The 66,889-nt window shown below is 44.7% G+C and overlaps 3 protein-coding genes across 15 annotated transcripts; 2 read left to right on the forward strand and 1 right to left on the reverse strand.

Annotated features, from left to right (window-relative positions):
• The first annotated feature begins 1,108 nt into the window (after positions 1–1,108).
• On the forward strand, positions 1,109–26,111 carry tpm3.L (tropomyosin 3 L homeolog). Of its 12 annotated transcripts, none has more exons than XM_041573792.1 (10): positions 4,274–4,496; positions 6,416–6,549; positions 8,427–8,544; positions 8,769–8,839; positions 11,294–11,369; positions 13,024–13,086; positions 13,207–13,276; positions 15,448–15,526; positions 16,274–16,356; positions 25,247–26,111. In XM_041573792.1, exons 1-9 carry the CDS (start codon positions 4,359–4,361, stop codon positions 16,338–16,340), a joined length of 816 nt encoding a protein of 271 aa, XP_041429726.1. In that variant the 5' UTR covers positions 4,274–4,358; the 3' UTR covers positions 16,341–16,356; positions 25,247–26,111. The 12 variants fall into 12 exon arrangements, with proteins under 12 accessions (XP_041429732.1, XP_041429731.1, XP_041429733.1 ...); XM_018231555.2 differs by lacking the exon at positions 11,294–11,369 and adding an exon at positions 9,750–9,825 and having other exon boundaries at positions 4,275–4,496; XM_041573793.1 differs by lacking the exons at positions 11,294–11,369; positions 25,247–26,111 and adding exons at positions 9,750–9,825; positions 20,315–20,433 and having other exon boundaries at positions 4,275–4,496.
• A 6,207-nt stretch (positions 26,112–32,318) lies between these two features.
• rps27.L (ribosomal protein S27 L homeolog) lies at positions 32,319–38,283 on the reverse strand. Of its 2 annotated transcripts, none has more exons than XM_041573800.1 (4): positions 38,212–38,283; positions 33,959–34,067; positions 33,753–33,863; positions 32,319–32,645 (listed from the first exon to the last, which is right to left on the reverse strand). In XM_041573800.1, the coding sequence occupies exons 1-4, from the start codon at positions 38,266–38,268 to the stop codon at positions 32,617–32,619; spliced, it is 306 nt and encodes a 101-aa protein (XP_041429734.1). In that variant the 5' UTR covers positions 38,269–38,283; the 3' UTR covers positions 32,319–32,616. The 2 variants fall into 2 exon arrangements, with proteins under 2 accessions (XP_041429734.1, XP_018087049.1); XM_018231560.2 differs by lacking the exon at positions 38,212–38,283 and adding an exon at positions 34,526–34,683.
• A 5,830-nt stretch (positions 38,284–44,113) lies between these two features.
• On the forward strand, positions 44,114–54,765 carry rab13.L (RAB13, member RAS oncogene family L homeolog; the record flags this gene model as incomplete). Its single annotated transcript, NM_001127843.1, is given in 8 exon segments — positions 44,114–44,293; positions 48,321–48,381; positions 50,413–50,473; positions 51,247–51,324; positions 51,454–51,543; positions 51,848–51,913; positions 52,939–52,989; positions 53,065–54,765. Coding segments are annotated over 8 exon segments (606 nt in total). The 3' UTR covers positions 53,140–54,765.
• Positions 54,766–66,889: the final 12,124 nt, after the last annotated feature.

The following is a 66,889-nucleotide window of genomic DNA, read 5'->3' on the forward strand; positions in this document are numbered from 1 at the left end:
TTCTAAATGACACTGTTTACACTGTAAATAATTCCCTGTACAATATAAAATGTCATTCCTGAACCAGCAAGTGTATTTAGTTGAGTAGGTGCATCTCAGCTCATTTTGCCTGGTCATGTGATTTCAGAAAGAGCCAGCACTTTAGGATGGAATTGCTTTCTGGCAGCCTGTTGTTTCTCCTACTCAATGTAACTGAATGTGTCTCAGTGGGACCTGGATTTTACTATTGAGTGCTGTTCTTAGATCTACCAGACAGCTGTTATCTTGTGTTAGGGAGCTGCTATCTGGTTACCTTCCCATTGTTCTGTTGTTAGGCTGCTGGGGGGGAAAGGGAGGGGGGTGATATCACTACAACTTGCAGTACAGCAGTAAAGAGTGACTGAAGTTTATCAGAGCACAAGTCACATGACTGGGGGCAGCTGGGAAATTGACAATATGTCTAGCCCCATGTCAGATTTCAAAATGAAATTAAAAAAATCTGCTGTTTTGAGAAATGGATTTCAGTGCAGAATTCTGCTGGAGCAGCACTATTAACTGATTAATTTTAAAAAAACGTTCCCATGACAGTATCCCTTTAATAACTGGACATCACAAAGTCTGTTTTTGTCAAGGTCCCAGCTCATCTCCAGTTTCGAAGACGCACTGTGAAGTTCAGCATCAGTAGTTGCTACTAGGGCCCCATGGCCGTACCTAGGAGCTAAATAAATCCTCAGACAGCTTTGTGCTCGGCATCTGTGTCTCAGGTTCTTGCCCATCAAAATGGGGATTATCAGGTCCATACAATGTCTGTCACAGCTGGGAATCACTGCCCTCGGGGGTATTTTGGGCAGGAATGGGGGGAATGGGATTTAACAAGAGATTCATGACAATGGTGGAACATCAGACCCATGCAGTCACTAAACGATTATCAGGCCCATCACCAGTTGTCCAGGCTGGCCCAAATAAGGAGCTGCCCCATGTGTGGACCCTCCCCAGCCCCAGTCTAACAATGCAGTGGGGAAGGTGGGGCCACAAAGCACATAAGGGCAGGTGTCAGGGGCCAGCATATAACAGAGCAGTGAGTTCTGCAACAGGAGGAACCAGGGGCCACTATCTTTAAAGCATCCCCCCGGCTCTGCTCATTACAAAGCCAACATGGAGGCCATCAAGAAGAAGATGCAGATGCTGAAATTGGACAAGGAAAATGCTCTGGACCGGGCGGAGCAGGCGGAAGCAGAACAGAAGCAAGTGGAGGAGAAGAGCAAACAGGTATTGGGGTAACGGGCAATTAAAGGTTTTTAATTAACGCAAGGCAGGGTAATTGTAGAGACCATAATATATGGGGCAGATATATCAAGGGTCAAATTGAAAATTCGAATTCAAAAGTTTTCTCAAGTCCCATATTCAGTGCATGTTCCTGGGTACCCTGACATTAATTCAGATGCATCAGATGGGTGGGAAGGGAGTGATGCCACCAGCAAATCTTTATCCCACCCCACCCGAGACCCTCTGATGTCTCTCCCTGAACCTGCCACCTCTCACCTTGATCCTCCAACCTGACCCTACTCTTGTTGGACCACCTCCCTGCATTAATACCTGACCTTACACTTGCTGGACCTCTTTCCTTCATTAATATCTGACCCCACTCTTACTGCAACTCTTTCCTGCATTAATACCTGACCCTACACTTGCTGGACCTCTTCCCTGCATTCAGTGTCGGACTGGGACACCAGGGGCCCACCCAAAAACCTTAGACCATCGGGCCACTCTCAGTACTAATAGTCTTCATCTACTCAATCAACCTCTATTCTCTATTCTAGTTTGTTTTCTTTACATACTATAATCTATTATTCCATCTATTTAGCCTCTTTGTTCTCATAGAAATAGGGAATGGTCATGAAATAGGCCAAAAGTTTAGCAGCATGAGGGGCCACTGACACCTGGGCCCACCGGGAGTTTTCCTGGTATCCCTGTGGGCCAGTCCGACACTGCCTGCATTAATACCTGACTTTACTCTTGCTGGACCTCTTCCCTGCATTAATACCTGACCTTACATTAGCTGGACCTCTTCCCTACATTAATACCATACCCTACTCATGCTGGACCTCTTCCCTACATTCACACCTGATCCTACTCATGCTGGACCTCTTCCCTTCATTAATATCTGACCCCACTCTTGCTGGACCGTTTCCTGCATAAATACCTCACCCTACACTTGCTGGACCTCTTCCCTGCATTGATACCTGACTCTACTCTTGCTGGACCTCTTCCCTACATTAATACCTGACCTACTCTTGTTGGACCTCTTCCCTTCATTAAAACCTGACCCTACTCTTGCTGGACCTCTTCCCTTCATTAATACCTGACCCTACTCTTGCTGGACCTCTTCCCTGCATTAATTCCTGACCCTACTCTTGCTGGACCTCTTCCCTTCATTAATACCTGACCCTACTCTTGCTGGACCTCTTCCCTACATTAATATCTGACACTACTCTTGCTGGACCTCTTCCCTTCATTAATACCTGACCCTACTCTTGTTGGACCTCTTCTCTGCATTAATATCTGACCCTACTCTCCCTGGACCTCTTCCCTGCATTAATACCTGATCCTACTCATGCTGGACCTTTTCCCTACATTAATACCTGATCCTACTCTTGCTTGACCTCTTCCCTGCATTAATACCTGACCCTATTCATGCTGGACCTCTTCCCTGCATTAATACCTGACCCTACTCTTGCTGGACCTCTTCCCTGCATTAATCCCTTCTCTTGCTGGACCTCTTCCCTACATTAATACCTGACCCTACTCATGCTGGGCCTCTTCCCTACATTAATACCTGATCCTACTCATGCTGGACCTTTTCCCTACATTAATACCTGATCCTACTCTTGCTGGACCTCTTCCCTGCATTAATACCTGACCCTTTTCATGCTGGACCTCTTCCCTACATTAATACCTGACCATATTCATGCTGGACCTCTTCCCTGCATTAATACCTGACCCTACTCTTGCTGGACCTCTTCCCTGCATTAATACCTGACCCTACTCTTGCTGGACCTCTTCCCTGCATTAATACCTGACCCTACTCTTGCTGGACCTCTTCCCTGCATTAATACCTGACCCTACTCTTGCTGGACCTCTTCCCTGCATTAATACCTGACCCTACTCTTGCTGGACCTCTTCCCTGCATTAAAATGAACTTACTCCCCTGTGACATTTCATCTGTGTCCCTATGACTTGCCACCCAACTCTTCTGCCCCTCTGGCATCTCACCCTGCCTCTCTATGTTGCCCAGCTTTACTAAGAATCCTACCTGACATTCATAGGACCTCTTCCCCCAGCTTTCCCTTCCCCCAAATCCCCATGGACTCTCACCTTTCCCCCCCCCCCAAAGGGATCTCAGGTGACCCCCCAGTAACCCAGTTGCCCTGGACTTTCTCAGCTGGAGGATGAGCTGGTGAGCATGCAGAAGAAGCTGAAGGGGACTGAGGATGAGTGGGATAAATACTTGGAGGCACTGAAGGATGCTCAGGAGAAGCTGGAGGTCGCAGAGAAGAAAGCGGCAGACGTGAGTAACGCCTTCCAAACCCCATTGAGAGAACTCAGCTCTCCTGGGCATAGTATCCCCACCATGCAAAGTGGGTGCTGTAGTCTAGTCAATGTCTGGGACCCTGCAGTCTAGAAGTTGAATGCAAAGGCAGATTGTGCTGCGGGAGAAAATGTCTCTTTAGAATAGGGACTCTCCTTCCTACTGAGAGGTCACCCTGTCTCTTTAGAATAGAGTCATGCTAGAGGGCCCCAGGGCCCATTGAATGTTGAGACTGACAATGAATCTGTGGGATATGCCTGGGGGCTGCTCATGCCATAGACACTATTTATTGGGCTGTTGGGGTGACATCACATGATAAAGATGGCCCTGCCCATGAGGAGCCCAACAAGTACTGAAGTGTCCCACATGCTGGGATATCTGCCACCACCTGATTGGGCAAGAGTAACTGGATAAGGACTCACTGACCAATCAGCAGGGAGCAGATACTTGTCTGACAGTTCTTGCTTGTTCCTCCCCAAATAAATAGGCCAGTCCCTCCAATAAGAACTACTGGGCCCCAAACCTGTAATATAAAAGGCCTGGTCCCAGTGTGGCCCTTTAGCTGTACAAATTGCTGCTCAGAGCAGGGAGGGAGGGGCCATGAGCAACAGGGCAGCGCTGCACTTCCGCTTTCACTCACCAGATGGCGCTGCTCCCGCTCTCGCTCGTCTCTTCCTGAATATAAGGGAGCGGCTACCGGAAGTGCGGGGCGCGCGGGAGCGGAAGGGAGAGGAACAGTCAGTCAGTCAGACAGTCAGACAGTCAGTGAGAGAGAGAGGGAGAGAGAGAAATGTCCGGCGGAGGGATGAGCAGTATCGAGGCGGTGAAACGGAAGATCCAGGTGCTACAGCAACAGGCAGATGAGGCGGAGGAGAAATCGGAGCGGCTCAGCCGGGATTTAGAGGGAGAGAAGCGATCCCGGGAGACGGTCAGTAATGAGAATGGGACACGGGAAGGTGCGGCTCTTCTGTCTCTCACTCACTCCCACACTGAGCCCCACACTGAGCAATAGACTTCTGTGTAGTCATTCCTTGTCACTGGCTGCTGAGCTACTACTTACTGTACTACTTACTGTACTACTTACTGTACTACTTACTGTACTGGGGAGGGGCTGGGGTACAGTGGAGAGTACAGGTGGGAGGGGCTGGAGTAAAGGGGAGAGTACAGGTGGGAGGGCCTGGGGTACAGGTGGTAGGGGTTGGGGTACAGGGGAGAGTACAGGTGGGAGGGGTTGGGGTACAGGGGAGAGTACAGGTGGGAGGGGTTCGGGTACAGGTGGGAGGGCCTGGGGTACAGGGGAGAGGGAGGGGCTGGAGTAAAGGGGAGAGTACAGGTGGGAGGGGCTGGGGTACAGATGGGAGGGGCTTGAGTAAAGGGGAGAGTGCAGGTGGGAGGGGCTGGGGTACAGGTGGGAGGGGCTTGAGTAAAGGGGAGAGTGCAGGTGGGAGGGGCTGGGGTACAGGGGAGAGTGCAGGTGGGAGGGGCTGGGGTACAGGGGAGAGTGCAGGTGGGAGGGGCTAGGGTACAGGTGGGAGTGGTTGGGGTACAGGTGGGAGGGGCTCATGTATAGGAACCTCTGATTTTACCATCAGATCAGGGACTGTGTTGGCCATTTAATGTGATCGCCCCTCTACTCACATACCCCCCCCCCCAGGGGCAACACTTAGATCAGAGATCAGAGCCCAAGAGGTACATTGAGGGGCAGGTGTAACACAGTGATTGGATCCTATAGTGTGTGGGACTGTGTGTGTGTGTGTGTAGGGGGGGGTAGTTAGTGTTACTATTTATACTCATGTCTGGTACAACCCGGCTGCTTGGGGAGCAGTGTGAAAGCTCTGGGGGGAGGACGTTATGGGGCTGTCGCTGTTTGAGAAAACCTGGGGGGGATTTATGAGAAAGCAAATAATTGCCCCCAGTCTGGTTTAATAAAATAATGGCAAAACCTGCCCAAACCGCTCACTGTTGTGTTGTGTATGGGCTGTCACTGCCCCAAGGAGCTTACACTCTAGTGCTATAATGGGGACCCTGCTGCAAGACTGTCTCCTTTGTGTGATCTAATGAGCACTGGGCTGATACAGTAAGGGAGGAACAGCCTGAGGCAGGGGCGGAATGGCTGAACTATAGAGCAGCTGTATGTAGTGACTGACAATAGCATGGCACCTAACTACAGCGACTACTACAGTCTGTAAGCCCATTGTACTGTGTAGCTGTGTGGCTGATCAGAGCCCATTGCAGCTGAGTCTCTCCTAACTGGCTCTGGGCTGGGTCACTGTCACCTCTGCCTGCCAACATTTCTTGGCTTCTCCCCACAACTCGACCAAGTCACAACTGCTGTAGTACAATGGCCGCAACATCCCTTCCTTTTATAGGAATCCTGGCACTTTATTCCACTCCCTTGTTTATACTAATTGTCCATTAGGGATAATGAATAGGATTATATGCCTGTGATTCCTAGCCTTGTTTGGCCACAAGTCATTACTGTAGTTCTTTATGTTTCTGGGAAACCTTGTTATGAGCTAAGCGGCCCAGTCTGAAGGTCAGTTAGGGGGAGATTTGGGGTGAGTGTTTATTTGTACCCTGGGTACCCCTGGAACTATAGCAGGGTGACACCCCAATGTTTCTATATATCTGTAACCTTGTTATGAGCTAAGGGGGCCCAGTCTGAAGGTCAGTTAGGGGGAGATTTGGGGTGAGTGCTTATTTGTACCCTGGGTACCCCTGGAACTATAGCAGGGTGACACCCCAATGTTTCTATATATCTGTAACCTTCTTATGAGCTAAGTCTGAAGGCCAGTTATAGGGAGATTTGGGGTGAGTGCTTATTTGTGCCTCCTCCTTGTTTCTCAGGCTGAAGCTGAGGTTGCCTCTCTGAACCGACGTATCCAGTTAGTGGAGGAGGAACTGGACCGGGCCCAGGAGCGTCTCTCTACTGCACTACAGAAGCTGGAGGAGGCGGAGAAGACAGCCGATGAAAGCGAGAGGTGAGTGGTGATGTTCCTTTGCAAGGCATGATGGGACTTTCTGTATTCTGCCATGCCAATCCCCCTTATAACTTTCCAGTACTCTCCTTGTTCCATATTAGTTCCTCCTTCCTGTTTGGGCAGGAAACGCCTGTTTCCCTGGTGCTTCCTGTTTTCCAGGAAGCTGTCAGACTGGGAAATTCTGTTTATTCTGAGTTGGCCCCTTATCAGCAATGCCAAAGCCTCGTTTGAGGGATCCATGTTGGCGTTACCAGGATAGTCTCTAATTTACTGGAACATCAAAGGCTTCATAGTGGAGTGACCCGTTAAGTGTCCCCTCTGTATCCTCTCCCTAGGCCTCAGCCACTCCCTTCTGCCTTAGAGTATTGTACTGAGAGTCTGCCCCACCCTAATGAGGATTATCAGGGGCCCTATATATTGCTCTGCCGCTCCTCTGCAGCATTTTACTCTGATGGATCCTCCGTGCTCATGCCACTTAAAGGGATCTTTCACCTTTGCAGTTCAGCTATTTTCAGATTGTTCACTAGAAATAAAGACGTTTTTCAAATCGCTTTCTATTTGTGACCGTTTTTCTAATATTGATGTGTAAGGTTTCATTTGTACCTTCTAAAGCAGCTCTGGGAGGGGGGGTCGCCGACTCTTTAACCATTCTAAATTGATACATTTCATTGATAAATTTGTTATCTTTGTCCCTGCTGAGCAGAATCCCTGATTTCCATTAAAGGCAGCTGTTAGACTTGATACAATAGTTGCTAATATGGAACAGATTCCACTGCTGAGAAATGTATCAACTAATTGTATCAACTAAATGTAGCAAATTGTAACAGTTCAGATACTTCTGCATCACCAGACTGAATCACCAGAGAGACTAACATTAAACTGTAAAGTTACATTTTGGGAAAATGGTAAAAAATTGAACAACTCCTTTAATCATGGACTTTGCTATAAGTGTTGCCAGGCACTATATGAGCTATATGGTCTTTGTCACACTGACCTTGACAATATCTTAAAGGAGAAGGAAAGTGGTTTCACACTTGAGGGTTCCAAAAGTTAGGCACCTCAAGTGAATGTATTTACTTACCTGAAACCCCAGGCTGATGCTCCTATCAGCAGAAAACTGCACCGGCCCAGGGTTATTCCAGCAAACCCCACCAGTCGCTCTTCTTCCAGCTTCTTCTTTCTTAAATTTCCCAGGGCAGACGTATGCGCAATAGAATGAAAAAGCTGACTTTTTAGTTAAATTTCAGCTGTACGTTCTACTGCGCATGAGCAGCTGCAAGAAGAAAAAAGAAGCTGGAAGAGGATCGCTCTGATCACTGGTATAACCCTGGGCCAGTGCAGTTTTCTGCTCATAGGAGCCCGGGGTTTCAGGTAAGTAAATACATTCACTTGGGGGTGCCTAACATTTGTCACCCCTAAGTGTGAAACGACTTTCCTTCTCCTTTAAATGTTACTCAAGCCCCAAAGTACAGTATCTTTGCATTGTTTGATTTGTATAAAGAAGCTGCACCGAATCCACTATTTTGGATTTGGCCGAATCTTTCGCGAAACCCTAATTTGAAGGGGTGGGAAGGGGAAAACATTTTTTACTTCCTCGTATTTTATTTTTTTACAAAAAGTCAGGCTTTTTCCCTCCCCGCCCTTAATTTGCATATGCAAATTAGGGTTCAGATTTGGTTAGGTCGGGCAGAAGGATTGGATCCGAACCGAATCCTGGATTCAGTGCATCCCTACCTGAAATTAAACAAATGTAGGGTGCCTGGCCAAGCTGGGTGCTTTAGATACATACTGAATGCTCTCCAGTCGTGTGTGAATCTGCCATGTTTATGTGTGTTGAGGGCTTTAGTGAAGCTCATCTGCTCTTTGCTGTCTCGCAGGGGGATGAAGGTGATCGAAAACAGAGCCCTGAAAGATGAGGAGAAGATGGAGCTGCAGGAAATCCAACTGAAAGAAGCCAAACACATAGCAGAAGAAGCAGACCGGAAATATGAGGAGGTGAGGGGTCAGGGAATCCTGTGAGAGCCATTGATTAACCTGACATGTCTGTCCTGTTGTGTGTCTGGGCTGCACCTGTCATGTAATCCTACAGCAACCTGCTCCACCCGCTCTACACTTTAATCTATAGAAATCCATATGGTTGCTGGAAACATAGTTTATTTTATATATATAAAGAATATCTAATCCTGTCATCTCTCTGTTACCAATGTGTTCCCTGCCAGGTTGCCCGGAAGCTGGTCATTATCGAGGGGGACCTCGAACGTACAGAAGAGAGGGCAGAACTGTCTGAGTCGTGAGTATCTGTGCTCCCAATGTGACTGTGTACCCCTTTTATGTCTGTGTGTGTGTGTTACACAAGACCTGAAAGTTGGGGGGCTCTAAACAAGTGGAGGGATTTCAGCTTGGATCTAAATGAGTATCACAGGCTTGCAGAGACGCATATATACACACCTTTATACATATAATCGCATCTTTATTCATATAACACATTTTATACATATAATAGCAGACACTGGCTTGTTGGACTCTACAGAGGGTTCAAGGTTGGGAGGCACAAACCAAGCATTGCACCCAGAGCCACACAAATACTGACCAACCATAATCTTCCTATTCTGTAACTGAGCACAGGCTTGTGCAGCATCTCATTCTTTTCTGGATGGGAATTAGAGTTCTCATGCGGCCCTCTCATGCGGCCCTCTCATGCGGCCCTCTCATGCGGCCCTCTCATGCGGCCCTCTCATGCACCGTCATGTCCCACTGAGTAGGAAATAGTAATATAACACAGTTCCTGATTAGGTTGCTGGGAATACAGTAGCAAAAAGGGAAACTTGTGCTCACCACAAAACAATGTCCAGCTTTTAGGTTGGGGGTGTGACCACTGAATACCTACATCACCCCACGGGAAGTGCAGAGGATTTTTTGCCTGTAGGGAATACAGTATTACTATAGGGAATATGAGCATATAGATGACATGGGATAGATTTGGTTACAGGGGGTGTAGGGACGTGGATAGGCACTGCTACTATTTCAGGCCTTGTTTACATGACATCCTCACTTTGCATGAGATGAATTTTGATTTTTGTTTTTGCCCTTCCTTCCTCCCATGTTCATCCCGGCTTCTTTGTATTGTGTTGCTGGCCTTTCCCTCCAAAACTCCCTTTCCTCTGCCTTCCCGTGTGACCTCTCTGTGACCACTAACTCAGCCGATGCCGAGACCTGGAGGAGCAGATCCGCCAGTTGGACCACAGCCTCAAGTGTTTGAATGCCACAGAGGAAAAGGTATTAACCGTTACCCTCCCTGGATATCCTGCTGTCTCCTCCTGGCTGCTCCCTCTCTATCTCCATCCACACTTCATTCCCAGACGGCCCCACAGCTGTGATCTGTCCCTCAGCCTCCCACTGTGTCACCCAATCACCAGTCACACACATGTGCAATCCAATCTGCAGCCTCCTCAATTGCCCATTTAGCTCCAGTCTCACAGCTGAGAGAGCTGATAAACTCTGACTCTGCATGGCGGCTTCCTGAATGGCTCTTTATGCAGACTGAATTATAAAATAGCATTACTTTACCCAAAAAAAGTCATTCCTCTAATCCTGGTTATAGGAAAACCTATACCCCCCGAACAATATAGGTCTCTATGAAAATATATTGCATTAAACAGCTCATAAGTAAATAAACCATTTTCATAATTATATACTGTTTTAGTAGTATATGCCATTGGATAATTATAAATAGAAAATTGCCATTTTTAAGAGGTGGTTCTCCTTTCAACACTTTTTTCAGTTGATTTGGTTTCAGATAGTTCTCCAGAAATAAAGACTTTTCCAACTATTTTCTGTGTGACCATTTTTCTAATATTAAAGTGTAATAATTCACCTTCTAAAGCAGCTCTGAGGGGGTCGCCGACCCTCTAAACTGTTACATTTAAATTATACATTTAATTGATACATTTCTTATCTTTATTCCTGCTGAGCTGAATCCCTGAGTTCCATTACAGGCAGCTGTTAGAACTGATACAACTGTTGCTAATACTCCAGAGATGCTGCAGAGAAATGGATCAATTAAATGTTGCAAAGTTGTAGCAGTTTAGAGTCTGCGCCTGAATTACTGAGCTGTCAGACTCAAACTCCAGAGACCGGAACATTCAACATTCAAACTTAGGTTTTGGAAAAACTGTAGAAATAAAAGATGGAAAGCAATTGAGAAAAGTATTTATTTCTGGTGAACAATCTGAAAATAATTGAACTTAAAAAAATGTGAGAGGCGAACAACCCCTTTAAGAAATAAGGGGATTGTATGATTCACGGTGCACACAAACCAAGCAAACAAACTCTAATTGTCAGGTTACATGAGCCAATTAACAGACAGAGTTCTGTCTTTAGCTTCCACTCTTCTTCCTGTTACAGTTGGAGCTGCAGTATTTCTGGTCAGGTGATCTCTTCCTGTTACAGTTAGAGCTGCAGTATTTCTGGTCAGGTGATCTCTTCCTGTTACAGTTGGAGCTGCAGTATTTATTTTGGGGCTATAATTTTTCTTTAACTGGATTATGCTAAAGCAAAATGGAATCTCCCCCCCCCCCCAATCCAGACTAATGGCCGAGTGACACAGGCTGAGAAGGCCTCTGGGAAACCCCTTCATGTTCCTGTACCTTGTTCGGAGTTAGCCAGTCTCATCTCCTCCTGCTTTTTCTCCTTTTCTTTCTCTCTCGCTTGCTCATCCTCTACCTCGGCTTCTGCCCGTCCTCAGCAAATGTGCCGAGCTGGAGGAGGAGCTGAAAAATGTCACCAACAACCTGAAGTCCTTAGAGGCTCAGGCTGAAAAGGTAAGGGCCTTGCAGTGCATCATGGGTAAGGGCCTTGCAGTGCATTATAGGTAAGGGCCTTGCAGTGCATCATGGGTAAGGGCCTTGCAGTGCATTATAGGTAAGGGCCTTGCAGTGCAATATGGCCTCTTGTCCTCTTTGCATGTGACTGGGGGCTGTGTTTGCATGATGTGATTGCTCTGAGTACCCCGAGCAGCAGCTCATCAGGAATAACAAGTTAACAGTATGTCGGTCTCTACTCTAGAGAGAACCTAATTTGTTTTTTCTTACTGTCCTTGTGCCTTTATTTTTCCTCTTTCTGCTTGTTCAGAGGAACTACGGAGATCTTCCTCATTTGGTTTGCCCTTGTATCTATCAGTCTGTTGACTCTGCTTATTGTTTTTCATTAAAGGGATACTGTCATGGAAAAAAAAATATTTTCAAAAACGCATCAGTTTATAGTGCTGCTCCAGCAGACTGCTCTTTTGAGAAATGGATTTCAGTGCATAAAACAGATTTTTTATATTTAATATTTAATAATTTAATATTTGAAATCTGACATGGAGCTAGACATATTGTCAGTTTCCCAGCTGCCTCCAGTCATGTGACTTGTGCTCTGATAAACTTCAGTCACTCTTTACTGCTGTACTGCAAGTTGGAGTGATCTCACCCCCCCCCCAGCAGCCTAACAACAGAACAATGGGAAGGTAACCAGATAGCAGCTCCCTAACACAAGATAACAGCTGCCTGGTAGATCTAAGAACAGCACTCAATAGTAAAATCCAGGTCCCACTGAGACACATTCAGTTATATTGAGTAGGAGAAACAACAGCCTGCCAGAAAGCAGTTCCATCCTAAAGTGCTGGCTCTTTCTGAAATCACATGACCAGGCAAAATGAGCTGAGATGCACCTACACACCAATATTACAACTAAATACACTTGCTGGTTCGGGAATGACCTTTTATATTGTACAGTGAATTATTTACAGTGTACAGTGTAGAAATAAAAACTACATCATAAAAATCATGACAGAATTCCTTTAACCTGCCATTGTGCTCAAGCTGCCCAGCCAGCAGCTCTTCTAGCCCTCCCATTACATTATTAACCCCCAACAAGACGCAGTCAGAGATGGGTGTGGCCAAGCCATCCCAATGACATTAGGGCCGTTGCCAGTTGAACATGGTTGTACTTATTTAGGCTCTATAATCTGCACATATTCGTTGTACATGGCATGTATTTTCCTTTAAATGCTTATTTCATATAGTAAGAGGAGAGCACTCCAAGGTGGCAATATGCTGTGATTACATTTATTAAGGACCTTTAAATGCCTTGTGTAGGGGGTGGGAGGGAAAGGGTGAATCCTCTATGAATTCACTCCACTGATTCCTCTATTGTAAGAAGATAGTCTCCCCAGAGCGCACTGTTGTGTATAAATACACACTTGTAAAGTTTGTGTATAAAACAAGAAGCTTGGCAGTTTCAGTGATCACGGCCCCTGTTTAGCTCTTTATCCCCCTCAGTTGTAGTTATCCAATGAGGAGAGAAGTCGTTGAATTACCAATATGCCTCCACTTATACTGTATGAAGCTCCACGTTCTCTCCCATGCCAAGGCTGTGGCTTTATTCTAACTCTCTGTAATTAAATGCACATTAATGGATGTCCTTGCCTTGCAGTATTCCAAAAAAGAAGATAAATATGAGGAGGAAATAAAGATTCTGTCAGATAAGCTAAAAGAGGTAAGCCTTCAGCCATTGGCCAGGATGCCCCTTCTTTGCTGCCATCTGTTTTGCCCCCTAATTCTCGCCAACTAACTGCCCAATCAGCTCGTATCCATATTGTTTCCTCTCTCTCTATAGGCTGAGACCAGAGCGGAGTTTGCTGAGCGGTCCGTGGCCAAACTTGAGAAGACCATTGATGACTTGGAAGGTAATTTCTTGTCTGTAACATTGATTCTGTGTTTATTTCCAGAGCCATTTATTCCATACATCTTATATGCAGTGCCTGCCACCCTTAAAGTGCTTACAGCAGACAAACTGCATCTCCCAGCATCCCACCAGGAATACTGCTGTATATATATTGGATAGTATGATTTATAGTTCTGCAGCCAGCCTTCAAACACCAAAGTATAAAGTATAATGGATGCTGCCAAATATCGGAAGGATTTCTTGCTTTGCTGCCAGGTCCCTCGTATCCTGTTGAACAAAGATTGTGGGGGGGGGGGGTCATTTATCATTGAGAGAGAATTGAACAATTAGCGCTTCATCATAATTTGGCTCGCTATAAAGCATGATAATTGAATTTACTATTTTATCTGCTGTGAACCCCCCGGGGCTGTGCTCTCTAGTGGGTCACACACAAGGCAGCTTTGTGCGCCTTTTCCACTAAAACCGTTTTCTGCTTTTCCTTCGCCCCAGAAAAGGCAAAAAAATGATTGTTAAATGTATGTGCCAATAAAAGGCTGGAAGTGTGAGCCTGCTACAGGGAGATAGAGCAAAACCTACTGTCAGTAATGAAGCAGAGTTCACTCTATGGCTGTCCTATATGTAGAGGTTTGGGGTCTGTTATCTGGAAACCCGTTATCTAGAAAGCTCTGAATTATGGGAAATGCAGTCTCACTCTTTTATCCAGATAATCCACAGATTTCCGTGTAAAAATTACGGATGCACTGAATCCACTATTTTGGATTCGGCTGAACCCCTGAATCCTTCGCAAAAGATTCGGTTGAATATTGAACCGAATCCAAATTCTAATTTGCATATGCAAATTAGGGGTAGGAAGGAAGAAAAATGTTTTACTTTGTTATTTTGTGACAAAAAGTCACGCGATTTCCCTCCTGCCCCTAATCTGCATGTGCAATAAGGATTCAGTTCGGCCGGGCAGAAAGATTCATCCGAATCCAAATCCTGCTGAAAAACACTGAATCCTGGATTCTGTGCATCCCTAGTAAAAAATAAACAGTAGCTTGAACTAAAATATAATTAATCCTTATTGGAAGCAAAACCAGCCTATTGGGTTTATTTCATGTTTATATGTATCTAGTAGACTTAAGGAATGAAGATCCAATTTATGGAAAGATCAGAAAAACCCAGGTCCTGAGCATTCTTGATAACGGGTCCCATACCTGTACCTGTTACTTTTATTTAGAGAGCACTGCCCGCCTTTATTTGGAGGACTGTTAAACTGACCACTTTCTGGGCTAAAGGGGAAACAAACCTATATAGTTAATAGCTGCAGAGTGATCCTCCTTTACTGGTCTGTTAAAGGGCAAGTACTGCATATAGTGGGAGCCAAGAAAGATCTTGTTTATCTGGCAGCACAAGCCCTGGACTCGATTAGAGTTTGACATAAAGGGGAAGTAAACCATGGGATCTAGTATGTTCCGGAGAGTGGAAAATAAATGAATTCACTGTATTTCTTGTTTTTGGTGTGTGTGTGGGGGGGGGTCCAATGCCAAAAGCAAGTATATATGGTGCCTAATAGTGATGTCATGCTTACATGCCATGTATCTTCTGATTGGCTCCTGCGGCATAGAGAAGACAGCGTTACCAATTAAATTTTCCTGCCTGAGGCACAACAGTCTATATTTCTATTTATATATATATATATATATATATATATATATATATATATATATATATATATATATATATATATATATATATATATATATATATATATATATATATATGTTTGTGTGTGTTAGGTATTGGACCCCCTCACACACCAAAAACAGGAAATACAGTGAATTAATGTATTTTCCACTCTCCGGTACATACTAGAGCCCATGGTTTACTTCCCCTTTATGTCAAACTGTGACTAATCAAGTCCAGGGCTTGTGCTGCCAGATAAACAAGATCTTACTTGTTGGAGGGGTGGGGTGGGGGTAGGAGGAGGGACAGTGTAAAAAATGTAAGTATTCTGTTCAGTAAGCTATTTAACCCTCCGATAGCCTGAGGAAAATCCCTTTGATGTGATTGGGAAATTGCTGATGTTTGTTCTGTGGCCGGATTCCTGTGCGACTGATTTGGGGGGGTCGGCCTGTACCTCCCTTCTCTTAACCTCTCTCTCTCTCACGTGACCTTGTTCCTCTCCGTCAGACGAGCTGTATGCGCAGAAACTCAAGTACAAAGCTATCAGCGAGGAGCTCGACCACGCCCTCAATGATATGACGTCCATGTAAATACCGTGTGGGGGCTCTTTTGCCTTTTTACTAACCCCCGAGTGCTGTGACTGCTTGTTGTGATTTCCAGGGGCTCCGCTTAGTTGGGTGGGAGAGCGTCTAACCCCCTGGCTGCTTCTCGTTGCTTGGAACTGGGGGGGGGGTAGTGGCTGCAGTTTCTATGGGTAACACACTGAGTTTCGGGGGCACTACAACTGGGGGGGGGTCCTATATGAGCCGATACACCCCTGACTAATAACTAGGGATGCACCAAATACAGAATTGGGTTCGGGATTCCGGCAGGATTGGGCCTTTTTCAGCAGGATTCGGATTTGTCTGAAACCTTCCTGGCCGAACCGAATCCTAATTTGCATATGCAAATTAGGGTGCGGGGAGGGAAATTGTTTGACCTTTTGTCACAAAACAAGGAAGTAAAAAATGTTCGTTATTCGGCCGAATCTTTCGTGAAGGGTCCGGCCGAATCCAAAATAGTGAATTCGGTGCATCCCTACTAATAACCCCCCACCCCATCTTTATATCTGTGACTCTTCTCTCATTCTGTCTCACACAGATAAACCCAGGGACTTTCCTGAGCTGCTCCGTCCTCCGACGGTCTCTTCTCTCTCTCCCTCTCTCTCTCGCACGCTCTCTCTCTGTCTCTCCAACGCGCCAGGGATTGTGCACATTCTCTCTCTCTCAGAAAACAAAAGGAAAAAACAAAAAAAAAAGAAATGTGATTGTGTGTGTGTGTTTTGTATCATTAGTGTAAACTGTGACTTTGGAGGGGTTGATAGGAGATCCCAGACCCGCTTACAATGGAAAGAGATCTAGTCTGCAGGCACAAATGGTGTGTAATTCTATTTATTGTGTATTATTATTATTATAGCGCATGCTGCTTGGTGCCTGCTGCTGCTCCCAGAGTCTGTTAAAGGACAACTAATGCCTCTTGGAATGCCAATATCATTAAACCCTCTGGGCAGGTTTATAATAGATAGAGGTTTCCAGACATTGGGTGGCCAGCCAGAAGCTTAAATAATTCAGTGATAATAGATTTAGGAGACGTTCCTGTTCCCCCTGGGGCTCGGGTGACTGCAGCAGGCCCCAGCAGTGCAATGGCTGTAGATGTCGGCTTATAACTCGATTGGCCTCATTCCCTCTCACTGTGCACATTCCTTCACTCCCGCACACAGGGCTCTTATATTCTTGCATTGTGAGCTAGCAATCCACTGGTTTTATTGGCTTCACTGTCACAAGCCCATACACTGTTCCACTTATCCACAGACATTAAAGGGATTGGACCCCATTACTACCTGCCTGCCCCCACCTTAATGCATGCATAATGTCCTACACCTTTAAGGGCTTGTTTACCTTTAAATTACGTTTTAGTATAATGTAGAGAGGGAGATTCTCAGACAATTTACAATTGGTTTTCATTTTTTATTATTTGTATTTTTTGAGGTTTTTTTATTCAGAAGCTCTCCAGTTTGCAATTTCAGCCGTCTGGTTGCTAGGGTCCAAACTCCCTTAGTAACCATACAATGATTTGAATAAGAGACTGGAATATGAACAGGATAGGGTCTAAATAGAAAGATGAGGAAACTAAAGTGACAATAACAATACATTAGTAGCTTACAAAGCATTTTTTGCTTTTTTAGATGGGGTCAGTGATCCCCATCTGAAAGCTGAAAAGAATTAGAAGAAAGCAATTAATTCAAAAACCAATAAATAATGATCAATTGAAAAGTTGCTTAGAATGGGCCATTCTATAACATACTAAAAGTTAGCTTAAAGGTAAACCGCCCCTTTAATGTACACCTACCGTCTCCATCATCAGGATAAAGTCAATTCTAATGATATAATAGCTCCTAATTAATATTAAAGTCCAAGGAGAAGGTCATACCCCAGTAGCTCCACCTCTGATCTTGGACTAACCCAGTGTGGAGTCAGTGACACTGCACATGCTCAGTACGCTTCATTGGCATATTGACTGTTGATGAGTTCATCTGGAGAAGAATCCAGAGAGATTTTAGGGGGCAACATTGGGCAAGTGGATCTTCACTGTCAGATGGGTTGGTGCCTGTATCTCCAGGGGGTGGAGAAGCCATAGTATAAGGACTTTATTAGCTGGGGGTCCAGTAAAGCTCATGATGGCCCTTCTCAAGAGTTCCATAAACAGCCCGACTGGGCCAGGCTGTAGTTTGACAGCACAGAATCAGTTACCCTTTAAATCCCTGAGCTTGCGCTACAGTAGGTCCCTGGTACCCAGTGTGTCTTTGCTCCTGGAGCTGGAATACGGTTTATATACATGAACTGCTGTGAGGCCCCATCCAATATTAAATAGGGCAATAGTGCACATAGCAGTAATGGATAAGTTCTTACACAAGAAGATTAACAGAAGTGGAGGCCATTACCATCAACTGTGCTCACTTGCCAGGCTGCAGGGTTGCGCCTCTCTATCAGTCGAGGCTGCGGGGTTGCGCCTCTCTATCAGTCGAGGCTGCGGGGTTGCGCCTCTCTGTCAGTCGAGGCTGCGGGGTTGCGCCTCTCTATCAGTCGAGGCTGCGGGGTTGCGCCTCTCTGTCAGTCGAGGCTGCGGGGTTGCGCCTCTCTATCAGTCGAGGCTGCGGGGTTGCTCCTTTCTCTGTCCGTCAGACTTCAGGGTTGCGCAGTCTGTCAGTTGAGCCTGCGGAGTTGCACCTGATGAAGGATATGTTTTATCCGAAACATGTTGTGTGAAATAGACACATTGAATTGCTGTAGGACTCCAGAGTTTATTTGAATCGAATTTGGAAGGTTTGTGGCTGGACGGGGCTGCTACTCTATTGGAGATACCCTGAATACAGTGAGTGAGGGATCACATAATAATTGAAAAGGATTTGCGCCTGTCTGTTGTTTGAGGTTGCGCCTCTCTGTGGGTCGAGGCTGCGGGGTTGCACCTGTCTGTCGGTCGAGGTTGCGCCTGTTTGTTGGTCGAGGCTGCGGGGTTGCACCTGTCTGTCGGGCGAGGTTGCGCCTGTTTGTTGGTCGAGGCTGCCGGGTTGCACCTGTCTGTCGGGCGAGGTTTCATCTGTCTGTCGGTTGTCACTTGCGGGCTGTGTCGGTTGCAGCTGCGGGGTTGCGCCTCTCTGTTGGTCGAGGTTGCGCCTGTTTGTTGGTCGAGGCTGTAGGGTTGCGCCTCTCTGATGGTCGTGGCTTGCGGGTTGTGCCTCTGTGTCGGTCGCGGCTGCGGGGTTGCTCTTCTCTGTTGGTCGAGGTTGCGCCTGTCTGTCGTTTGAGGTTACGCCTGTTTGTTGGTCGAGGCTGCCGGGTTGCACTTGTCTGTCGGGCGAGGCTGTAGGGTTGCGCCTCTCTGTCGGGCGAGCCTGCGGGGTTGCGCTGCATGTGTATAACAGAAGGCTGCTATTGTACACACAGGAGACAAGGTATATAAATACAAAGTTCTGTAAAATAACCACATCCACATCTGATGGCACCAGTTAATGATACTTGGGGCTGTTGGGGACAGAAACTGCCACTTACCAGTGACTTTAATGAAAGCTGCTGATTGACCATAGGAAGTGTCGGGGCTGTTTTCGGGGTTCCTTCGAAAATGAAACTGCCCCATGTTCCCCAAATAATGCTTGTTATATGTTCCACTTGTTGCCCTAATCAGCTCTGCCCTAGAAACTGCCAATTCCCTGCTGCCACTTCTATCTACCTCCCTGCGGGGACTCCCTGGCACAACCACAGGGATAAATGTGCTGCCTTCGTTTTTTTCTCATATAAGGAGAGGCTCTGTCTTCTCTTCTCCAATTATGTATTGCGCATCTGCTGATGGCGTTTCCATTCCCAAGATGAACGTACACAGCGCCACCTGCTGATCAAGCCATGTTACATGTTCTCTGTATTTGTCGTTTGTCGACTAATCTCTCTGAATATCCATGTGTGTCTCTGCCCTTAGACTCGCAGCTTAAAGGGCAATTCACCTTCATTAGCAAAACTGTGTCTCTGCCTTAAGTTCTCCCAAGAGACCTGCTTATCTTACATTGTTACAAAAGTATCTAAGTCTCTGTTCTGGGCTCTCAGCCGAAAGCCAAATAACTAAGAAATGTTGTATCTTTTTTCTGGCTGTTCAGTGCAGGAGATCAAAGAGAAAGTTGGGACATTTCAGTAACAATCCCAGGACTGCAGCCTAAACTGTCAAAATCAGAACTGTCCCGTGAAAAATGTGACAGTTGGGAGGTATGGTATAAAGTGGGGGTTCCTGTGCCTTCTCTATAATGCTAATGCAGTGGGGACCGGCCAGAAAAAGAATTCAGCGTTCTCTTTAGTCTACAATTAGCAAAGGCACCTGCCTCCTCTATCTTATACATAACACTGCTGGTTCCGACTGCATGCATCATGAAACAGAGCAGCAGCAGTCCTTTCTTCTCCGGCCCAGACTCTACTTCCCATAATGCCCTGCAAGGCCCCAAAAGCATATGAATCCAGGAGCATGCAAAGCATTGTGGGTATTGGTGTCTTGGCTGCTGCTACATAATCTCAATGGTGCATGTAGTTGGCACCATCTGCAATGGATTCTGGGAACTTGCGTTTGCTGTTAGTGTTCAGGAATGTTTTATTAGGATTTATATAAATATATATCGCCCTCTGGGGACAGGAAACACCAGGGCGGCCATCTTTAATTCTCCCTCTTGCTCATAGCTGTCTCTCACTTCTCATTAACGCACTTTTCTCTGTCCCACTAACCTCTGATCTCTCTCTTTGTTTCTCTCTCTCTCTCCTTCTGTCTCTCCTTTCCCCGCCCGACCCGTTCCCTCCCGCAGAGCGACTGTACTGCCAAATGGAGAAGAACCGGCTTCTCTCTTGTGAGCTGAAGGTCACCCTTCATGACCTGTGTGACTGAGCTCCTGCTCTCCGTATTCACTCAGGGGCCCCGCGAGTCTGGGTGGGCTCAACGTATGGGGTCGGGGCTCCCTGTGCTGTGGAACTGTACCTTGTGGCATGACTTACCTGTCGTATCTCTAAGGAATGAAAGTAGTGTCGTCTGTCAGCTTGATTCCTCTTCTGACCCTCTACCCACATATTGATAAGGTGCATGGCCCTCGGGTTCCAGCTGGCAGTCAGTAAGCTGTTGTACATAACAAGAAAACATTCTGTATTCCTCATACCCATTGATCTCCATGGGGAAAGCACATCAGCTTGGGGGGTATCTATGGCATTAGCACTCACCTAGGCTTAGTATCCTTTTTGGGTTCTGTAGGACTGGGGACCACTAGATCCCTCCATTGTTACTACTATAAGATATAAGTAGTGATGTTTGTTGCCCTTTAAAGGGATACTGTCATGGGAAACAATTTTTTTTCAAAACACATCAGTTAATAGTGCTGCTCCAGCAGAATTCTGCACTGAAATCCATTTCTCAAAAGAGCAAACAGATTTTTTTATATTTCATTTTGAAATCTGAAAGAGGGCTAGACATATTGTCAGTTTCTCAGCTGCCTCCAGTCATGTGACTTGTGCTCTGATAAACTTCAGTCACTCTTTACTGCTGTACTGCAAATTGGAGTGATATCACCCCCAGCAGCCTAACAACAGAACAATGGGAAGGTAGATAGCAGCTCCCTAACATAAAATAACAGCTGCCTGGTAAATCTAAGAACAACACTCAATAGTAAAATCCAGGTCCCACTGAGACACATTCAGTTACATTGAGTAGGAGAAACAACAGGCTGCCAGAAAGCAGTTCCATCCTAAAGTGCTGGCTCTTTCTGAAATCACATGACCAGGCAAAATGACCTGAGATGCACCTACACACCAATATTACAACTCAACAAACACACTTGCTGCTTCAGGAATAATATTTTATATTATTTGAACTGTAAATAGTGTCATTTAGAAAGTAAAACTACATCATAAAAATCAAGACAGAATCCCTTTAAGAAGAGCGCCACCTATTGACACACCCACAATCCCCTGCTCCTCTGTATAAAGACAGTAACATAACTCAGGGGGTGCCTGTATGTAATAACCAGATAGTTACTTCTGTTCTGTATGAAGAAGACAAGACTGTGGCCCTTTATCTAATAGGCCGATTAAAGGGAAACTGTAATTTAAGTAAAAAGTTCCCTCCCACCTGAGTATTAGGTATAAAGAGGGCAGAAACAAATTAACATTGCTCACTTTTTTTTTACTTCCTGCCTGGCTAAAACACAGCAGCCCAGTCTTGCTTTATGGCAAGGGTTTTAGATAGGTTCAGAGCTATAGTCTCTCTTTATCTGTATCTATTCAGATATTTGGCGGGGGTCAAAGCAGCAGTGAGAGTATTTGAAGAACAGTGGGTTCAGACTGTCTGACACTCTCAAGCCATCGTCAAATGAATTCCGAGTGCTGCCATTTTGTATAATAACATTCTTTCATACAATAGCAACTGGCCCTTTAAGAAACGGTTTATAGACTTGCCAGCAGCTGTGCATACATTGCGTCCATTCCAGCATGGGACAGAGTGGGGTCTCTACTAACCAAAAAGGCAGCCCCTTTATATTGTATTGTGTTAGTGACTGTGCTGAGCTTGTACACCTGCCGTCATTACATAGTTGGCATCTTTACTTGCCCTTGGAACTGACAATAAAATCCAATGTTGAAATGCATTGTGGGCAATGTCCTTGCTTGTTCTGTGCTGGATCATAAGCTCTGATTGGCCCTGTCTCTGGGATCTGCAGGAGTGGAGAGGTCACGCTACAGTAGGTCCAACTGGCCCCTCCCCTTTTTTCTATAGGTGGAGACGAGCTCGGGACCTGAACACTTGCCTGGGTCTAATATATAAATACTGGGAGCATTTCCCAAGCAGTAAAAGAGTTCTAGATAAATTGAGGAGGTAGTCCTTTCCTCTCCAGGGGATAGGCTTACCTGCTCAGGTGGCAGTTGCAGTTCATAATGCCAATAAAAGCTGCCTGCTTGGCCTCCTTAGTTGACAGTTTAGTGTCCTATTAGTGAGGCCAGTTTTATAGGATTCTCCAGCCTGCACAATATCAGTTGGGTTTGGGTGAGGACTGCGTCGGCCCCTTCATGTGATCCTTGGCCAATGGGTCGACATAGGCTGGAACAACAGCTCTCTGGTCTGGGCATCACGTTTCAACAGAAGGGCTAGTGCCCGGGAAATGGGGCAGCAGAATCGAGTCAGACTGGTGAGCTTTGGGGGTAGAGTGGAACTCTAGGTAGGACACCAAACTCAAGGCAAAGTAAATCTGTGGGCTCCGTTGGCTACAATGGCCCAGTTACAGCCCTGATTCCCAATCTGTGGGGGGGGGGGACTATTACTAAAATGAAAAAATTAATATAAGCTTCCTCGTACTGAAACAAGAAACTTTCTAAATACATTCAATTAAAAATTCTGAAGCATTTCTGAAATAATCAGGTTAAAATCCCCAGACATCATGTCTCTCTACATGCAGGATTTGTGCAAAAGGCAGTTATTTCGTTAGATTTTGTTTGTACTGGAATCAGTTATTTGAGTGAGCTCTAATACATCTGCTAGGAAAGGAGCCCCCCTATAAGATATATTGGATCTAACTGTCAGTGAATATCTGACACCCAACTGCTGCATGAAGAGAGAATGAAGAGAAACAGATGCTGAGAGAGGAATAGTGAACATAAACTTGATTATTTCAGAAACACTACGGAATTTTTAATTGATTTGTATTTAGATACGTGATAGTTCCCCTTTAACTGAGGTGCCCGTGTCATTCAACCAACCTCAACCACCAGGGGCCCATCTGCCTGGAAGAAGGGGCCAAACATTGTACCTACTTACCTGCAAAGCCTTATGGTTGTTATTGCTGTAGGTAGGTGTCTGTATTCAGTGCCCATACTTAATCCCTATGGCATGAATAGCAACTCCCTGCTGCCCGGAATCTTTGGATGCCGGGAGTTGATATAAAATCCCCTTGTCTCTTGGTTCCGAAGATCTACACATTGTTATGGCTCCCGCTCTTCCTCAAACTGTCATGTGCCTGTGGCATTTTATTAAAGGGTTTATTAAAGGAGAACTAAACCCTAAAAATGAATGTGGCTAAAAATGGCCTATTTTATATAGTGAACTTATTGCACGAGGCTAAAGTTTGAGCTTGTCAATAGCAGCAATGATCCAGGACTTCAAACTTGTCACAGGGGGTCACCATCTTGGAAAGTGTCTGTGACACTCACATGCTCAGTGGGCTCTGATTGGCTGTTGAGAAGCTAAGCTTAGGGCTCGTCACTAATTATCCAGCAGAAAATGAGCTTCCCTGGCTGTAATATAAGCTGATGCTACAGGTTTGCTGATTATTCAATTCTGATGCTAATTGCACTGGTTTCTGTGCTGCCATGTAGTAATTATGTGTATTAATTACTAATCAGCCTTATATTGTGACATTTCTATCCTATGTGTACTGTATATTGTAAGTGGCTCCCTAAGCTCAGTAAGTGACAGCAGCACAGAGCATGTGCAGTGAATCAGCAGAAAAGAAGATGGGGAGCTACTGGGGCATCTTTGGAGACACAGATCTTTACTGCTAAAGGGCTGTGGTTGCCTTGGGCTGGTACAGAAGCACAAAACATCATGTACAACATTTCTAGCTACTTCTTTAGTTAGGCTTTAGTTCTCCTTTAAAGAGGTTTCTCTTGCTGTTTATATCCACAGCCCCATTCTACAGTTTCATTATAAGAACAGGGTGTTTAGTAAGTCTCGTTCTTTGCTTAAGGAAACAGCCCTTGCCAGTTGGGCCTGGGCCATTTTGGAAACTTGGTGAACCAGTCCTAGAGCTCCCGTTCATTACCCTGAGTGACATAATCATCTCCTGCTGCATTCATTGGTCGAATTGCTAGCTTAAAGCCCTAAGGGGTGGTTCACCTTTTAAGTGAGCTTTTAGTATGTTATAGGATGGGCAACTTTTCAGTTGGTCTTCATTATTTGTTTTTAATCGTTTTTGAATCATTTGTCTTCTTCTGATGACTCTTTCCAGCTTTCAAATGGAGGTCACTGACCCCCATCTAAAAACAAATGCTCTTTAAGGCTACACATTTATTATCATTGCTACTTTTTTATTATTCCTCTTTCTATCCAGGCCTCTCCTATTCATATTCCAGTCTCTTATTCATATCAGTGTATGGTTGCTAGGGTCATTTGAACCCTAGCAACCAGACTCCTGAAACTACAAACAGGAGAGCCGCTGAATAAAAATCTAAGCACAAAAACCACAAATAATAAAAAATGAAAACCAATTGCAAATTGTCTCAGAATATCAATCTCTACATCATACTAACAGTTAATTTAAAGGTGAACCTTTAAGGGGATGGGCAGCTGAAGGAGGGTCTCTAGTTTCTTATTAATGAAAGGCAGTTGCCCCTTTCTCTGGCAAAATTTACAGAAAGGGAGTCTGGGCTACTTGTTGGACTTTACAGCAGCTGGCATGGCCAATGGAATGTGTAGGGTGTTGATAAGTCTGTAGGCTAGAGAGGGACCATCTGTAGTCCATATACCTTGAAGGCCTCATGTTCCTCCTATTATTTTGGACAAGTCATGGGCCTGTTTGTTTCCTGAGGAAGGTGAGTGCTGGAGGACCTGTTGGCTTTAGGAACGTAACCTGTGAGTCCTGCTAGTTCATCTCAGGGACTTGGACCTCCCAGCCAGTAGAAGCCAAGCTCATTCACAAGGGATAACCCTGCTCATTTTCTCCTGCTGCCTCCATCCTTGACCTCTGTCTTTTGCCTCCTATCAGATAAGCTGCGACTCACCAAGGACGAGAACGCCAAAATGCAGATGATGTTGGACGACACTCTGCAGCAACTCAACTGCTTGTAGATATTGGGGTGGGGAGCCCCGCTTCCTGCTGCTGCCACCACATTCCTTCCGCACCTCCTCTCCCCACCCACTCACCTTCCACCGACTGGGATCAGTCGTCTTTGTTGCCATTCCTGCCACCGGCCTACACAACCAGCTCACTGCCTTGCCCTCCCCCTCTCGTGGGCATGTGAACTCTTTGAAAAATGACCAATTGATGTTCAATTTTGTACTGCCCCCGTCCCCAGACTAAAACAATCCAAAGGAGCGTCCACTTTTTATGGACCAGATTGTGCTGCTGTCATGGCATCTTCATGGGTGCTTACTGGTGCCATGTGTGAGGATTGTGTCCCATGAAAGTAGGTTTTCTCCATAGTGCCAAGTCTTCCCTGTTACTTCCAAGACATGGCTCCTCCTCCACATTTACCTTTCCCTCTCGATAACAGGAATGCTCAACACCGGCTCCTCTACCTGTTACCGTAAGTTAAGCTGGCTGTACATGGGCCGACATAAGCAGCTGACTCCGCCCCTTTAGACAAAGTCAGCAGCTTATTGGCCCATGTACAGGCCTTCTTCATAGCCTGCCTGACGTCTATCTGCCTGCAAATGGTCCAGGTGAGTTGGGCAGGTTAGAAAATTGTGTTGGGAGGGGACTGCATAGATATGCAAGTGATCACTGCCGCCATCTTTTCTCCCGTATACATGTCCATTTTACTTACTGTATTGGTTTGGGGGGAGAGGGGGACTTACTGGGATCTGCTTTGGTGCAGTTAGAACAAATAAAAATTTCATGTGCCACTTTTCAAACGACTGCTCTTGTGTCATGCGGAGGGGAGGGCTGAAGCTCGGGGTAGAGTCCTGCCCCTGGGAATTATTTGCCTGTCCTGCAGATACTCGGTGTTCAACACAAAAAACACTTTTTTAGGAATTAAAAGAAAAAAAACCCTAAAAATTAGATTTAATAAACGATGGCAGCATCTGTTTCTCTCCATTCTCTCTTCATGCAGCAGTTGGGTGTCAGATATTCACTGACAGTTACATCCAATATATCTTATAGGGGGGCTCCTTTCCTAACAGATGTATTAGAGGTCACTCAAATAACTGATTCCAGTACAAACAAAATGTAACAAAATAACTGCCTTTTGCACAAATCCTGCATGTAGAGAGACATGATGTCTGGTGAGTTTAATAGAGTGAGCTCTAATACATCTTCTAGGCAAAAGGAGCCCCCTATAAGATATATTGGATGTAACTGTCAGTGAATATCTGACACCCAACTGCTGCATGAAGACAGAATGAAGAGAAACAGATGCTGAGAGAGGAATAGTGAACATAAACTGGATTATTTCAGAAACACTACAGAATTTTTAATTCATTGTATTTAGAAAGTTTTTTATTTTAGTATGAGGAAGCGTATGATAAATTTACATTTCCGTGATAGTTACCCTTTAAATAATATCCACACCAAGCTAACAATCCTGACTTTGTCCTCATTTTAAAGATTTATGGTTTTTGGGGTCAGCTTAGTGTTTGGGGCATGTTTGTTTCTGAAATAGTAGGCAGTGTGTGATATGTCCATGTATTTATATTGTGCAGCTTCAAACGGGGGCTCTACATGTAATAAAGTTCAGTGATCCTTTGCATAATTGGAACCTGGGGCCCTTAGTATCCATGTTAAGGATGTAGGACATGCAGGAGATCGAGTGCTGTAAAGTGCAAGCTTTCATGTGATTTTCATAACAACTACTAACTTGAGAAAATGTTTGGAGCAGAAAGACCTAATAAGCTAGTTTGACTTTGTCAGAATTCAGAAATTTCTTTTTCTGGGGTCAAAGTCTTTCTTTATGGAAATTTCGGACTTTTTGAAACCATAAAACCCCCCTACACTTTAGAACACAAGGTAAAAAATGCCGCTAACAACAAGTTGACCCCAGAAAAAGACATTTCTGAAAACTTGCTGTTAGCGGCATTGTGTTCTAAAGCGTACTGCTGGGGTTTTATGGTTTCAAAAAGTCCGAAATTTCCATAAAACACCACGTGTGGTATTGGTGCACTCAGGAGGTGGAACTACAAAACTGAGGCTGATTAACAATAGTTGGCTTTTAAGAAATGCCCCTAAAGGAGAGAGCACATAATATAGAAGAAAATAGAAAATGAAGTGTGAGAATACATTTTCCAGCACTGATGTGGCTAAGGGAAACTTTAGGACAGTTATTCCCAAACTGAGGCAAGGAAGGCTCAGCCTGAAGTCTAATTGGCTATTGAGATTTGGGTAGAATGCCAGTTTGCTCTGGTAGATACCGAGAGCTGAACATGAAGGGCAGGAGTTGGGGATTATTTTTTGTTTGCTCATCCGTTGGAAATGTGGTAAAATTGCTAATAGAGCAAAGATTTTCAAATATCTTCAATCTTGTTACCAAGGGTGCCGATCCCAATAATTCAGTCTCCGAGGGGCTTGATCTGAAGGAGTCTGACCAACTCTACTGCAGGGTGGTAGTAAGTCTTCACAGCTCTCACTGTAAAAGTAAAAAAAAAAAACCCCTTCCCAATATTTAGGCGGAACCTCTTTTCTTCTAATCGGAATGAGTGACCTTGTGTCAGCTGGAAAGACCTACTGGTAAATAAATCATTAGAGAGATTATTATATGATCCCCTTATATATTTATACATAGTTATCATATCACCCCTTAAGCGCCTCTTCTCCAGCGTGAACATCCCCAATTTGGCCAGTCTTTCCTCATAGCTAAGATTTTCCCTTTACCAGCTTAGTTGCCCTTCTCTGTCCCCTCTCTAATACAATAATGTCCTGTTTGAGTGATGGAGACCAAAACTGTAGGGCATATTCTAGATGGGGCCTTACCAGTGCTCTATACAGTGGGACCCCCTCCTCCCGTGACTCTCTGCCCCATTTAATACAAGTCAAGACCTTATTTGCCCTTGATGCTGCTGACTGGCATTGCTTGCTACAGACAAGTTTATTATCTACAAGGACTCCAAGCTCCGTCTCCATTATGGATTTGCCTAGTGCAGTCCCATTAAGGGTATAAGTGGATATTGTTACATCCCAGGTGCAGGACTTTACATTTATCAACATTGAATCTCATTTGCCACTTAGCTGCCCAGATTGCCAGTTAGTCAAGATCCTGTTGCAAGTGCCACATCCTGGATGGAATTAATTGGGCTGATAGTTTTGTCTCATCTGCAAACACTGATACATTACTTACAATCCCCTCCCCTAAGTCATTAATGAACAAGTTAAATAAAAGTGGCCCCAATACTGAGCCCTGGGGGACCCCACTAAGAACCTTACTCCAAGTAGAGAATGTCCCATTAACAACCACCCTCTGTACCCGATCCTGTAGCCAGTTTCCTATCCATGTGCAAACGACTTCATTAAGCCCAACAGACCTTAGTTTAGAAAGCAGTCGTTTGTGGGGCACAGTATCAAACGCTTTGGCAAAATCCAAATAGATCTACTGCCCCCCCCCACTGTCCAGCATCTTACTTGCCTCATCATAAAAAGCAATCAAATTAGTCTGACATGACCTATCCTTCATAAAGCCATGCTGATTGTTGCTCATAATGCCATTCACTAGGACAACATTTTGAATGTGATCCCTTAACAAGCCTTCAATTAATTTGCCCACCACAGATGTCAGATTTACTGGCCTATAATTGCCAGGCTGAGATCGTAATCCCTTTTTAAATATTGGAATGACATCAGCTTTTCTCCAATCCATATGAAAGCGAATCTAAGAAAATCAGAAATAGGTGCTGGTCTAAAACTGAACTAAGAACCACGGGGGTGTATGCCATCAGGCCCTGGAGCCTTGTTTACATTTATGTTTTATTAAAGCTTTATGGATCATATCCTGAGTCAGCCACTGACTAGATTGAGCTGAGCCATCAGTGCAATTATGAAGTAAGTCTGGGAACTCACACTCCTCTATTGTATACACTGAATAAAAGAACTGATTTAGCACATTTGCCTTTTCTGTATCTGTTACTTTTAATGGAGCAACGTCATCAACCTGCATCTATTTACTATTAAAATATTTAAAAAACGTATTGGGGTTAGTCTTAGCCGCCGCCACAACGCACTCTTCAATTTCCTTTCTTTGCCTTCCGGATTGCTGTTGTCTTCCATTGTTTAAGCAGAAGGTTGTGGAGGTGACCTGAGGAAGGTGGTTTGCTGAGGCTTTGCTAGCTTTGAGAACTTGGCCTGTAAGCACTAGTAGTTCACCACAGATGCTCATTGCTTCCCACGCGAAGAAGAACACAACCTCGTTCTGAAGGAGTATCACTGCTTCCTCCCTTTCATCTTTGACCTTTCTCGTATGCCTCCTATCAGAGAAGCTTCAGGTCACCACGAATGAAAATGCCCATGTTCTCTTCTGATCTTTCTATTCTACCTATGGCATTACCATCTATTGTTCTTCTGTACCATTTCCTCATCTCCTGTTCCAAATATATGGTCTTCCGGCCACTGTCCTGTGCATCACTAACATTTTCTTTCATCATCTCTTCCCAGTGTTCTCTCTATTTCTCTCCACTTTTCCTACTTGTTCAGAAAATGGTGGAAACCCAACATTGTTACCCATTCATTCTGTCCCTCTGAATGCCCATTTTAAATAACGGTCCCTCTTTTGACCCTATTACATCCAACTGAATCTGCACCAAAGTCTCCAGTGACCTTCAGTTTGGCAAATTCAAATGACAACTCCATGCTTATGCTCCTCAACCTCTCTGCTGTACAGTGGGTCATCAGTTCTGTGATGGAGGGGTTATCCCTGTTTAACTGCTCCATCGCTTTCCTGGAGAAAATATTCTCACCACTTGGGCTCTGCAGCTCTCTGGATCCTTTCCAACTGTTCTGGAACCACCTGGGAGCTTCTCTACTTCTCTTGTCCTGAACTTTCCTCTTCTCCTTTGCTAAAACTCACTCGTACTACCACCAACCTGCCTGGTCAATGCTATCAATAATTCACCTCCTTGTAGCTACACTCTGCTTTGTTCTCTGCAAGTTGCATTAAAAGCTAGTACCAAAACAAGTCCCTATCTTACTTCCAGAACTCCTTAGTGGCATACCTTCTACTTTTTCTCTCTATCCCCTCAACAGTTGATCCAAACTGCTAGCTGCAAGACTCTCTAATTCACCAAGCAACCCTCTGCTGCTGGCTTTCTTTCTAAACCTCATATGAACTCCGTATCCATTCTTGTATCTATAAAGTCCTTTGAGCAGTTCCCCACCCTACATCCCATACCTTCTCTCCACTTGGTCTTTCTTCCAATCCCAACATTCCCCTAGCCATTCCCATACATAATATTCCATTCTCACTTTATCATTATTCCAACCAAAATTCTATTACAAATCAAATAAATAATAAAACTTCATGTGCCTCCCATGCCCCTACAACTTAAAAAAAAGTTGTGACTGTGAAGCACTGTGTGAGGGCAAATATTGTTACAAATAAAAACATTACGCAATGTAAAATGGCAAAGTATTTGGGGATTTCATCATCTACATGAAAGAAAGGGCCAAAAGCCATCCAGGACCATCCAGACAGCAGTGTATTAAATACAGCCCCGATTCTGTAGTGGAAATCCGTGCATAGGCTCAGGCATTCCATAGTCTCCGAACCCAGTTGGTTGTTGCACCCAGAAATGCAAGTTTCACCTCTACCATGCAAAGAAGAACCCATATATAAACTCTATCCAGAACCTGGGCACAAGGTCATGGAACATGGACTGAGGACAACTAGTAAACTGTCTTGTGCGTTGGCCAATCAAAATGTGAAATTCACATAAGTAGTAATGGTATGAGGGTGCATTAGTGTGTATGGCATGGGGAGCTGGTACATGTGGGAAGGCACCATTAATACTGAACCACATATACAGGTTTTCGAGAAACACTTGATGCCCTCCAGAAGACCCAAGTCTGTTTCAGGGAAGGATGTGCTCATTACAGCAAGACAATGCCAACCCATGTTATTTACCCATTACACCAACATTGCTCAGTAGTGAGTCTGGGTGCTGATCCGGCCCCTTCCTGCACCCAAGACATTGACAATATTTGGTATCTGCAAGACATTGACAATATTTGGACCTCAGTCTTGCAGATACTAAACCTTGAACATGGTTCCCTGGCCAACATCTTCGACCTTCTGCCTACATTTGCCAAGTCTTCCTCTGTTCAGGCATCTGTTGGCCAATCATTCCAGAGCCTTGTGGCAGGTCTCTACTCAGTCTGTTCTGCCAATCAGATCAGCCTTCTCAGGAAGAGTATTTCTGGGTAAATTAACATTCAAGTTGGGGAGCAAGAAGTGACCAGATACAAAGCCAACTAGATCACAACCATTTGAATTTAGACCCACATTGACTATTGGTTCAAGCTCCTTCCCTGTATTGGAGGCTACTGATATACCTGGCCTCTGTTGAGGCTTTTTCCATTGACTACCACTTTATCATCACCACAAGATGCCGCTCTAACACCAGAGGGGATTTGCAGTTGGACCAGCCTGATGTTCTACAGGAAAAGTATAATTTACCTGCCATGAGCCAATGTTCTGGGGTGTGCGCACCTTGGAACCTTGCACCCCATAATTCACATTAGAAATAGTAATAGTTGAGCCCAGATCCAGCAAACCCTCATGTTAAATCTAATTGCTCAGTAAAGGCCAGCATCAGTGAGACTGTTCTAAATAAACACAAGCCTTGCGTGTGATTGGCCTCTAGCAGCTCAGGAGGATACCATGCAGGGTGTATGAGAAACCAGTTCAGTCTGCAGCATCAGTGCTGGTTCTGTTCACCCACAGAGCAGAGCAGTAATGTCCTGTGCAACCAATGTGCTAATGTTGCACTAATTCATGTTGCACTAAGGCAGCAATACCAAACCTTGAGGCCAAAGTCTCTTTAGGGGCAGACTTACTTGGAACCTTATCAGCTAAAGGGGGGGGGATCAAAGGTTGGCGCTTAACCCAAAATCAAATCCACATTCAGGCACCAGAGACTGAGATCAGAATAATATTTAATGTGAAGCACAAAATGTAGCACAGAGTACACCCCCACCCTTAAATATCGATGGGGGGACCGGATTGCATCCATTCTCAGAGTTAATCAGACATCCCTTGAAATAACAGGTAAGAGCTGAAAGCAATTTGTATCCAAAATTTATTGACAGACAGGGGTAAAGCTACAGGGTCCAGATAGGATTGGGGTGACCCCCTCCCCCACACTGTACTGCATCCTTCACATTGGTCAGTCAGTCCTTACACAGCTTACTCCCGACGCATCTCCAGCCAGGAACGGTTAGTGCTGCTTTCTTCTGAAGGAACACCCTGCAATGAGAGAAAGGGGGTCACTCACGGGGTCTCATATGCTCCCCCACTTCCCTCTAACAAGCTCCTTTGGGATATGGAAAAACATCAAGTAAAGCCTCTACTGAAATCCTATTGCCCTAAATGTAATAAACATGAGGTGAACTTCTTCCATTATCTTTGCCCCTCCTACAAGTAGACTATTTGGAGCAAGGTGGAGAGTCCGATTTATACTTAAATTCATAGATTTAATAGAAATAAAATGTTCCAAGTTCTGCTTTATTACATCTCAGTTTCAACAAGGTATTAAAGGGGTTCATCTTAAAATTAACTGTTATTAGGACGGAGAGAGGGATATTCACAGATAATTTGCAATAGGTTTTCATTTTTATTATTTGTGGCGTTTAGCTTTTTATTCAGCAGCTCTCCAGTTTGCAGTTTCAGCAATTTAGTTGCTAGGGTTTAAAGTCACCTAGCAACCATGGATTGATTTGAATAAGAGACTGGAATATGAATAGGAGAGGCCTGAACAGAATGACAAGTAAAAAGTAGCAACAACAATAAATGTGTAGCCTTACAGACCATTAAGATGGGGTCAGTGACCCCTGTTTAAAAGCTTTGAATTAGATAACAGGCAGATCGATTAATTTGTGTAATGGAAATGATTAAAGGGATCTGACTTGGGTCAGAGGAATATCAATGTTGATTGAGGCAGAGAGATAATTATGCCGGTATAATTAATTTAAGGGAATATCTACCTCAATCAAGACTGTTTGAAAGCGGGAAAGATTCAAAAAGCAAATAATTCAAAAACTATAAAACAAAAAATGATGATTGATAAATTGCTTAGAATAAGAAAAATTAAAAAGTGAAGCACCCCTATAAGCAAAGTATCAGATTCCGTAACTATTGATTGTTTATGGCTCCTGCAAGAAAGGTTTATTGTGAGTTTTTGGCTCAGGGGTAGAATGTGCCAGTGGAACTCGGGGGGAAACATTGTCGCTTCTTATTCAAAGACAAAAATAATCCCGGTCACTAGTGGCCCAATTGCCCATAAGAACATGAGTGAAATGAAATCTGTTCTAGTTGAATTTAACCCTTGTGTGGTGCCTGTATAAAGGCGGGTACCTTCTGTGAGCCGAGCTTTGCCCCCCGTGGGCTGACACAGGACGGTGGAGCAGCCGACACACAGGACGACAGTTTGCGCGTGACTGAACACGGTGGTGATCTTGTAACAACCTGTAACACAGACCCACATCAGATACACAATAACCAACACACGGATTCCTGGATGCCGGGGTCGCTGACCCCACTGACTGGAAGTCACACAATACCTGGGCATTTGACATCCATGAAGTAGGAGTTTGGGCTCTGGACCAGGCGCTTCTTCTTGTGTTTGCGCTTCTCCTCCTCGGGGGAGGGGTGCAGGAGATCCTTAGCGAGCTGTTGGGGGGGGGAGACACAAGGATTAATATTGGGGATATGAATGGGATGGTACATTAGAGCAGGAGTCAGATCAGCAGTGCAGCACAACATCACTACATTGTATCATTATGAGACAAGTCAGAGGCATCACTAAATACACTGGACTCCCCCAGCCCTACAATAAACTGCCCCCCATGTCCAGCAAACCTAGAGGAGCCAGAGAAGTCACTGGGGTATAAAATGCCACAGGGAAGTCACGTGCCAGTAACTAGAGCCCCGCACTAGGCCTCGCTATTTCCTGCGCCATATTGCTCAGCTCGGGCCTGCGCTTCTCTGCCTTTCCGTAACCGCTTGGGCCCACTGACAAGCTGCACCGACACTTCATGGGCAGCCCCAGCCGCCTCCCGAGTACCAAGGTGTCCGATTCCCGCCACGCCGAGGCCTCCCGGGCCCCACGCTGCCCTCCCCGCACTCACAGGCATGTTCTCCGGATGCGGCCGCTGCAGAAAAGGAGGGAGACCGGAAGCTGAGTCCTGTATATAAGGCAGAACGCAGAGACCGCCCACAAATGACGTCAGGGAAGGAAAGCTGCGCCATGTTGAGAAGGTCACTGGTAAAATACCCCGGCAGCTTTAGTATGATAACGAATGGAAGAGAAGTGGCATTTCCGGGTCCGAGGTCATACTGGTGAATGGGTAACTAATGGACTGAAAGCAAGTTCATGTTCATAATCGTAACTATGTATATTGCTGGTTATAGAGTTTTCCCTGTGTCTCAGATGAGCGGAGAGCAAGTCCGGGCATGTCCTGCAACTGCCACCTGCTCCCAGTGACGTCATTCACTTTAACTTTCCCACTGTCACCTGACTCCTCCTTCTCTTCCCCTGTCTCTCTCTGCTCTCATTGTGCTGATGGGAGACCCTGCCCCAAAGAGCTTACACTCTCCTGATATAATGTGGGACCCTGCCCCAAGGAGCTTACACTCTCCTGATATAATGGGAGACCCTGCCCCAAGGAGCTTACACTCTCCTGATATAATGTGGGACCCTGCCCTAAGGAGCTTACACTCTCCTGATATAATGTGGGACCCTGCCCTAAGGAGCTTACACTCTCCTGATATAATGTGGGACCCTGCCCTAAGGAGCTTACACTCTCCTGATATAATGTGGGACCCTGGCCCAAGGAGCTTACACTCTCCTGATATAATGTGGGACCCTGCCCTAAGGAGCTTACACTCTCCTGATATAATGTGGGACCCTGCCCTAAGGAGCTTACACTCTCCTGATATAATGTGGGACCCTGGCCCAAGGAGCTTATACTCTCCTGATATAATGCGGGACCCTGCCCCAAGGAGCTTACACTCTCCTGATATAATGTGGGACCCTGGCCCAAGGAGCTTACACTCTAGTGGTATAATGGGAGACCCTGCCCCAAGGAGCTTAAACTCTAGTGATATAATGGGAGACCCTTTCCCAAGGAGCTTACACTCTCCTGATATAATGGGAGACCCTGCCCCAAGGAGCTTACACTCTAGTGATATAATGGGAGACCCTGCCCCCAAGGAGCTTACACTCTCCTGATATAATGTGGGACCCTGGCCCAAGGAGCTTACACTCTAGTGGTATAATGGGAGACCCTGCCCCAAGGAGCTTAAACTCTAGTGATATAATGGGAGACCCTTTCCCAAGGAGCTTACTCTCTCCTGATATAATGGGAGACCCTGCCCCAAGGAGCTTACACTCTCCTGATATAATGGGAGACCCTGCCCCAAGGAGCTTACACTCTAGTGATATAATGAGAGACCCTGCCCCCAAGGAGCTTACATATCCTGATTTGTCCCAATGAATTGGTATTGGAATTGGGTAAAGATCCACTTGTCTCCCAACCTCACAGAATCAGCACAAGTTCCACAGTGTGTGGGCAAGTCTGGGCAAGTGCTGAGAGATCTCCTGCAATTAACTGCACCCAGTCCAATGGTACAGCTTCTGGCTCATCAGCCTTCTCTTAAGGTGCCCATAGACGTAGAGATCCGATTGTTTGCAGATGTCGCCAAACGAGTGGATCTCTCCCCGATATGCCAACATTGAGGTGGGCATACCAGGCTGATCCAATCGTGGGCCATTAGGCCCAAAGATTGGATCATAATGGATCTGATACGAGTGGTCAGATCCCGGTACCACATACACACTTAGATGTGATCCAACGGGATTTTTTAACTTGCCCGATCAAGATCAGGCCAACTTTCTGCCAGATATTGATCGGGAAAGTCCGTCAGATGGCCCCACACACGGGCCTATTTGCTCAGTCTGTGGGGCCTTTGCTCTAGTGGTATAATGGGAGACCCTGTCCCAAGTAGCTAACAATCTAGTGCTATAATGGGAGACCCTGTCCCAAAGAGCTTACAATCTAGTGCTATAATGGGAGACTCTTTCTCAAGGAGCTTACACTCTAGTGGTATAATGGGAGACCCTGTCCCAAGTAGCTAACAATCTAGTGCTATAATGGGAGACCCTGTCCCAAAGAGCTTACAATCTAGTGCTATAATGGGAGACTCTTTCTCAAGGAGCTTACACTCTAGTGGTATAATGGGAGACCCTGTCCCAAGTAGCTAACAATCTAGTCCTATAATGGGAGACCCTGTCCCAAAGAGCTTACAATCTAGTGCTATAATGGGAGACTCTTTCTCAAGGAGCTTACACTCTAGTGGTATAATGGGAGACCCTGTCCCAAGTAGCTAACAATCTAGTCCTATAATGGGAGACCCTGTCCCAAAGAGCTTACAATCTAGTGCTATAATGGGAGACTCTTTCTCAAGGAGCTTACACTCTCTTGGTATAATGGGAGACCCTGTCCCAAGTAGCTTACACTCTAGTAGTATAATGGGAGACCCTGTCCCAAAGAGCTTACAATCTAGTGCTGTAATGGGAGACTCTTTCTCAAGGAGCTTACACTCTAGTGGTATAATTGGAGAACCTGTCCCACAGAGCTTACACTTTAGTGGTATTGGAAACCCTGTCCCATGAGTTAGTACTCTAGTGGCATAAGAGGAGACCCTGTACCAAAGAGTTTACAATCTAGTGCTATAATGGGAGACTCTTTCTCAAGGAGCTTACACTCTAGTGGTATAATGGGAGACCCTGTCCCAAGTAGCTTACACTCTAGTAGTATAATGGGAGACCCTGTTCCAAAGAGCTTACAATCTAGTGCTGTAATGGGAGACTCTTTCTCAAGGAGCTTACACTCTAGTGGTATAATGGGAGACCCTGTCCCAAGGAGCTCACACTCTAGTAGTATAATTGGAGACCCTGTCCCAAAGAGCTTACAATCTAGTGCTGTAATGGGAGACTTTCTCAAGGAGCTTACACTCTAGTGGTATAATGGGAGACCCTCTCCCACAGAGCTTACACTTTAGTGGTATTGGAAACCCTGTCCCATGAGTTAGTACTCTAGTGGCATAAGAGGAGACCCTGTCCCAAAGAGTTTACAATCTAGTGCTATAATGGGAGACTCTTTCTCAAGGAGCTTACACTCTAGTGGTATAATGGGAGACCCTGTCCCAAGTAGCTAACAATCTAGTGCTATAATGGGAGACCCTGTCCCAAAGAGTTTACAATCTAGTGCTATAATGGGAGACTCTTTCTCAAGGAGCTTACACTCTAGTGGTATAATGGGAGACCCTGTCCCAAGTAGCTTACACTCTAGTAGTATAATGGGAGACCCTGTTCCAAAGAGCTTACAATCTAGTGCTGTAATGGGAGACTCTTTCTCAAGGAGCTTACACTCTAGTGGTATAATGGGAGACCCTGTCCCAAGGAGCTCACACTCTAGTAGTATAATTGGAGACCCTGTCCCAAAGAGCTTACAATCTAGTGCTGTAATGGGAGACTTTCTCAAGGAGCTTACACTCTAGTGGTATAATGGGAGACCCTCTCCCACAGAGCTTACACTTTAGTGGTATTGGAAACCCTGTCCCACGAGTTAGTACTCTAGTGGCATAAGAGGAGACCCTGTACCAAAGAGTTTACTCTCTAGTGGTATAATGGGGACCCTTCCCCAAGGAGCTTCCAGTCTATGTATATTATTCCAGTAAAAACCTGAAAACAAACAAGTGAGAGTGATAGAATGTTTGCGTATGTAACTCACCAGAGAAATCTGATACATACCATAATGTTGTGTCTGCAGCTCACGGCACACGTCTCTGTATAGACAGCTATTGGCATCGGCAGGTAAAATAATAAAGGGAAGCGAGAAGCACATGGAATATAAAGAAATATCACAGCCAATAGAATCGTTTATTGAAGTGATGAAATGACAGCCGGCCAATAGGATCAGCCCGTGGGTTTAAAGTCCACATTCCAGGCTGCTGGTGTAATGAATGAGGGAGTTGCCATACAGTTACTGCCTATAGGGGCTGCTTATATCTTTATCCAGGGCCCCGTACAGCAAAATGTTCTGTGCCCCCTGGTCCCCGCCCACCCCAAGCCCCACCCCAGATCCCGCCCACACCCCAGTAAAAAGTCCATACAGACATCAGTGGTGGTCAGGGCCCCCCTATAAGTTTAAAAAAAAAAACATTGGTGCTTGGGCCCCTCATAAAAGTTTTATTTAAAAATCATTGTATTTATGTGTATTGTATTTTTATAATTATTTCAACTTGTTATTGTAATGACCCCCCGTTTCTTCTCCTAATTTATTGTTCTGCTGTACAGTGTTTGCCCTCAGGGAGCACTATACAAATAAATATATACATATTCATACATACATACATGTACAGAGGGATATTCTGAGACAATTTGTAATTGGTTTTCATTTTTTATTATTTGTAGTTTTTGACTTATTTAGCTTTTTATTCAGCAGCTCTCCAGTTTGTAATTTCAGCAATCTCGTTGTTATGGTCCAAATTCCCCTAGCAACCATGCACTGATTTAAATAAGAGACTGGAATATGAATAGGAGAGGCCTGAATAGAAAGATGAGGAATAAAAAGTAACAATACATTTGTAGCCTTACAGAGACTTTGTTTTTAGATGGGGTCAGAAGAAGAAGGCAATTAATCCAAATGGGTAAAAATGAAGGCCATCTGAAAAGTTGCTTGGAATTAGCCATTCCTTAAAGGGGTTGTTTGCTTTTAAATTAACTGTTAGTGTGATGTAGAGGGATATGCTGAGACAATTTACAATTGGTTTTCATTTTTTATTATTTGTGGTTTTTGACTTTTTTAGGGATGCACTGAATCCAGGATTCGGTTTGGGATTCAGCCAGGATTCAGTCTTTTTCAGCAGGATTCGGCCATGAATTCGGCATTTTTCAGCAGGATTCGGTTCAGGATTTGGTTTTTTTCAGCAAGATTCGGCCAAAAAGTCGGCATTTTTCAACAGGATTCGGTTCAGGATTCAGGCAGGATTCGGCCTTTTTCAGCAGAATTCAGTTCAGGATTCGGCCAGGATTTGTCTTTTTCAGCAGGATTCGGTTTGGGATTCTGGTAGGTTTTGGCATTTTTCAGTAGAATTCAAAAGTTAACTTAAAGATCAATTGCCCCTTTTAATGCTACATGAGTGATACTAATTAGGGATGCACCGAATCCAGGATTCGGTTTGGGATTCAGCCAGGATTTTGCCTTTTTCAGCAGAATTCGGTTAGAAATTCGGGCAGGATTCGGCCATGAATTCGGCATTTTTCAGCAGGATTCGGTTCAGGATTCGGTTTTTTTCAGCAAGATTTGGCCAAGAATTCAGCCTTTTTCAGCAGGATTCGGTTTGGGATTCTGGTAGGTTTCGGCATTTTTCAGCAGAATTCAGTTCGGGATTCGGCCAGGATTTATCTTTTTCAGCAGGATTCGGCCAAGAATTCAGCATTTTTCAGCAGTATTCAGGATTTGGGCATTTTCAGCAGGATTCGGTTCGGGATTCGGCCAGGATTCAGGCTTTTTCAGCAGAATTCAGTTCGGGATTCGGCCAAGAATTCAGCTTTTTCCAGTAGGATTCTGTTTGGGATTCGGCCAGGATTCAGGCTTTTTCAGCAGGATTCAGTACAGGATTTGTCCTTTTTAAGCAGGATTCGGATTCGGCCGAATCCTTGTGCCTGGCCGAACTAAATCCGAATCTTAATTTGCATATGTAAATTAGGGGCAGGTAGGGAAATCAAGGGACTTTTTGTCACAAAAGAAGAATTTTTCCACTTTTTCCTTTCCTGACCCTAATTTGCATGTGCAAATTCGGATTCAGTATTTGACCGAATCTTTCACCAAGAATTCAGGGATCCGGCCGATCCAAAATAGTGCATTCGGTGCATTACTAAGATTCCCAAAAATGTATTTCCCCACTTCCAATACAGGGTACAAGTTGTTTCCTCTATTATTCAGTGAATCCGCCGCCCAGTGAAGGTTTTTCAAAGTAAAAGTGAAAGAACTCGGCAGAAGTTATTATTGAAAATCAAGAGACCTGCGATCGCTTTCACTTTTCGTGTTTCTAGTTGTGAGCAGTTTTGGGGGTGTATTGTGTTTGGCTTTATCAGGTTACACCCCATATTCTTCTCCAGCGCAGGTACAAACCATCGCCTGGGCAATGTTACATCTGTAAAATAAAAGAATGATATTTAAAACAACATTATTATTTGTGGTTTTTGACTTATTTAGCTTTTTATTCAGCAGCTCTCCAGTTTGTAATTTCAGCCATCTGGTTGCTAGGGTCCAACTTCCCCTAGCAACCAAGCACTGATTTGAATAACAGACTGGAATATGAATAGGAGAGGGACTAAATAGAAAGATGAGTAATAAAAAGTAGCAATAACAATACATTTGTAGCCTTACAGAGCACGTGTTGTTTAAATGGGGTCACTGAACCCCATTTGAAAGCTGGAGAGAGTAAGAAGATAAAAAAAATAATACAAAAAATAAAAAATGAAAACCAATTAAAAAGTTGCTTAGAATTGGCCTATAACATACTAACATACTGATGGTGGCCCTGTCTTTATCTATCAGTGAATTCCCCAATAGCGTGCCATGTGACCCCACACACACAGATTCATCCAATCACACGGCCAACACTCTGTAGGGAGGGAAGCGCATTTAACTGAGCAACCAATCACAAACAACTATCATTCCTGCAGGATCCACATAATTCCTTATTCCCTTTACTTCCCCGACCCCGATCCTCAGGAATTTCATTCCTTGCTCTGTAAGTAGAAAAAGGGGAAATGATTAAAGGGGAAGTGAGTCAGAGGGACCCTGGTTCCCTGTTCTGATCCGGTATTATAGGGGCCCGGTCAGGGTTATAAGTAGGAAGAGACATGGATGGGAAGACTAATTTATTATAGATAAGGTGCCACACCTTGTAGCAATATGGCCACCAGCTTCTGTGCTGCCTGTGCTCTCAGGGATAACAAGTAGATACAGCAGAGAAAGGAACACACAATCGGGAGTGGGGAGGGGGCAGTAAATACAAAGTGTACAGTCAGGGGCCCCACTGTTCCCTGGGGTGCCACATGCAGATCACCCTGTTCTACTCTAATGTCTTCTCAGACACCCCACTTCTTATCAATGTGCAGTAATGTCAATCACTTACACTGTATAGAGAGTTCACTTCATGTTGCCCCGGGGTGGAATGTAGTGTTACTGTAAACCAGTAAGTCTGACCCTTATGACTTGTGCTCAACTAACCTCATAATGGAAATTCCCCCAAAGCCTCTGACTGGCTCTGACTGGTCTGTAGCACTGGGAACAGGCGGGTTCAATCGCTGCACCAACCAACAGGGTATTTTATTAATCAGCTTGAATCTGCCAGGGGCAACATGGGGGCTGGGATCCTAAATTTTGGAATTGTGCTTAGTACAGGGAATACCTATGCTGCCATAGTTTTATGGGATCCCTCTGTATAGACTATGAGCAAACTTAGGGACTGTTCCTGCTGAATTGTGCTTAGTACAGGGAATACCTATACTGCCATAGTTTTATGGGATCTCTCTGTACAGACTATGAGCAAACTTAGGGGCTGTTCCTGCTGAATTGTGCTTAGTACAGGGGAATACCTATGCTGCCATAGTTTTATGGGATCTCTCTGTACAGACTATGAGCAAACTTAGGGGCTGTTCCTGCTGAATTGTGCTTAGTACAGAGGAATACCTATGCTGCCATAGTTTTATGGGATCTCTCTGTTCAGTCTATGAGCAAACTTAGGGACTGTTCCTGCTGAATTGTGCTTAGTACAGGGGATACCTATACTGCCATAGTTTTATGGGATCTCTCTGTACAGACTATGAGCAAACTTAGGGGCTGTTCCTGCTGAATTGTGCTTAGTACAGAGGAATACCTATGTTGCCATAGTTTTATGGGATCTCTCTGTACAGACTATGAGCAAACTTAGGTGCTGTTCCTGCTGAATTGTGCTTAGTACAGGGGATACCTATGCTGCCATAGTTTTATGGGATCTCTCGGGACAGACTATGATCAAATTTAGGGGCTGTTCCTGCTGAATTGTGCTTAGTACAGGGAATACCTATGCTGCCATAGTTTTATGGGATCTCTCTGTACAGACTATGAGCAAACTTAGGGACTGTTCCTGCTGAATTGTGCTTAGTACAGAGAATACCTATGTGCCATAGTTTTATGGGATCTCTCTGTACAGACTATGAGCAAACTTAGGGACTGTTCCTGCTGAATTGTGCTTAGTACAGGGAATACCTATGCTGCCATAGTTTTATGGGATCTCTCTGTACAGACTATGAGTAAAGCTGTATAGTGTATAGTAAGGAAATATACAAAGAAGGATTTGTTGGCCAATCAGGGAGAGAGCTGCTGTTGCTATTGGATGAGAGGAAGGTGAGTGCAGTGTGAGGGATCGGCCAGCAGAGGGGGCGCTAGTGCAGGAGCAGAGTGGGGGTGACTATATTTGGGCAGCAGGGGGTTCCCAGTAACATTTATTGCAGACCTTTGGAAACAATTCAGTGAGTGGGTTGGGGGGGGGGGATTATTGGGGGAACAGTTGGAGTCTCAGTGATTCATTCAGCACAGTCAGATTTTCCATGAACACAGCAGGGGGGGGGTTGGTAACAAGTGACTCAGTAAATTCGGTGCCTTTTTCCGCTGGTTATTGATACATATGGGTGGGAGCTGCCATACTGCCAGGCACTAGAGTACAGGCTATGGAATGAGGGGACTGCCATGTAGAACTTTATTGTGTTTGAACAACCTGAAGCTGGACAACAATTCCCATGATCCTCAGCTGTCAGTGAAAGTGATTAGTGCAGCTCTTGTTGGAATAGGAAGTAAATACGTTTATGGTATGTACTAACTAGGGCAGCACAAACCGCTGACTGCTGATTGGTTGCTATGGGTTATATAGGGCGGGGCAATCTTTAACCCTGTACTGGCTCCATCTACAAATGCCTGGAGAGAATGTGCCAAATGCTGCAGTACTCCCAGCATTCCTCCCACTCACTCCCAGCATCCCCTGCCAGCCACTGTGTGCTATATATGTGATTCAGGTACTGGGAAACTACAACTCCCAGAACCCTCATTTAGAGAAGATTGTAGAACTACAAGACACCAAATCACCGTCGCAGGTGAGAGAGTTAATATGCTAGTTACTGTCAGACTACAAATCCCAGCATGCACAGAGAAATGTATCTTTATCTTACTAGCTGCACAACTCCCCGATTCCTCCGTGATGGGTAAACCTCTCTTTATCCTAATCACTACAACTCCCAGAAGCCTCAGTGAGAACTCCACCAGCTTCAGAAATTGTTGCTGAGAGGGGAGTGTCTGGCTGTAGAACTACAATTCCCAGAAGGCCCAGCAAGGCGTGCATGCCACTGTCCCCGCTGCTGAAGGAATACAACTCCCGGCCGCACTGTTTATAGAGGGACACTCAGGGATGGGTTGTTTATACAGAGACAAGAGAAAGTGACAGTTAGTTGCAAAGTGGCATTTAGTAGGAATCACTTCCTCTATCCCCCTCTCTGCTTTGTCTTTTATCCCTCCCTGTATTATCCCAACACAACTTCCCAACATTCCACCCCCAGCCAATCCATTCTGCTCCCGAGCCTCTCCCCCCTCTCTCTCTTTCCCACCCCTCCCTCATTCCATCCCTCCTCTTCCAGCCTTTGTATTCTCCCCTCCCAGACAACATGGCGAAAGCCTACGATCATCTCTTCAAACTTCTGCTCATCGGGGACAGCGGGGTGGGCAAGACCTGCCTCATTGTGCGCTTCTCAGAGGACAGCTTCAACAGCACCTACATCTCCACCATAGGTGAGTGTCAGCTCTGCAGCCCAGGAGACCCTCTGCTTCTCACTAACTCACTGGGAAACTTCACTCAACTCTTTCTATTCAGAGCAGAGCCTCAGGCTGTTCTTACTCGACTCTCCCTCTCGCTGATTTAACCTTCCAACTCTCTCAGCTTCCTCTGCTGTTGCACCACAACTCCCTGCATCCCCCGCTGTTCTTAAACTACAACTCCTTGCATCCCCCGCTGTTCTTAAACTACAACTCCTTGCATCCCCCGCTGTTCTTAAACTACAACTCCTTGCATCCCCCGCTGTTCTTAAACTACAACTCCTTGCATCCCCCGCTGTTCTTAAACTACAACTCCTTGCATCCCCCGCTGTTCTTAAACTACAACTCCCTGCATCCCCCACTGTTCTTAAACTACAACTCCCTGCATCCCCCGCTGTTCTTAAACTACAACTCCCTGCATCTACCTCTGTTCTTAAACTACAAGTCCCAGCGTCCCCTACTGACCACTCCCATATCGAACTCTGCATAGGACTAAGGGCACTGGCTCTCAGGGAGTTTCCCAGCATTTATGGCACCCATGTGATTCCCAGCTGAGTGGGCAGCAACTCCCTGGCACCTCCGGGACCCCCCGCTGCTGTAATTGCTGGTCAGGTGACTATTAATAAAATTAATGGAGGGGATCTCCAGGTGTGCTGTTGCCTTAAAGGGGTTGTTCACCTTTAAATTAACTGTTAGTATGATGTAGAGAGGGATATTCTGAGACTATTTGCAATTGTTTTTAATTCTTTTATTATTTGTGTTTTTTTACTTATTTAGCTTTTTATTCAGCAGCTCTCCAGTTTGTAATTTCACCAGTCTGTTGCTAGGGTCCACATGACCCTAGCAACTGTGCATTGATATGAATAAGAGACTGGAATATGAATAGGAGAGGCCTGAATAGAAAGATGAGGAATAAATAGTAACAATACATTTGTAGCCTTACAGAGTGTTTGTTTTACATGGGGTCAGTGACCCCCCATTTGAAAGCTGGAAAGAGTCAAAAGAAAAAAGCAAATAATTAAAAATGTATAACAAATAATTAATAAAGACCAATTGAAAAGTTGCTTATAATTAGCCTTTCTATAACATACTAAAAGTTAACTTAAAGTTGAACCACCCCTTTAATCATACCTACCAAATGATTTGGGTAGGGTGCTGCCCCCTTTCCCCTGTTTCTCAATTTCCCCAGAAGTTTCCCAACTACCCCCCCCAATTCACCCAGGACTTTAGCTCTGCCGCCTTCCCCCCTTAGTTAAAGCCCCCGTATTTAGACTGACTAGTGAGTTAACCCCTTCCTGCTTGCACTCCTGGTTTGTGTATAAGTGATGTTCTATAAGGTGCGCAGTCACACGGGTTAACAACCCAGCAACATCTGGGGGCCGTCACTAGAGACATTGCCTGGCACTTGGGGGGGGGGAGGGCAGTATTTATTGGTTACTTGTAATATTGCCCCCCAACACTGATTTTATATGTCTCCATGAAAGCATTGCCACTTCTCTGGCCTCAGTATGTGTGTGGCCCTGTGTGCCTACAGTATATAGATATATATAGAGAGAGAGAGCAGTATATATATATAGATATATATATATAGAGAGAGAGAGAGAGAGCTCTATGTATGACATCACTGGGCTCGTTACTCAGCATCACATGACTTCCTTTGTTACATTGTATCACATACAGGGGAAACATAAGGGGACAGTGGAAGTGGGATGTGAAATGTATCAATGACGTGTCGCCTGTTGCTCTGCACTTCCCGAAATCCTCCCTGAGAGCCGAGCGGAAAAAGCTGAGACTTTATTGTGTCACTTCCTCACCGGATATAAAGGGAAAGACCCCCCTTACTTCCTCCCCACTCTTACTCCCCACACTTCCTTCCACTCATCCTCCCCACTCTTCTTTCCCTCTCTTCCTTCCACCTCTTCCTCCCCACTCTTGATCCCCTCTCTTCCTCCCCTCTCTTCCTCCCCTCTCTTCCTCCCCTCTCTTCCTTCCCTCTCTTCCTTCCCTCTCTTCCTTCCAGTGGCAATCCTAGAGGGGACGGGCCCTGGTGCGTGACGCGCAGCCGGGCCCAGCCCCCCTCCGTACGGCCGCATTTGCCGGTCTTTTACAGAGGCGAACAGACTTCCGGGGGGCCCTGAGGGGGTGCGGGCCCTGGCCCACTCGCACCCCCTGCTCCCCCGGTAGTTCCGCCACTGCTTCCTTCCCTCTCTTCCTCCCCACTCTTCCTCCCCACTCTTCCTTCCCTCTCTTCCTCCCCACTCTTCCTTCCCTTTCTTCCTTCCCACACTTCCTCCCCACTCTTCCTTCCTTCTCTTCCCCCCCACTCTTCCTCCCCACTCTTCCTTCCCTCTCTTCCTTCCCTCTCTTCCTCCCCTCTCTTCCTCCCCACTCTTCCTTCCCACTCTTCCTTCCCTCTCTTCCTCCCCTCTCTTCCTCCCCACTCTTCCTCCCCACTCTTCCTCCCCACTCTTCCTCCCCACTCTTCCTCCCCACTCTTCCTCCCCACTCTTCCTCCCCACTCTTCCTTCCCTCTCTTCCTCCCCACTCTTCCTTCCCTCTCTTCCTTCCCTCTCTTCCTCCCCACTCTTCCTTCCTTCTCTTCCTCCCTACTCTTCCTCCCTACTCTTCCTCCCTACTCTTCCTTCCCCACTCTTCCTTCCCCACTCTTCCTTCCCCACTCTTCCTTCCCCACTCTTCCTTCCCCACTCTTCCTTCCCCACTCTTCCTTCCCCACTCTTCCTTCCCCACTCTTCCTTCCCCACTCTTCCTTCCCCACTCTTCCTTCCCCACTCTTCCTTCCCCACTCTTCCTTCCCCACTCTTCCTTCCCCACTCTTCCTTCCCCACTCTTCCTTCCCTCTCTTCTTTCCCACTCTTCTTTCCCACTCTTCCTGAGAGTCCTGATTAGGAAAGTCCCCAGCACCAGCCCCACCTCTGCTCCATAGCAACGGATCCCTTTCAGAGATTAGTGTAAGAAACTTCCTCCTGGGCTAATTAGCAATTAATCTAGATGCAGGCTGCACTGGTATCTGTCTAACACTTGCTAATTAGTTATACAGGACGAATACCCCTTCCTATGCTGATAATCAAATCCCTTTCTTCTCCCACCAATCACTCATTCCCCTCTCTTGGTAGGGAATCCCATAACCTGACTGTCCTTACAGTAAAGAACCCCTTCCTATGCTGATGGTGAGATCTCCTTTCCTCCCCACCAATGAATCACTCATTCCCCCTCTCTTGGTAGGGAATCCCATAACCTGACTGCCCTTACAGTAAAGAACTCCTTCCTATGCTGATGGTGAGATCTCCTTTCCTCCCCACCAATGAATCCCATAACCTGACTGCAATACTTCCAGTAAATAACTGCGCCCCAGATGCTGAGACTCCCCCCAATGCCGGGGCCCCGCTAGCAGCGCTGTTATTCTCACTTCCCACAATACTATGTTTAGACGACACCATGAAAGTCTCATTGTTTAGAGAAGAAACAAGTGGATGAGGTTGAATGGAGCGAGTTTGCACATTGTTCTGATTCTGCCCCGGGATATTTATAGCCGTGAGATGCGACCGCAACAAAAACCGCTGCGCTTGGATAACCAATAAACATCTATATATATAATCCCACAGCCTGAGCTCTCATTATTATTTTCTCTTATTTGTATAGTGCAAACATATCCCACAGCACAGTACAGAGACACTACATCAGTCCCTGACCCATAGGAGCTTACACTCTAAGGGCCTATCACATTCCCACACACTAGGGCCACTTATATCTGGAGCCAACGGACAATATAACAGGGAATCCTGACGTGCCCAATCCCACACAGCGAATAGGAACTGATACAGTCACTGTTTTACTTCCCCTTTCTCTAATCCGACGATATTTTGCCATTGGCCCTTATTTTTTAAAGGCAGATTTTAGAGTTTGGCCCCAGACCCTCTGCTTAGGGGCCCCTTTTTGTGTATATATATATATATAATATGTGACATTTATTTTCCCTCCCCAGGTATTGACTTTAAAATCAGAACCACAGAGATCGAGGGGAAGAAAATAAAACTTCAGGTCTGGTGAGTAATTAACCCCTTATTCACTGAGCTGAGAGGTTGCTAGACAATCAGCTACATTGTTTAAAGGTCAAGTAACACCAGGAAACACCATAGGAAAGCATGTTCTTTGTTTGTTGTGTTACATGTAGATGTTGTTACATTTGTATAGAGGAAAGAAACTGCAACCAATAGTTTAAAGCTTGGGGTTGTTGGCTCCTATTGGAGAGGGTTTTTTTTGGCTCCTGTTGGAGAGGGTTTTTTTTGGCTCCTGTTGGAGAGGGTTTTTTTTGGCTCCTGTTGGAGAGGGTTTTTTGGCTCCTGTTGGAGAGGGTTTTTTTTGGCTCCTGTTGGAGAGAGTTTTTTGGCTCCTGTTGGAGAGGGTTTTTTTTGGCTCCTGTTGGAGAGAGTTTTTTGGCTCCTGTTGGAGAGGGTTTTTTTTGGCTCCTGTTGGAGAGAGTTTTTTGGCTCCTGTTGGAGAGAGTTTTTTGGCTCCTGTTGGAGAGGGTTTTTTTGGCTCCTGTTGGAGAGGGTTTTTTTGGCTCCTGTTGGAGAGGGTTTTTTGGCTCCTGTTGGAGAGGGTTTTTTTTGGCTCCTGTTGGAGAGAGTTTTTTGGCTCCTGTTGGAGAGGGTTTTTTTTGGCTCCTGTTGGAGAGAGTTTTTTGGCTCCTGTTGGAGAGGGTTTTTTTGGCTCCTGTTGGAGAGGGTTTTTTTGGCTCCTGTTGGAGAGGGTTTTTTTTGGCTCCTGTTGGAGAGGGTTTTTTTGGCTCTTGTTAAAGAGGGGTTGTTGGCTCTTGCCTCCTGTTGGAGAGGGTTTTTTGTCTCCTAAAAGAAAAGTAAATGACAAGTCATAGGACTGATAAGTGATTACAGTAAGGAACATAAAGACATAAGAAATATCTTTGCAAAACATTGGCACATACAGTATAACAACAAGACACTGTAAGTGACTGTTAATCACCTTCTGACGTAGCAGGAACTTAAGGGCCAATGAACACTCAGTCGTTATGTCATTATGTTACACCAACATCCTGGTGGAAAAAAAACGATACGGCTGCTGATTATATAGAGAAAACCACGACAGTCCCAGGCAGAAGAGATAAGGATCCATTTGAAATAAAAGGAGACATCACGAGTGGCGTATGTAATGGAGTCAAGTGGGGGGGGGCTGCTTGGGGGGTTCAAGGGAAGTGTCAGTGGGAAGATCTTCTGTAAAACAGATTTCACCGCCACTAGTAAGTGTTTGTTCTAGCAGCACTATTGCTCTCCAGTTTGCAATATCAGCCGTCTGGTTGCTAGGGTCCAAATTCCCCTAGCAACATGCATTGATTAGAATTAGAGACTGGAATATGAACAGGAGAGGCCTGAGTAGAAAGATGAATAATAAAAAATAGCAATAAAATACATTTGTAGCCTTACAGAGCATTTGTTTTTTTTAAATGGGGTCAGCGACTCCCATTTAAAAGCTGGAAAGATTCAGAAGAAGAAGGCTAATAATTAAAAAAAAAAAAAAATAGAGAAAAAATTACGGCCAATTGAAAATATGCTTAGAATTAGCCTTTATATAACATACTAAAAGTTACCTTGAAGGTGAAGCACCCCTTTAATGTATTATTCTGTGTGACTTTAAGCAAAAGTTATGTTTATCAGCACAAGGGGAGGAATAAGTTAAACTAGTCTGTGATGTTACAGACAATTGTTGGAGTGTTACTTGTCCTTTAATAGCCGGATTCCACCCGCAGGTACGTCACCTCTCTTTGCCATTGAATGGTATAATCCAGCGCCAGTAACGATGATACTAACTGTCAGGTTGATAACAGAGATAAGTAGGCGGCATCTCCCTAGTGTGACTCCCATTTTATTGTAGCAGATGTTGAGCAGCACCCGAGATAAACTGCTCCTGTATCTGTCCCCCCTTATCTCATACCCCCGGGCGCTGCCCAACTTCGGCCAAAGGGCGGTAATCGCAATGAGGTCTCTGGATGTGGGAGGGGCCTGTGAATTCCTAATGACAGTGACATGTTTATGGGTGACCCCCATTCTACTTTCTTTTAGGGACACGGCCGGGCAGGAGAGATTTAAAACAATCACAACGGCGTATTATCGGGGGGCCATGGTAAGTGGCACATTAATCCTGGTTACTGTGTGACCCCAGCACATACATTACAGCTGCTGAACTACAACCGAGTTTGCCAAGGATTCTGGGAGTTGTAGTACAGTAATGAACACTACTATGGGTGTGGTTATATATAGTGTTCTACACATTATTCTGTACCTGTGGGAGTAGTCTCCCCAAGAGCAGCAGTTTGGTGAACCCAGTGGGGCTGTGAGATGTACCAGTGAGAAGTAAAGGGATTGTTCACCTTTAAATTAACTGTTAGTATGATGTAGAGAGGGATATTCTGAGACAATTTGCAATTGGTTTTCATTTTTTATTATTTGTGGTTTTTGAGTTATTTAGCTTTTTATTCAGCAGCTCTCCAGTTTGTAATTCCAGCAGTCTGGTTGCTAAGGTCAAAATTCTCCTAGCAACCATACATTGATTTGAATGAGAGACTGGAATATGAATAGGAGAGGCCTGAATAGAAAGCTAAGGAATAAAAAGTAGCAATAACAATACATTTGCCTTACAGAGCATTTGTTTTTTTAGATGGGGTCAGTGACCCCCATTTGAAAGCTGGAAAGAGTCAGAAGAAGAAGGCAAATAATTGAAAAACGATAAAATAAATAATTAAGACAATGAGCCATTCTATAACATACTAAAAGTTACTGTAACTTTAAGGTGAACCACCCCTTTAAGAAGCCTCGCTGTGTACCAGGGTTATGTGAGGGGCTTGCTGGGAGTTACTGGTTCTGATGCTCCACTCACCTCCTGGGTTTCTATGGCAGGGGATTATACTGGTCTATGACATCACAGACGAGCGATCCTACGAGAATATCCAGAACTGGATGAAGAGTATTAAAGAGGTAAGTAGTATGTGCGGTATGGCAGCTCCCGCCTATAGGCATCAATACAAACAGATTTTCAGTAACAACAATAACTAATACTAATAGTTACAAAGGTCACGCTAACGTGTTTCCGTGTTGTACGCGCAGAACGCATCAGCCGGGGTGGAGAGGATGCTGCTGGGTAATAAGTGCGACATGGAGAATAAAAGGAAAGTGCCCAAGGAGCGAGGCGAGAAGGTCAGTGTCTGTGTTATTGCTGATTATTATTATTATTCTAATAAATATAGAAATAATGAGCACTTGGTCTGATGTCCAGTAAGTTGCCTGATGGGGCGGGGCTTAAGAGTTTTAGCAATTATCCAATTACCGCAGCCCTTTCCCTTCGGAGGTGGATGGGCCCCTGCACATGATTGGCCAATGGTGTCACCATCTGATAGGGAAACTAAATGCAGTGGCTGCTCAGGAACACAGTCATGTGATACTTGTAATTAACTCATTCATTGCCTTGCGCCTGTAACTAAATCCTTTTCTCCTTCACCAGCTCGCTAAGGAACATGGCATCCGATTTTTCGAGACAAGTGCCAAGTCCAGTCTGAATGTAGATGAGGTTGGTACCAGCGACTTCTAATATCCTTATCATTCACAGTAGGGGGTACATTATCCCTTATAATACATGAGTGATACTCAGAGTTCCCTGTATAACTCAGCCTGTAGCCTTGTGTCTTTATATGGTCACAGAACAACCCCTCAGTGACTTCTAATATCCTTATCATTTACAGTAGGGGGTACATTATCTCTTATAATACATGAGTGATACTCAGAATTCCCTGTATAACTCAGCCTGCAGCCTTGTGTCTTTATATGGTCACAGAACAACCCCTCAGTGACTTCTAATATCCTTATCATTTACAGTAGGGGGTACATTATCCCTTATAATACATGAGTGATACTCAGAGTTCCCTGTATAACTCAGCCTGCAGCCTTGTGTCTTTATATGGTCACAGAACAACCCCTCAGTGACTTCTAATATCCTTATCATTTACAGTAGGGGGTACATTATCCCTTATAATACATGAGTGATACTCAGAGAACCCTGTATAACTCAGCCTGCAGCCTTGTGCCTTTATATGGTCACAGAACAACCCCTCAGTAACTTCTAATATCCTTATCATTTACAGTAGGGGGTACATTATCCCTTATAATACATGAGTGATACTCAGAGTTCCCTTTATAACTCAGCCTGCAGCCTTGTGTCTTTATATGGTCACAGAACAACCCCTCAGTGACTTCTAATATCCTTATCATTTACAGTAGGGGGTACATTATCCCTTATAATACATGAGTGATACTCAGAGAACCCTGTATAACTCAGCCTGCAGCCTTGTGTCTTTATATGGTCACAGAACAACCCCTCAGTGACTTCTAATATCCTTATCATTTACAGTAGGGGGTACATTATCCCTTATAATACATGAGTGATACTCAGAGAACCCTGTATAACTCAGCCTGCAGCCTTGTGCCTTTATATGGTCACAGAACAACCCCTCAGTGACTTCTAATATCCTTATCATTTACAGTAGGGGGTACATTATCCCACATATATAACCTCTCGCTCATATTTCTATCTTGCAGTCATTTAATACACTGGCCACAGATATCCTAATGAAAATCTCCAAGAGATCAGTAAGTATATGGAAGAATTTGGGGTTTAAGCTCCGCCCCCAGTCCTGATACTGACTCCCCCCTGTGTCTGTTTAGGCTCCAGGAGTTAAGGACCCAGTGGATCTGAAAGGCTCATCGAAGAAGGGAAGTAACAAGTGTTCTGTGCTTTAAAGGGATGAGGAGGGAACGACTGTCGGGCCCCAGTCAGTTTATGGGGAAAGGCAAATATAGGACTTTAAATTATGAGCGAGACCCAGGAACCTGCTGTGAAAAGAGGAAAATCTCGGGGTCCCTGACTCACCCCATTTCCTGGACTTTATTGGGAGACTTTCCCAGCCCCCCTTTTTGAGCAACGCTTAGTGCCAAGACCCTGTAGCAGGGAGAATCCAAGTACCACGGGGGTGTTCTCTCTATAGATATTATTCTGCTGGGGCTCCTTATGCAGCAAGTGGACTCTCCTGCCCCCTGGTGGCGGCTGCTGGAACTCCCTTTTAGGGGGTGAGACTTGGCGGAGTGAGCAGGTTTGGGAGGTGGCAGAATCGCTCAGAACTTTGGGATATTCCAAATATTATTCATTGCAGTCTTAAAGGGAAAGTTGGCTGCATCTTTTCTTTATCACAAATGCAGCTCTAATGGGACCATTGGCTGCACACGGGGAATTACGTGGGATTCTAGCAGTGCCAATTCAGGGATTTTATAGAAATTTGTTATTTCAGCAGCAATCGTTTCCCAATATTCTGTTATTCTGCATAAAACCGGCCTGTTTTAAAGGGATACTGTTGCCAGATTAAATTGTAGAGTATGAGCGATAAGATATATATATACAACTTTCTGTTCCTGAATAGAGACATTTTATATACTGGTAGATCATGTGACCATCTCTACTTCCTCTCTGGTTTAGCACAGCAGTCCTAGTTTGCTTTATGGCTGGGATTATAGATTTTATAGCAATAGTCTGTCTGTAGCAGAGACAAGAAGGCTTAGCCTGAGGTTACATTTACCACCATTAATCCATATCTGCCCCAGTCTCCACTCCAGCTTTCCCTCTACCTCCCAACTGCCCTTTAACCCTTTCCCAACCTTCTAACCTCCCACCCTATTAATCCTGGTGTAATCAGTTAAATGGAAACAACGTGGATTAGTCTTCCTTGGGCCCCGGCCTGTATCCCAACCAGTCCCCCCCAACAACACCTGCCCCCCTGGGAATTCTGGGTGCCCTTTTGACACCTGCAGGTTATAATGAGACGACAGTATCCCTTTAAATGTGTGAGATGAAAGAAGGTGTATGTGAATGGGCACAAGGTGTCAGGTATATATATTGGGAGTAGCAAGTGATATTTAGGAAGTATCAGGATGGAGAAGGAATGGGAAATCTGTTTATTCAAGTGAAAGATTGTTTGATGTTGGAACAAAAGGTGGGTTCAATATATAAGAATAAAATGGCAATGAATATATCTCACATTTAGGGGACAAAGATTAATGTGTATGCCCCGCCATCACTTGGGCTTCCAGCTGTTGTCCGACTACAACTCCCAGCAGGCCTAGTTGGGTGTTCCAGCTGACCGCTGATCTTGTAATGCAGAATGAGGAGGGTGCAAAGTGTTACTGTGAGAGCAGCCTGAGCCAATCCAAAAATTCAAAAAGCCAGAGCCAAGTAACATAGGAAAATGCAGAATTCTGAGTGGTGGATCATGTGCCTTTATCAGCTACTGTATCAATACTGTGCCTTTCTGCCCTTTATGTGTCATATTCTGATTTGTACCAGAAATAAAGACTAATAAACTAGAATTTAACATTCTCCACGTGACTCTGATTCATTATGTGTGAAGAATCCACTCTGGGATAAATTCAGTGCCAATTCCATGTATAATACCCCAGAACCCACAGCAGATAAATACAGAGCCAATTCCATGTATAATACCCCAGAACCCACAGCAGATAAATACAGTGTCAATTCCATGTATAATACCCCAGAACCCACAGCAGATAAATACAGGACCAATTCCATGTATAATACCCCAGAACCCACAGCAGATAAATACAGGGCCAATTCCATGTATAATACCCCAGAACCCACAGCAGGATAAATACAGGGCCAATTCCATGTATAATACCCCAGAACACACAGCAGATAAATACAGGGCCAATTCCATGTATAATACCCCAGAACCCACAGCAGATAAATACAGGGCCAATTCCATGTATAATACCCCAGAACACACAGCAGATAAATACAGGACCAATTCCATGTATAATACCCCCGAACTCACAGCAGATAAATACAGGACCAATTCCATGTATAATACCCCCGAACTCACAGCAGATAAATACAGGGCCAATTCCATGTATAATACCCCCGAACTCACAGCAGATAAATACAGGGCCAATTCCATGTATAATACCCCAGAATACACAGCAGATAAATACAGGGCCAATTCCATGTATAATACCCCAGAACCCACAGCAGGATAAATACAGTGCCCATTCCATGTATAATACCCCAGAACCCACAGCAGGATAAATACAGGGCCAATTCCATGTATAATACCCCAGAACACACAGCAGATAAATACAGGGCCAATTCCATGTATAATACCCCAGAACACACAGCAGATAAATACAGGGCCAATTCCATGTATAATACCCCAGAACCCACAGCAGATAAATACAGGACCAATTCCATGTATAATACCCCAGAACCCACAGCAGATAAATACAGTGCCAATTCCATGTATAATACCCCAGAACACACAGCAGATAAATACAGTGCCAATTCCATGTATAATACCCCAGAACACACAGCAGGATAAATACAGGGCCAATTCCATGTATAATACCCCAGAACACACAGCAGATAAATACAGGACCAATTCCATGTATAATACCCCCGAACTCACAGCAGATAAATACAGGACCAATTCCATGTATAATACCCCCGAACTCACAGCAGATAAATACAGGGCCAATTCCATGTATAATACCCCCGAACTCACAGCAGATAAATACAGGGCCAATTCCATGTATAATACCCCAGAATACACAGCAGATAAATACAGGGCCAATTCCATGTATAATACCCCAGAACCCACAGCAGGATAAATACAGTGCCCATTCCATGTATAATACCCCAGAACCCACAGCAGGATAAATACAGGGCCAATTCCATGTATAATACCCCAGAACACACAGCAGATAAATACAGGGCCAATTCCATGTATAATACCCCAGAACACACAGCAGATAAATACAGGGCCAATTCCATGTATAATACCCCAGAACCCACAGCAGATAAATACAGGACCAATTCCATGTATAATACCCCAGAACCCACAGCAGATAAATACAGTGCCAATTCCATGTATAATACCCCAGAACACACAGCAGATAAATACAGTGCCAATTCCATGTATAATATCCCAGAACCCACAGTAGGATAAATACAGGGCCAATTCCATGTATAATACCCCCGAACTCACAGCAGATAAATACAGGGCCAATTCCATGTATAATACCCCCGAACTCACAGCAGGATAAATACAGGGCCAATTCCATGTATAATACCCCAGAACCCACAGCAGATAAATACAGGGCCAATTCCATGTATAATACCCCCGAACTCACAGCAGGATAAATACAGGGCCAATTCCATATATAATACCCCAGAACACACAGCAGGATAAATACAGGGCCAATTCCATGTATAATACCCCAGAACACACAGCAGATAAATACAGTGGTAATTCCATGTATAATACCCAGAACCCACAGCAGGATAAATACAGGGCCAATTCCATGTATAATACCCCAGAACCCACAGCAGATAAATACAGGGCCAATTCCATGTATAATACCCCAGAACACACAGCAGGATAAATACAGGGCCAATTCCATGTATAATACCCCAGAACCCACAGCAGATAAATACAGTGCCAATTACATGTATAATACCCCAGAACACACAGCAGATAAATACAGGGCCAATTACATGTATAATACCCCAGAACACACAGCAGATAAATACAGTGCCAATTACATGTATAATACCCCAGAACACACAGCAGATAAATACAGGGCCAATTACATGTATAATACCCCAGAACACACAGCAGATAAATACAGTGCCAATTACATGTATAATACCCCAGAACACACAGCAGATAAATACAGGGCCAATTACATGTATAATACCCCAGAACACACAGCAGGATAAATACAGTGCCCATTCCATGTATAATACCCAGAACTCACAGCAGATAAATACAGGAACAATTCCATGTATAATACCCCAGAACACACAGCAGATAAATACAGGACCAATTCCATGTATAATACCCCAGAACACACAGCAGATAAATACAGGGCCAATTCCATGTATATATACCGCCAGAATAACACAGCAGATAAATACAGGGCCAATTCCATGTATAATACCCCAGAACCCACAGCAGATAAATACAGGGCCAATTCCATGTATAATACCCCAGAACACACAGCAGATAAATACAGGGCCAATTCCATGTATAATACCCAGAACACACAGCAGGATAAATACAGAGCCAATTCCATGTATAATACCCAGAACCCACAGCAGATAAATACAGGGCCAATTCCATGTATAATACCCAGAACCCACAGCAGATAAATACATTGCCAATTCCATGTATAATACCCCAGAACTCACAGCAGATAAATACAGTGACAATTCCATGTATAATAACCCAGAACCCACAGCAGATAAATACAGGGCCAATTCCATGTATAATACCCAAACCCACAGCAGGATAAATACAGTGCCAATTCCATGTATAATACCCCAGAACCCACAGCAGATAAATACAGGCCAATTCCATGTATAATACCCCAGAACTCACAGCAGATAAATACAGTGCCAATTCCATGTATAATACCCAGAACACACAGCAGATAAATACAGGGCCAATTCCATGTATAATACCCAGAACCCACAGCCAGATAAATACAGGGCCAATTCCATGTATAATACCCCAGAACTCACAGCAGATAAATACCAGTGCCAATTCCATGTATAATTACCCCAGAACACACAGCAGATTAAATACAGGGCCAATTCCATGTATAATACCCAGAACCCACAGCAGATAAATACAGGGCCAATTCCATGTATAATACCCCAGAACTCACAGCAGATAAATACAGTGCCAATTCCATGTATAATACCCCAGAACCCACAGCAGATAAATACAGGGCCAATTCCATGTATAATACCCCAGAACCCACAGCAGGATAAATACAGAGCCAATTCCATGTATAATACCCCAGAACCCACAGCAGGATAAATACAGTGCCAATTCCATGTATAATACCCCAGAACCCACAGCAGATAAATACAGGGCCAATTCCATGTATAATACCCCAGAACTCACAGCAGATAAATACAGTGCCAATTCCATGTATAATACCCCAGAACACACAGCAGATAAATACAGGGCCAATTCCATGTATAATACCCAGAACACACAGCAGATAAATACAGGACCAATTCCATATATAATACCCCAGAACCCACAGCAGGATAAATACAGTGCCAATTCCATGTATAATACCCCAGAACACACAGCAGATAAATACAGTGCCAATTCCATGTATAATACCCCAGAACCCACAGCAGATAAATACAGGGCCAATTCCATGTATAATACCCAGAACACACAGCAGATAAATACAGTGCCAATTCCATGTATAATACCCCAGAACACACAGCAGATAAATACAGGGCCAATTCATCAGAAAATTATCAAAGACCTGTGTCTCCCTTAAAACCTTCCTGACTTAAACCTGAGTTACTCTGATCTGGACGACGTGACCAGTCGATTTGACGAGTTCTTCTGGTTCAGGGACTTCAATTTCAGCTTGAGCAAGATTCGGAGAGAAGTGGATTCCATCTTAGAGAACGTTCCAGACAACGACATGAGGTCCCTCCTGCAGCTCGACCAGCTGAGGTGAGTAAATGTTCTCTATTCAAAGGAATTAAGGAAGGAGAAATCCATTTCTGTCCCACATATATATTGAACATTGAATCTGATGTCTATGACACCAGTAGGAAACAGAGGACTCCTTCATACACTGACCGAGTGATGTACAAGAGCCGACATAAGGACCACATCCATGTCCTGAAATACGCCTCTTGTACACGTATGAGACAATCGGACCACAAACTTGTTTTTGGACTATTCAGAGTGTGGATAAGATTTGAGGTCCCGTGATATTCCTTTGAGAGAACTTTATTTGATGGGACTGAAATACTCAAGTGAGAAGAACTGACAGTGAAAGCAAAGAATTAGGAGCCTCAAAATGTATTTTAAATATGAATAAATAACATAAAAAGCTGTAGTGAGGTAATGGATACCAATACACAATAATGATAATTCGTATAGGACCAGATGGGCTAGGGCAGTGATCCCCAACCAGTAGCTCGTGAGTAACTTGTTGCTCTCCGACCCCTTTGATGTTGCTCTCAGTGGCCTCAAAGCAGGAGCTTATTTCTGAATTCCAGTCAATCCTCATAGAGGCTTCTAATTGGCCAATCACAGCCCTTATTTGGCACCCCAGGAACATTTTTCATGCTTGTGTTGCTCCCCAACTCCTTTTACTTCTGAATGTTGCTCACGGGTTCAAAAGGTTGGGGATCCCTGGTCTAGACTGTGTCCCCCAACAACTTAATGAATACATATATACCCAAAATTGGGACTTCACCCCCGGCCCATATAGTCCCAATACACTCAATTTGGAATAAATAACATCTGAAATAGCAGTAAAATTAAAAGGCAACATTTATTGAACACTATGCCAAGGCACCTTATCTAAAAGCAATTAAAAGCAAGTAGCGCTGCATGTGGAAATAGGGATCCTTTAATGTCAATAATTAACCCCATCCACTGCTTCCAGGAATCAAGTGTATGTGAGTCAGTAACTGGAAATAATAATAGCTACATAAGTGTCTTCATATGTCTCTGAAGACTGAGCAGGCCCCGCCCAATAATTAAAAAATTATACCCATATCAGGTCCGGACTGAGAATTAAAATAGGCCCTGGCATTTCAGGTACACAGAGGCCCAAACAACCCCCACCAGCCCACTAAATACTGACTTTCTATGGGACCTTATAGCAGCCCCTCTGGCATTTGCCAGAACCCACAGATTGCCAGTCCCATGACCATACCTCCCAACTGTCCCTTTTTCGGAGGGACAGTCCCTCTTTTGACAGCTCAACCCGCAGTCCCTCATTTGTACTAGAAAGTCCCTCTTTTCTCTGCACTGAACAGCCAGAAAAAGAAACAAAGTTTCTCACTTAATTGGCTTTTAGCAGAGAGCCCAGAACAGCTAACAGGTGCAAATAAGATACTTTGTAACAATTTTGAGACAAAAACACAGTTTAGATAAGGAGAAATATTTTCAAACTTTCATAACCTGCCAAATTTTTTAAAACAAACATGGTAATTAGGGGGTGTGGCCACAGAAAGGGGTGTGGTCAAAAAATGCTGCGCTACATGCGGGAAAAATTTTTTTGTCCCTCTTTTTACTTCCAAAATGTTGGGAGGTATGTATGTTCAAACACAAGATTCCTCTGCACTCAACCCATTATCAATATATTTAAGACAGCGACATTTTGTGCTACTGCTACTGAAAAATGCCTTACCCTTTAAACAACACAGGGATTGTTTGTCCATATATTGCAATATATTTAAGCTGAACAACTACGTCAAAGTCATCCCATATCTGGCCAGTCCTACGCTCAATTTTATCTGATTCATTAAGAATTCTATTGCTTAATTATACATTTTACAAAGGGACTTGGTTTTACCTGCAACTTACTTGCTGCTTTCAAAGCAAAACTCCCAAACTTGGCTGCCCTTTTATTAGACACCAGTGGGATCACCTGACTATAGCTGGGAAGGGTGGGAGCTACAACATGGAGCTGGTCACTGCTCTTGTAGAACTATAACAAACAAGGGAAAGTTGTGCTCACCACTAATTTTTAAAACCATTAGGCGGGGGTGCAATGAGGCTGTGACCACAAAATACATATAGACACATACAAGAGTCCTCTGCACTCAACCCATTATCAATATATTTAAGACAGAGACATTTTGTGCTACTGCTACTGAAAAATGCCTTACCCTTTAAACAGAACAGGGATTGTTTGTCCATATATTGCAATATATTTAAGCTGAACAACTACGTCACAGTCATCCCATATCTGGCCAGTCCTATGCTCAATTTTCATCTGATTCATTAAGAATTCAATTGCTTGATTATACATTTTACAAAGGGACTAGGTTATACAGGAGCAGTGACCAGCTCCATGTTGTAGCTCCACCCTTCCCAGCTATAGTCAGGTGATCCCACTGGTGGCCAATAAAAGGGCAGCCAAGTTTGGGAGTTTTACTTTGAAAGCAGCAAGTAAGTTGCAGGTAAAACCAAGTTCCTTTGTAAAATGTATAATGAAGCAATTGAATTCTTAATGAATCAGATAAAATTAAGTGTAGGACTGGCCAGATATGGGATGAGTTTGACGTAGTTGGCCAGCTTAAATATATTACAATATATGGACAAACAATCCCTGTGTTGTTTAAAGGGTAAGGCATTTTTCAGTAGCAGTAGCACAAAATGTCTCTGTCTTAAATATATTGATAATGGGTTGAGTGCAGAGGAATCTTGTATTTGACTATATGTATTTTGGGGTCACAGCCTCATTGCACCCCCGCCTAATGGTTTTAAATAATAGTGGTGAGCACAACTTTCCTTTGTTTGGGAGGTGTGTATGTGCCATATATGATTAGGTGGGCGCCCGGCCTCAAAATGTCTAATAAGATCCCAGGCCATTGTTATGTAAAGTAGATCCCAAGGTTCATGAAATGTGTGATCCGCAAATTAGATGAAAACCCTCTATGCCCATATATATGTTTGTACAGCAGGTGTATTGCAATAATGGGGATTTAGGGGTATGCGTGAGACAAAGTCCAGGCCTGCACCTGAAGGAGCCCAATATTGTGTGAATGGACTGGTCGTGACTTAGGGCCCAAATGTGCAGAATTTGCGTTAAGGCAATTGCTATATTAAAAGCCGGAGCTAAATGGTAGTTCAATGGGGTACTCCCATCCCCCAGAATAGCCTGTCTCTATGGAACATAAAGTATGTTACCGACCAAAATGTCCAATGAAGTCTCCACTACGGCTCCGGCAAATCTCAGTCTCAACAGTGTTTGCGTCACGGACCTCCGGGAGCAGATCCGCCGCAGCCGCTGCACCTCAACAGCCGTTTCACCACAAACGTGGCTTTGTCTCTTGATCGGTAACATACTTTATCATTATATATCATTATTATATCATCATATATAGAATTGTTCTGTCCTTGCTGGAAGCCCATTTTCTGCTACTTCAGAGGAGAACCAGATCAGATCAGATCCATATTAAAGGACAAGTAAATCTTTAAAATAAGTGAATGAAAAATTGATAAGGGTGCTATGTTAAGCACTTCTGTCTTGTACGTTTATTATTTATTTGGTTTTTATCCCAATTTATTAAGGGATACATGTACTGTTAATATGAATGAATTGTGTTACAACAGCGCCACCTGCTGGTCAGTTTCCCACCAGTCTGACCAGCAAGTAGTCAAGGAAGTTGTCAGGAGAAAGAAAGAGGCTGATGTTCTTCTGCTTAGGAATAAAATTAGAAAACTTTCTCACATCTTTCCTAAGCAGAAGAACATCAGCCTCTTTCTTTCTCCTGACAACTTCCTTGACTACTTGCTGGTCAGACTGGTGGGAAACTGACCAGCAGGTGGCGCTGTTGTAACACAATTCATTCATATTAACAGCACGTGTATCCCTTAATATCTTGGAATTAAAAGAAAACAAATAATGAATGTAAATTGCAAATTGCTTAAAATAGCCCCCTCATCAGTTTTAAAATCACTTATTTTAAAGGTTTACTTATCCTTTAAGGTGATTGTAGTGAAAGCCATGCATTGTCCCAATATTTCTTGGGCATCCTCTTGCTTTGTTTTTTTCTCAGATCTTCTCAACTAATACTCCACTTTTTCAATGTTTTTACTGCCTGATGCAGAGAGGTGGATAAAAGGCCTCCTCTTATCTTTACGTCTTTCCCTCTGCGCCGAATAACCAGTCCTTGATAAAAGGCGATGCCCAGTCTCTAACACTGACTTCTCACAGAGACTCTCTCCCCTGTACCCCCCAATGTTAAACTTCAGAAAGACAGTGCAGAAAAAAACCACAGGACAAGGCATGTCCAACCCTCCCATTTTCTTCTGCAGGAAAGTGATCCCCCTTTTTACTGGGTTCAGCCTGTTCCCCCAAAGCATTTGGAAGAGCCGGCTCCGGATTCTGCCATAGAGAGATTCTGGCAACAAAAACACATAAGAGACAAAAAGAAACCCCGGAATCAGGAAAGTCTTGATAATGTCAATTCTAGGGATGCACCAAATCCACTATTTTTGATTCGGCCGAACCCCTGAATCCTTCACGAAAGATTCGGCTGAATACCGAACCGAATCTGAATCCTAATTTGCATATGCAAATTAGGGGTGGGAAGGGGAAAATATTTTTTACTTCCTTGTTTTGTGACAAAAAGTCACGTGGTTTCCCTCCCCTCCCGGATTCGGGTCAGCCAGGAAGAAGGATTCGGCCGAATCCGAAATCCTGCTGAAAAAGGCCAAATCCTGGCCGAATCTCGAACCGTATCCCGGATTTGGTGCATCCCTAGTCAATTCTTTCTCTATAGGCCTCCATACCTTCCATCGCTGAACTTTTGCCAAACCAGCATTCAGTTTTTCTTACAAATTTGCCTTCGCTAGATCTTAACTAAACCTGGGGCCACTGGAAATGTTTCAGGCTTAGAGCTTGGTTCCTCGGCTAAGACCCAAAGAGCTTCTGACTTTTCCTGGTTGATCTGAGACCCTGAAGCCTCAAAGTAGCTTCTGATGTGCTCCAAAACCTTTCCCTCCTCCTTGGGTTTTGATATTACCAGAGTAACATCATCTGCATAAGCTATAGACTTAAAGGATCCACCCAGAGGAAAAAGGACCACCCCAAGCCCACTATCCTGCAGTCTCCTCAGGATCCAGAGAAATAACATACAGGTCCACATTGGGCAGACACTGGACACTCTCTTTTCTTGGATGCCATCCGCCTCCTTGGTCGAGGGAAATCCAAATTGGTGTTCAGTAGAATTGAACTCGTGACTTCAACTTCGCCTCCTTTCATGACTTTGGGTATTTTCGACCCTTCAGGACTTCAATTTCAGCTGTTTTCATGACTTCGGGTCTTTTTTCCACTTCGGGAGTTTGGCTTCTTTCGTGGCTTTGAGTCTTTTTGCTGTTCCAGGACTTCAATTTCGGCTGTTTTCGTGGCTTCGGGTCTTTTTGGCGCTTCAGGACTTAACTTTCGGCTGGTTTCGTGACTTCAGGTCTGTTCGCCGCTTTGGGAGTTCGGCTTCTTTCGTGGCTTCAGGTCTTTTTGCCACTTCAGGACTTCAATTTCGGCTGTTTTCGTGGCTTCGGGTCTTTTCGCTGCTTCGGGACTTCGGCTTTTTCGGCACTTCTGCATTTCAGCTTTTTGGGACTTTGAAAATGGCCGCAGGCTTCGGCGCTGTCAAGGGGGGCCCGGCTCTTTTGAAAGTGCAGCACTTCCGGGCCCCCCTTCAGGCCCGGGCCCAGGACACTTGTACCCCCTGTCCCCCCCGATGCTGGCCCTGCAACTACAATCAGATCGGGGGCAGCAAGAGAAGGTGGTTGTGATGCACTCAGCTGGGATGAACAGGCTCTTGCTGGGAACTCACAGCTCCAGGTACTGACTGATCCCCCTTTCTGCTTATAGAGAAGAATAACAGAGACAGAGCGCTGTGTCCAAGCGAGCGGAATATAAGAGGTTTGTGTGTGTGTAGTGTGTGTGTATATATATGTGTGTGTGTGTGTTTAGTGTGTAGTGTGTAGTGTGTGTGTGTAGTGTTTGTGTGTAGTGTGTGTAGTGCCTGTCACACAGGTTACATCTAGGTGTATATACAAATATCTTATTCCACTGCCCAATAACACGGGTGCCTCACTCCTCTTCCAGCGGCCGCTCTGTTGAGATGGAGAATCAGGTTCTTGATGGGGGTCACTGCGCTCTTTTCCCTTTATGTGATTTAGCGGACCCTGGAGCCTTGAGAAAGTGCAAAAGCAAATAGAATCCATTTAATCCCCAATCGGACAGGCCCAAAATATGAAGAAAGGTGGGGAGCTCGTAGTTGTACAACGGGGGGATTGTCTGACTCATTTGCCTCCTGATCTCTCAATGTCCCCAACTCTGTCCCCTGATCATATGACTTTGTTCTGTATATTCTGCAAATGGACTTAATTGTCCAATAGTGTAAACTCTATACCCAGCACTTCACTGACAGACACACAGCGTAAGGACTGCTGTACATTTCTGGCACATGTTTATAACCTGCTCTCAGACCAGAGCTCCTAGAAATAAACAAGTTAATTGTTATCGGTCAGATTATCTCCCGCACACACAGGTTTATATCACAGATTCAGTATCAGAGTCAAACCCATGAACATTCCTTACTAGTCTTGTCATTACATATTTCTGCCACATCAAAGTCCTTTTAGGGCCCATAAATGTCCTGCACAAGAGGTTCTGTGTATTCAAGAGCCCCAGGTTAAAGGAGAAAGTGTCCACTACTAGACACCCCGGATTGTAGATGAAGTAACAAGTATTTATTTCTATTAGCGAGGGCCAGACTTTCTGTTCTTCAGCTCCTGCTCTGCCTGCACCCGGAAGCATTGATTCTGCTCGGGGGTAGGCAGACCATTCAGATTTCGGCAGGAACCGTGACATTTTGCATCTCGTGCCAAAATCCGCCCGCAGTTAGAAAGACATGGGGAAATGGAATCTTCTTTTGTAAGGATTGTCTGACCCTAGTCTTAAGAGCAGTGGTTTTTAGAGTTTTCTGGATCAAGGCCATCCCCTCCTTTTGAAGTCCAACATTTGTTCAGCCCCCTTAGCTCATAACAAGGTTACAGATATATAGAAACATTGGGGTGTCACCCTGCTATAGTTCCAGGGATACCCAGGGTACAAATAAGCACTCACCCCAAATCTCCCCCTAACTGGCCTTCAGACTGGGCCCCCTTAGCTCATAACAAGGTTACAGATATATAGAAACATTGGGGTGTCACCCTGCTATAGTTCCAGGGGTACCCAGGGTACAAATAAACACTCACCCCAAATCTCCCCCTAACTGGCCTTCAGACTGGGCCCCCTTAGCTCATAACAAGGTTACAGATATATAGAAACATTGGGGTGTCACCCTGCTATAGTTCCAGGGGTACCCAGGGTACAAATAAACACTCACCCCAAATCTCCCCCTAACTGGCCTTCAGACTGGGCCCCCTTAGCTCATAACAAGGTTACAGATATATAGAAACATTGGGGTGTCACCCTGCTATAGTTCCAGGGGTACCCAGGGTACAAATAAACACTCACCCCAAATCTCCCCCTAACTGACCTTCAGACTGGGCCCCCTTAGCTCATAACAAGGTTACAGATATATAGAAACATTGGGGTAACAGTCACCCTGCTATAGTTCCAGGGGTACCCAGGGTACAAATAAGCACTCACCCCAAATCTCCCCCTAACTGACCTTCAGACTGGGCCCCCTTAGCTCATAACAAGGTTACAGATATATAGAAACATTGGGGTGTCACCCTGCTATAGTTCCAGGGGTACCCAGGACACAAATAAGCACTCACCCCAAATCTCCCCCTAACTGACCTTCAGACTGGGCCCCCTTAGCTCATAACAAGGTTACAGATATATAGAAACATTGGGGTAACAGTCACCCTGCTATAGTTCCAGGGGTACCCAGGGTACAAATAATCAC

The sequence above is a fragment of the Xenopus laevis genome, chromosome 8L (genome assembly GCF_017654675.1).
Source record: "Xenopus laevis strain J_2021 chromosome 8L, Xenopus_laevis_v10.1, whole genome shotgun sequence".
Lineage (NCBI taxonomy): Eukaryota > Metazoa > Chordata > Amphibia > Anura > Pipidae > Xenopus > Xenopus laevis.

Bases quoted from the DNA above. Each gene is read 5' to 3' on its own strand.
- tpm3.L (XM_041573797.1), top strand. From the start codon at position 1,135: ATGGAGGCCATCAAGAAGAAGATGCAGATGCTGAAATTGGACAAGGAA. The intron at 6,550-8,426 runs GTGAGTGGTGAT...GCTGTCTCGCAG, and splicing joins ACAGCCGATGAAAGCGAGAG to GGGGATGAAGGTGATCGAAA. The intron at 8,840-11,293 runs GTGAGTATCTGT...GCCCGTCCTCAG, and splicing joins AGGGCAGAACTGTCTGAGTC to CAAATGTGCCGAGCTGGAGG.
- rps27.L (XM_041573800.1), bottom strand. From the start codon at position 38,268: ATGCCAATAGCTGTCTATACAGAGACGTGTGCCGTGAGCTGCAGACAC. The intron at 34,068-38,211 runs GTATGTATCAGA...CCCCCCCAACAG, and splicing joins GCTGCAGACACAACATTATG to CTCGCTAAGGATCTCCTGCA. The intron at 33,864-33,958 runs GTATTGTGTGAC...TCTGTGTTACAG, and splicing joins CATGGATGTCAAATGCCCAG to GTTGTTACAAGATCACCACC.